General features: G+C 39.8%; 2 protein-coding genes and 1 non-coding gene across 10 annotated transcripts in view; all 3 read right to left on the bottom strand.

Moving 5' to 3' along the window:
* Positions 1-11,218, bottom strand: part of igf2bp1 (insulin-like growth factor 2 mRNA binding protein 1) — a 240,054-nt gene extending 228,836 nt beyond the window's left edge. The window contains exons 1-2 of one of the 2 annotated variants that reach the window (XM_041173645.1): positions 11,007-11,218; positions 9,769-9,829 (exon numbers count right to left, since the gene is read on the bottom strand). In XM_041173645.1, the coding sequence (XP_041029579.1) occupies positions 9,769-9,829; positions 11,007-11,181 (236 nt within the window). In that variant the 5' untranslated portion in view covers positions 11,182-11,218. Of the gene's footprint in view, positions 1-9,768; positions 9,830-11,006 lie in introns of those variants that run through there. The other variant, XM_041173647.1, reaches the window with a different exon arrangement.
* A 13,476-nt stretch (positions 11,219-24,694) lies between these two features.
* On the bottom strand, positions 24,695-51,064 carry LOC121269066 (transformer-2 protein homolog alpha-like). Of its 7 annotated transcripts, none has more exons than XM_041173501.1 (9): positions 50,853-51,064; positions 43,523-43,745; positions 43,039-43,190; positions 38,416-38,578; positions 35,868-36,056; positions 28,202-28,317; positions 28,033-28,101; positions 26,433-26,494; positions 24,695-26,336 (listed from the first exon to the last, which is right to left on the bottom strand). In XM_041173501.1, the coding sequence occupies exons 2-9, from the start codon at positions 43,550-43,552 to the stop codon at positions 26,326-26,328; spliced, it is 792 nt and encodes a 263-aa protein (XP_041029435.1). In that variant the 5' UTR covers positions 43,553-43,745; positions 50,853-51,064; the 3' UTR covers positions 24,695-26,325. The 7 variants fall into 7 exon arrangements, with proteins under 7 accessions (XP_041029435.1, XP_041029438.1, XP_041029437.1 ...); XM_041173504.1 differs by having other exon boundaries at positions 43,529-43,745; XM_041173503.1 differs by lacking the exon at positions 50,853-51,064 and adding an exon at positions 50,520-50,727.
* An 18,091-nt stretch (positions 51,065-69,155) lies between these two features.
* Positions 69,156-69,260, bottom strand: LOC121269275. The gene has a single exon (XR_005941330.1). It is a non-coding gene; the product is annotated as a U6 spliceosomal RNA (small nuclear RNA).
* Between the last annotated feature and the right edge of the window lie 2,829 nt (positions 69,261-72,089).

The raw sequence follows: 72,089 nt of genomic DNA, 5'->3' as shown, positions 1-72,089 counted from the left end.
ATAGCAACACCGTTAGATCCAATATAGCAACACCGTTAGATCCAATATAGCAACACCGTTAGACACAAAATAACAACACCATTAGACACAATATAACAACACCATTAGACACAACATAACAACACCATTAGACACAACATAACAATACCATATGATGACATACAAACTTTCCTCAATAAGATATAGCAACATCATTAGATGCAATATAGCAACACTGCTAGATGATACAGCAACATTGTAAAGTACAATATAGCAAAAATGCTTAATGTGATATAAGTAACAATATTAGATATGACATAATAGCAATGGTATGTAAAAATCTGAAAACCCAACTATTGCAAAATTATACAGTAACATTATTAGGTAAAATGTAGAAATGTAGTAAAATTGTTGACTAAAGTGTAGTAGCATTGTTAGTTAAATTAAATAACATTGTTAGACACAATATAGTAATATTGTTAGATACAAATTGCAACATTCAATGTATCAATCTCATCAAATCAATACAGCAACAAAGAAAAACAAAACTATCACATTCTGGATATAAAATTGTAATGCAGTTGTATTCAAAATCAAAAAACTATCAATACTGAAATTGCATCTCTGGTACATACAATTTAGCAACACTCCTACATACAATGTAGCAACACTGTTAGATACAGCCTAGCAACAGTGGTGAGTACAAAACTCCTAAAACTGAGTAAAGCAAAATTGTTTAGATACAGTACAGCAAAATTATTTGATAAAGTGTACTAACATTCTCAGATACAATATAGCAACATTTAGATAAAATGCAACAACATTGTTACCCACATATTGTTAGACAGAAGATGTAAACATTGTTGATACAAAATTTCAACATTCAATATAGAAAATTTCATCAAATCATTACAGCAACAAATAAATACAGAACTATCACATTTTGGATATAAAATTATAAAACCACTGCATCCAAAATTACAAAATATTACAAATCAAATTAGATCTCTGGTAGATACAATGTAGCAACATTCCTAAATACAACATAGCAACACTGAATAATGCAAAATTGTAACATTTAGGTACAGTTGTTGGATAAAATGTAGTAACATTTGTTATACAATATGGCAACATTGTTAGATAAACAACAGCAACAACAACGTACATTTATATAATGTTTGTGATGTAATAAAACCTCAGGTTGCTTCACAGAGATAAAAATGCAGTAATGTTCTTAGATACAATATAGTAACATTGTTAGCTAAAACAAAGCAGCATTGCTAGATAAAAATTAGTAGCATTGTTAGATACAATATGGTAATCTTGTTAGATACAAAGTTGCAACATTCAATAAAGCAAACCTCATCAAATTAATACAATAACAAAGAAATACAAAATGTTCACACTTTATATGCAAAGCTGTACAAAATTATAAAAATATTAAGATTTAAATTACAATTCTGGTAGATAAAACCTAGCAACATTAGATACAATATAGTAACTCTGTTAGATACAATATAGCAACACTGGTAGAATATGATAACACTGTTAGATACAACATGGCAACACCATCAGATACAATATGACAACCCTGTTAGGTACAAAAAGCAACAGTTTCAGATACAAAATAGTAACATTGTTAAGATATAATTTTGCCACATTGTCAGATACAATATTGTAACGCGGTTAGAAAGAAAATGTTAACACTGTTAGATACATTTTAGCACTGTTGATGTGAAATGGATGCATTGTATTGTACAAAATAACAAGACCTTTATAAAACAAGATTGCGATACTTTTAGATACTCAATACTTTTAAATACTAAATAGAAACATTACAAGAAATGATATAGCAACACTATTAGTAACAAGATAACAACATTGTTAGATACAAAACAGTTGCATTTTAGATACTTTAAAACTACTTAACATAGATATAGCAACATTGATTGCTAAAGCATAATATTACAACTAATAACACAGCATTGCTGTGTCAAATGCATTGTAATACTGCAAGGAATAACACACCAATGAACCAAAAATCCAGCGCATTTCGAAACTTAAACTACCTGTATTGTAAGACAGATAAAGAAAGCATAGCTATATGTAGCTATGTTGTCTTTATTACAAAACTATTTGATTTTAGGTTAGATCACAGTTAATAATCAGGTTTTATAGATAATTTTTTCCAGTTTTGCTCTCTGGTGTATGACATCACTTTAACTCCTCAATCGAATATTTTCTTAAAATCAATCCTATCTTAACATCACATTATGTGTCACTTTATAATCATCATGATTCATGTTTTAATCCAAAGGGATGGGACAGTTTCCTCTCCTTTCACTGATTCTTAGCATGAATCTGTCTCAGGGAAGGTACCACATGGGTTAGATAGAAATGAGAAAATAGAATCATACTGTTTTATCAACCAGATCATGCCTTTTGGCCTCAATCTGGCTATCTTTATCAAAAAAAGGCAAAACTTCCTTTTACCCAGCAACACTCATGGGCCCCAGCTTCAAAAAACCAATGCCACAATCACTTCACCTTGTGAGCTCTCTTGTTTAGTGGCAGCTTATGGTTTGCTACACATCCTCCTCAATGAAAAGAATCCCTAAATTCGAGTACCATTCCTTTAAACAAGAGAGTGAGGAATTTCATCCAGTAAAGCATTGGCTGGATTCAAATCAGGATCTAGGAAGTGACTATGCAAACAATATATAGTAGTTTTCTAAAAATTCATTTTGTTCATATGTTTTCCGAGTGCAGTTTAGGTGATGTAACAAATGAAAAGGTAGCAGCAAAGAAAACAATGTACGTGCGAAGCCCTGACACTTTCTGCTCCTACACCAGTGCATGCTGTTGTATGTAGTCTTTCCAAAAGCACATTATATATTCTATACTATAAATGGAATTCATTGTGGTGTCAGCTTTCTGAAACCTGACCTAGAACATAAAGACTACTCCTTTGTTGTTAAAAAAAGAGAAAAATTGTTGATCTGGTTCATTCTCCTTGTACTTCAGTTATAGCCAAACCTTTCCCGAACCCATTCTAAAACATTTTGTTCATTTTCCATATAAGATCTCGGTATTGTTTGTAATTTTTTTTAATGTTTAAAGGTAGAAAATGTTTGAGCCTTTTACACAAAATGTCAGTTACTTACAATTACTTCTCTTCATAGTGATCAATTTTTTAAAAAGGGATTTTCAACATCTTTCACAGCTTTAGTTAATAAAATTTTACAGTAGAATCCTACATTGCAACAGTGGCCACACTTCATTGTAGTACTTCATTGACTATAAACACTTGGAGGTGTCCAGTGGCCATGAGAAGCACTACTTTAATGCAAGTCTTTTTTTTTCCAATCTTATTCTGGGTTTGTTTATGACTCAGTAATATCACCAGGATTTTGAAACAACAGTGATGGACAATAGGACATTTTTATACTGCATCCAATAGAACTGTGACAAACTCCCAGCAGTGCAATAATAAATTATATACCTTCAAATATGGGTTTTATCTAGAGAGAGCATTTTTAGCTGAATAACACTAGGGTAAGTTAATGATGGGTACAGGTTTGTCACTGGCGCTGATTGGGACAAGAGCAATTCGCCGTGATGAATTACAACATAAAACATATTGACTGAAGTCATGTAGCAAATTAGTACCGATAAATTAAATAAAAGGTGCTTATATAAGTTGTTGTTCTAGATATAATGTTGTAAAGATTTTATTTAAATGAAAGGCAACGAGCTTACAGCTTTCATGGATGGAATTGTGGAATCTAATCCCAAAACACTGGTAAGAATTTCCTGAATCCCATGTAATAAAATAGAAGTGAACTTATTCATTCACTTTCAACCAGTGGTCACCTAACAAATTCCTACCCATCGCACCAACTGAAGTGTTGTGTTGTATTGAGTGAGTGACAAATATTCTAGACTCCAAATTCCTGATCAGCACTTAATAAAGTTCAGGGTGGTTTCTACATCCAACTCCCCATCACCCTGCTGCCCCACCTCACCAATTTTCCTACTGTCTGGAAATCTTAAAGAGGTTGCTGGCTGACTAAAAACAATTCCCTTAACTAAAACCATTCCAAAGGATGAACAAACCCAAACACGTGTCTAAAAAATTTTGCGAAGAGCAAAGTCAAGGAAAAACTGCCCATTCCACCAGTAAACTTCTCTATGGATCTTCTGTGTTCGGTCTGCAGGAAGAACAATCCTTTCAGCTCACCTCACATCAATCTGCAATTATTTTCCCTTTTCTTTCCCTTCAATTGTTTTCAAATTATTTCAAAAGAGCCTCTGACTTGTTCAATCAGATGCAGATCAGCCTCTCAATTGCTGTGACTGGTCTACTAAGTTCTGCCATTAATTTGAAGAAATTCAACTGGAAATGCATTGAAAATTAAGAAATTGTCTCAGAGCATTCAAGGGACTGACTGGAATAACTAAATGTTTGTGCTAGCTATGTGGTCTCACAACCAGGAACCTGAGTGGACCTCCCAATTAGTAATGCACCTTCAAAGTTGATATTAAATCTCTCTTGCTTTCTGTCCTTCTTCTGCGTAACCCCACCCCCACTAAAGAAGCCGAACATACAACTGACTCCACAAAATGTCGCACAACCCCCACCTCCCTTAACAATAGTTAAAGATTACTCTATTTGAACAGTGGGCATATCAACCTCTAGTAGTTTTATTTTTGTTCGTAAGATCTTGTATGCTTATTACTACAACCATGTGGCAAAGAATTTTAACCAAATCAAGTGTCTTCCTTTTTAACCACACCAGCCCCCCACCTCCCAACCACCTCACCTCCACCCCCACCGGATTGATCCACTAGGCTCAATTAGACTTTATGACAGTCCTGACACCACCTCTTGACCTTTTCTTGTGTGATGAGCATATAGATTAGGAATGCTCTACTTATTGAACTTAAAAGGCCTCAGGGTGAGGGGGTGCACAGGGGAGGGAAACTGCAAATTACAATGAGGGTGGGGGTGGGGTAGTGAAAGACACACACAAGTGTGCACATGGAAAAAGAAAACTTCAAAGGCCTTTTCAGATTCAAACAGCTTCTTTTTTTTCCCTGTTTCAGTCTTTAAGAGATGTGTAACATTATTAATTTTCTGCAGGTTTTAAGTGAAAGGGAGAGAGGGGGTTTCAGCAACACAGCTCTGGAATCCATTTAGCAGTAGAGGGTATGTGCTTCCAGTCTGGGTCAAAGGTCATGCTTTGCTCAATAATGACCTATGCAGAAATGAGAAAAGGCTTCTGCCACCATTTTGTGTGGCAACTTAGCATAAAGATTTGTTTTAAATAATGGATCTAACTTCAAGTTTTTTTCTAAGATGGATGGTAACCTATCCTGTAAATTAGGAAAATTCAGTGAAGTCATTCCCTCCCCCTTGTTAAACAAAAGAAAAACAAGTTTGAATTATGCTGCTTATAACACCAATGGGGGATCCTCTCCATTCATAAAGTCAGCAAACTACTACATCTTGGCAAGAGCTTCTTAGCCACAAACAACCCCTACCACTGAATGCTTTGTGTGTAAGGAATCTACAAAACATCCCAGTACCAAAGAATGCACAATTCCACATAACTCAGGAGAAGTATGATAGAAACTTTCTACATTTTGAACAAAGAATTTAGTTGCAAAATGATTAAATAAACATTTTTTTAAAGGAAGGCTTTGACACAAGATGCTCTTTTGTTATTTTTGAGGGGGGACTTTTGTTGCCAATTTTCTCCCTGCCTTGCTTGGGTACAGTTCCATGGATACTTGGTGATGTTAGGACCCTCATCCAAGTAACCACTTAACTCATATGTAAGCCTTTTCTGGAAATGTTGGAAGTGTAGTCACCCATGGAGGACACCACATCTAAACCCATTCCTGATTCAACCCAGTGTCCACTTATAAATCCTTCCAGGAGTTATGGGTTAGTAATCAGGAGTAAGAATCCTAGTCAACTTTCCTCTCAGTAACACTGGGGGTACCTAGGCCAATTGTGCAGCTTTCCACCGCACCCTCTCTGCTAGAATGGCTAAGATCAGCCAACTCAGCATAAATCAGAAGTGAAATTTGTTCCTGATTTCTTTGTCTCAGCTACTAAAACCACTGAGCTCTTTTTAACCTATTTCTGAAAATCTAAGAAATCATTATTTTTGTTTCTTTTCCACCTCTTGCTTACTACAGCATTGCAACTGTCCAAACATCCTGGATTTTTCAAAAATAATTTTTATCTATTTCTGTTAATCATGGTAAATTGCCAAACAATTCAAAATACTTTAAGCGATATGTAGTCACAAATGAATACATCAGCCTTTTCCATTGTAAAATATACAGACCAATTTCTTTTTTTGAGCAAATGCGTTGAATAATTTAATTTTTAAATTCTTTTCCTGGAACAATTTCCTTGTTTCTTTTAACACTGAATTTCAAAGCTAGAACAAAATTCCTCCATAATAATTTGCTTAAGGCATTCCAGCCATGAAAAGCATTTCAGGATCTACAAACTATATCAACCAAACATTGTTTAATAAGATATTTCTGTCCTCACTGCTTGTACATACTAAAAGGTCAATGAATGCTTTTTCCATGTCTGACATTAGAATAAATTGTGCTGGGTTTCTTCAAGTTATATTGTAACCATAAAAGTTTTTCTGGATTTTGTGAAACATTTAAAATTATAACCTATGGAGACTAACTCTTCTGAAAGTTTATTTTGAAATTAAACTTTTTTTCCTGAATGTCAACAGCTGATTCCTTTTTAAAATGTTATTAATTTATCTAAAGTTATTATTTTCATTCTAGTTAAAGAAATAAAAGACTACCTTTCTGTAAATGGGAAAATTAAGTTAGAGAGACACAGCCAAGATGCCAGTATCTGAAAAGGGAATAGACAGATTGATGTTTCAAACACCCTCAACATTAACCCTTTTCAAATGCAGACAGAGCTCCTGTGTGTTTCTGACATTTTCTGGGGTGGGGTAGGTTGGGTGGGGGGAGGGGAAATAGTTCTTTATCCAAAATGTTAACTGATCTTTTCCCTCTTCAGAAGGCAATAATCCTGATGATAATTTCAAGACATTTAGTCTTTTAACACAAATTTCTAGCATTTCAATCTTTACAACATATCTTTTCACTAAGAGAACACAGTTGCATGTGTTTGTGACATTTATTTTGAATTAAATTTTATACAGTTAAATATGAAGGTTTTTGTTACTATGATTATCAAAATTAAATGGAGCACACATATCTATGTGAAGAATTAAGTTTAGTTTGTGAGTGAGTGCTGAACACTATTTAAATTTTTATATCCATTATCAGAAGTTTATTTGTTTTAAGTTAAAAGATACTATAATTTTAAACAAAACAGCCTGCTACTCATTTTATTTACAGAACAAAATAGCTCTAGATTCAATGCAGCACAAATATCCTTTTATAGTTAAATCCTGGGAAATAATTCACTCAATACAAATGAAAAGATTTTCAAGAATTTCCAACCTAAAAAGTAATTGCTGAATTTTATAAAATGATTTATTTTATCAATGCAAAAATGTATGCTTGTATAAATAATAAAACAGCTCTATCATAAAATACTGTTATTTGGTTACATTAGACCCATTTATAACAATAGAAAATAAACTTGAAGCAATAGAGGGTTTGAAGTTTTGTTTTAAAAATATTCTCATGAAATACAAGATGTTGTCAGTTCTTCTAATGACTGAAAGCAAACATTACAAAGGTAATTTTACTAAATATCTTACAAAATTACCTTTGATCTGCCTTCAGAATTTCAGCAATTTCCCATTTCAGTAAATAGGATATCAGACCAATCAATTCATGTACACATACACACAACACTTCACTGAGCGATAACAATTTCATTTTAACTTTTACTTGGGTTTCTAGATGGATTTATTTTATAACCATTTTCCCAATTAAATAAGGACTAAAACTCCAACAAACATGATCACACTTTGTATTTTGGAGCTGCAGAATTTCATGGATTCTTTCAGTAAAAGTTTTGCAACTTCTGTTTTAAAAAAAATAAAAGTTGCATGTGGAACAGAAAAACAAGATGTTAAGATTTCATAAGCAAACTATTACCATGTTGTATCTTAAAACACATTAGAATATTTTAAATAAAGCAGGAAGGGGTTCACTACAACCAAATAATTGGATTTTAACTGCTGAATTTTTTTAACTAAAGCAAAAACAATAAATTGTGTCTGCAATCTACAGTGTTTACTCATCATTCCTTCCAAACCAGAATAATGAACAGAAAACAAAACAAAAACTTCCTTAATTAGATTTTTAAAGTTATGATCATGTTTTTATTAACCACTATAACCATGTCAATTGATTCTAACTTTGTTTTGCTGAATTTTTAAACTACTTTACAAAATTTTCAAATTGGTTGATTCAAACATCGTCTTAAATCTTTTGAAAATAGAAGGGCATCGTTAGGTTTATAAGCTTCCCTAGGTTATATTTAACAACACCAATTAACGTTGGTTACAAAGCACACATCTACCTAGTTAAAAAACTAACCTAGACATGGAGAACAATAGCTTCAGCCTAACTAAACCAATAACTTGTTCCCTCCACTCTATCATTTTAAGTAGATAATCACATAAACTGATACAAAGTTACTGTTGTTAAATCAGAGCTTAACTTGTTTTCTGGCATTTTTTGAACCATCGCATTTTTCGACATTTTACCACAGGAACCATCCAATTTACCAGATTAAACAACATTTCAATAAAAAATACACATACACTAAATGGTTCAAAGCACGAACAAGAAATTGCTTTTAACAGGTATATCAGTGACCCACCCAAAGGCTCCACATTAGGACATACATTCATAGTATCACATTAGGTTCTGGGTAAAGGTTTTAACTTTGTTCCAAACATAGCCTTTTCAAAACGCGATCTGCTCTTTCATTAACGAAGTTTGATTGAGTTCATTCAGAAACAATCAGACCGAGCACAATTCGTTAAACGATTGCACACAGAGGAATGTAGGGACATGAAATGCCACCGTATTCACACAATACTGATGCAAAGAAGGATCCTTGTTTCAACGCAGCGCGTCCCTTATCGATTTAAAGCGACCACGGGAACGGTGGACGCGAAACTCGGAAGGCTGACTGCATTTGGAGAGTTTATCCAACTCCTCTCTCGGCAACCTTTCATCGGTCGAGTCGTTCCCGCAATCGGCTTTGGAGTCAAATGAGGTTTGAACCCAAAGCAACGTCTCAATACTTGAAACGTAATCTATTTGAGCGGTTTAGACAGGGAGGGAAAAAATGGTGCATCACTAACCATGCGCCCTCTCCCCATTCTCAAATCGCGACCTTTGAAATATCAGAGCAGGAAAACAGAAAGAGGTCTTGAAAGCCAAAAATCACTAAATCCACTTTCTCAATACTGATCCTATTTTCCCACCCGTCGCTTTAAATCTGCTCCACCACACATTGCAGTTCCAGCCACGGATTGCTGCATTATTTTATCTCAATTGAACATTGCAACAGCGTTGCATATATTGAGGAAACAATTAATTTCAAATATATTTCATTTTGCATTGATACATAACCGCAGTTTAAAAAACATCTCTGGGAAGCTGCACAACTTTGTGAGTCATTTTATTTTCAAATCAAACACACATTCAACCAAGAACCAGAAACAAATCGCCATATCATTTCACACAACTCTCCAGCTATTTCCAGATAAATACTAAAAGCAAAACAAGTATTGAAATGGATAATACCTCTGCCTCTTGGGCACTGAGTGTTCCACTTCTATGTGTTTCCCATGGAGCTCCACTTTACCTGAAAGCAATTTATATTTGCATTTAATTTAATTGAATTGTTTCATCTTCTTCAACTCTACTCAAACACACTGGTTGGAATGATCCGCCTGTTATTAACAGGGTGGATTCTGACATTTTGTATTTAAGTGTGTGTCTGTGTGGAAAGAATGTGTTAAAATCTGTATGTGTTTTTATATACATAATTGAGGATTAATTTCCTTAATAAGTTACTGAGCAACTTTATAGTACAGCTGCTGCATTGCACATCCTACACATATGTAAACATAAAAAATAACTTTATCATATAATGATATATTGTATATGGTTAGAGTGTTTTTCTCGCACTAGATATTTGCACGCTTCCAGTCCTGTAGTATTTTCACAATCAGCATGGCCGACCTCGGCTCAGTTTATGCCCCCATCGTAGGCTCAGTGTGAAATTCATAGAATCATTCGGAGAGGTGGGGGCGACCGGCATTAATTACACCAGCCGTTTTACAGCAATCGGAGCAAGGGAGCAAATGTTACCCGGACTGCCGACACTGGTCGCCTGGGGTCAAGGGACGAGATACAGGATTAAAACTGCAAACGTGGTATTATTACGGAGCTTGCAAATGACGGCCTACTATCAGTGAAGGGGAAGGACTAGCTAGCATCGAACCATTCTGTCCAAGAGACACCCTGATCCAAAGGGGGAGGGGAGGGGGGTAGAACCCGCAGCAGATCCAGAGATGTGATCTAAAGACCCGACTGTGTTTCTTAAACCGCGATCTCTTATCAAAGTGCGGAATAGAAATTTGATTTATCCTTTATTTTTGGTCAAACGCCGCGTGTGTTGAGTGTAATTGACTAAGAAAGGGAACCTGCTGATTACCAGAAATATAAAACCCCCCTCTCACGTAAAGGAGGAATTGGCGCGTCTTTTCCCCCTCCAATCTTTATATTAAATATCTATCTTTAATATATATAATCTATATAATCAGAATCCTACGCTTTAGGGAGCTCGCATCATTAACGTGTTCGTCAGAAATTAAAAAGGGGCCATTGCAACTCTCCAGAGCCCCACTCCTAGAGTGGAGTAGTGGTAGGTAGGCCATTTGTAGTAACTGGTTAGGAACACAGAATATCGAGTGATCGGCATTCTCAAGGAGGGTTCAACTCTTCCTGCATTTTGGATATTGGTTGAAATCGCTTACCGGATAAGGTATCGATGGCTTTCATTGCCCAGTTTTCATCTGGACAGTCTACAAAGGCATAACCAGTTTTTAGTAGAAATTGCCCAGAAAAAGGAATCTTCCAGTCATTGAAGATAGTTTCTAACTCTGGCACAGTCACGCTTTCACTCAGGTTTCCGATGTAAAGCTTGTTCATTGTGATTTTTAAGGTTTCTTTTTTTAAGAAGGGAGGGAGAAAAATTGAAACACAGCACCTTAAAAATAATGATCTTTCCAACGAAAAAAAACACCAGTAACAATAATTAAGATGGTAAACGGACCTCGGGTTGTTGCAAAGGGAGGAAAAAAAACAAAAGGCCAAAGAAAAAGTGTTAGCCGGAAACAGGGAGTTATGAAACGGTATGGCGGGCTGTGAAAGTCTGTCTTCTCCCCCCAAACCCCGTTGAGTCAGACTGAAAATGTCACAGGACGTTGCTGGTGGCACCGCCTCCAAATAAAATCGACCTTAAAAAATGACTGAAATATTTGCCAGGGAGAGGTCCACGTGGTTACACACGGCCAGCCCCTCACGTGTAAGATCGCGTCAGTTTCTGCCCCCCCTCCTCCCACACACACACACACACAAAAATCCCTTTTGTTTACTACAAAACATCACCGAGTCTGCTCGTCCCCCCAAACACCCCCCACCCCCCACATCCCCCCCTCCCCCCTTGCTCCCAGCTCCTTACGCCAGCTCAATAATAATGTGTTTGTTAAACAGGGCTGCAACAACGCAAAGCTCTCGCCGGATACGGGAGGATGTTTACTCGGGAGGGCTTTTTTTTGAATGAAAATCTCCTGGGTGGTGATTTTTTTTCTCAATGAGCAATGGCGATCTGGCGCCAAAGTTCTTTTTGGTACAGTTTCCCAGCAGTCGAGGGGAGGGGGTGGTTAGAGCGGGGTCGTTCTGTAAATCCTGATAACACTTTGAGCTTTGCAAGAAAGAGTTCCTGGACTTCTGACTGCATCAATTCGCACTGTTTAATTCAGGTTTTCTCGCTTCAATACCCATCTCCCCACCCACCCTTTTAACCCCACAGTTTATCCCAGGCTCATCCAGTAGTGGAGCGATCGGTTATGAAATTAAACAAAAGAATTAATATCGAATAATTTACCTATTGTTCTTTGACCGGACGTGTATTTCCACAGAAACGCTCATTTAAAACGAAATGCTCGCTCTTACTACCACCCCAGTAAATTCCAAATGTCCCATTCTGAAACTATTTAATTGGAAGGGAACTAAATGGAACAGGACAGGGCAGTGAGTGAGGTGAATGTGCCGGGGCATCTGATAATTAGATTTCAGCATAAGCAGAAAGGGGGTGTCATTCACCTTTCAGATCATTCTTGACCTGATTGGGGGAAGTGATTGGTTCACCAAAAAAAATCCCCACAGCCCCGAGAAATGAACGTGATGTAGCTAATTCCAAACTCTCCAGGAGGGACACAGACTTTGAAACGGTGAGATCTCCGTTTCTTTGTAAATCGGTGGGCGGCTGTAATAATAGACACATATATCTGAATCCACGCAGCTCGGAGTCCATTTCTTCAGGTAAGACTTGGTGCAGATGTGTCCTGGTTCTGGACGGAGTTAGTCCATGCAACAGGTTCAATGGATCGAGGAAAGACACTCGAGACCAGAGTTCGGTGGCTGCGGAAGATCTGACTTTCAACTGAGCAATTTCTGAAAATACCACCTGTGAACATCGTGTGATAGAATCGCTCTAAAATAATTTTAAATGACTCATTCTAGGTATCAATAAATTAGCATGTTTCGCAGGAGAAATGATATATTTGGACTGATTTTGGTGTTGAATGATCTTACCGAGAGCGAATGTATTCCTTAAAATTAATACAATCTATCTCCTTCCCAGTCCCCCCAAACCCCCCACCCCTCCCAGCACCTCACCTCCAGCGAGTTGGGGCGGGACGAATATTGAAACTTGTGCCGTGTTCACTGACAGTTCAGAGTGGAGTTTATAATTTAAGTCTCCGAAGTAAAATTAAGGAACGTTCGTTTAAAGGTAATTTAGAAACTTTGTATCTTTCTCAAACATAATCAACAAATATGTCAAGCATTCCCGTGATAAATTCCAGAAGAGGGTGTCGTGCAGGTACTGGGTGTTAATGTAATTGGCAACATCGAATGCTGAGATTAGTCTGTCTCATTTAAAGGACCAGAACCTATTTATGGATAGTTGTTCTCTCAAGTTGATTAAACAGCTGTGCATAATACCACGAGATAATGTACATTTACGCGCACTTTGTATTTTATAACTTTTCTAACTTTTCGTTTGAAACAGAAGAGCTCGAGATTTTCAGCAATGAATTACCCTGAATATATCTCGAGCATTGGGAAATGTAATCTCACACTGAGTGATCGTTTTGTTGGTCTGGTAGATTTTTGTTGAGAAAGGTATGGAGGGAGGAGGAACACGCTCGAGTGGCAGATCGGCCTCCTCCTGTCCCATGTGGCCGCCTCTGCTCCTTTGAATGCTGACTTGCTCCAGGAATAACGAACAAAAGGAGGTGCCAGCACAGGACTGCACTAGCATCACTTCAGAGGATGGCGATTTTGAAATGGTTTGGAATGTTCTGCCAGATATTTTATGAATAAACTATTTTTTTTAAATCACTTCAGAGACTCTTTTCCATTCACTAACGATCCAACCGGTCAGTTTCAACCCCAGAACCAAATCTCAGTAGATTACAATGGGAGAATATTCCAAGTATCAACTGAATGGATCAACACAATGTACTATCCAAACACTGCAGTCAGTTAAGGATCGGTCCTACTCGTAGACCCTCACTACGTTCTTCAGCACAACCTCATACACAGGGCGACGCCAGCTCATTTCTGAACTATTTATGTACTCAGGCATGTCACAGATGACTCATGTTACAACATAATCTGGAAGGTGTTAAAACGCTGAATCTGCAGAATTCCGGCAGTCATGGCTTGCACCTCGCGCCATTGGCGCCTAAGTTAAACTTTTCACTTAAGGAAATGTTCCCCCAGGTTGTGCATTGAGTCTGTTTGATTTCTTCGGCTCCTTAACCTACAGAAAGACACTGGTGCCAGGATGTAGCATTAGTGCAGCAACTGTGCCAACTCCTAGCGCGCACTGTTTAGGCACTTCATGGTCTCAGTAAATCGTATTTCCACATCGCCGAGCGTCACATTTCTGTTAAGATGAAAGGTCATCGACAGTAAGAATATAAGATATGGGAGCAGGAGTGGGTCATGTGGACCATAGGAGATCATGGCTGATCTTCAGCTCAGCTCCATCTTCCAGCACGATTCCCATACACTTTGATTCCTTTAGTATCCAAAAAATTATCGTCCTCTGACCGGAATATGCTCAAATACTGAGCATCTATTGATAAACTCTTTCTCTCTCCGAATATGTTGCTTGACCCACCAGCATATTTTTTTTTATTTTAGCCTCATTTTTTCATTTCCCCCCCAGAAACATTATTCAGGAATGGGGTCAGGAATGTGGATAGATGGGGCCTTGCAGACCGTTGTAAGGCCAAACGTTTTACAATCATACATCACTAAAACAGATGATCCCATCAATACCTCATTGCTGTTTGTGGGAGCTTGCTGTGCACAAATTGAGTACATTACAACAGTAACTACATTTGAAAAAAAATCTTCATTGATTGTGAATTGTTTTGGGGGCGTGAAATGGGGTAATAAAATGCAAGTTGTTTTTTAATTTCTTGGATTTGGAAAGGGAACGATGTGCCTTATGGGGGAATATTCCCCTTAAACTCTCCAGTTATAATTTCCGTATAGGCTATCAAAGTTTTCTAGGTCGTCGTAAACTAGTCTGCAGGGAGCACTTTGTTTCACTGGGTCAGCGGCATGTGGTTGTCGTAGGGTCATTGAATTATACAGCACAGAAACAGGCCCTTCGGGCCTGAAGTTGTACCTTGTGTAGGATCTGAACTCGTGTCAAACTTCCCTGACCTTCGTTCCCTAAGCATGGTCACATTTGCATCGTGTTCTTAAATCAGCAATTGATTCACGGATGTGTCCCCGATTGTTTGGCTCATAGGGGAAACCACTGACTATTCCCTTATTAAAGGAGTTCTGTGCTTGGTGTGCATTCTATGTGCTAGAGTGAAAGTAATAATTTGGGTTAGAAACATGCTTCTTTCCCCCCTGGTTCTAATGGAGGAAGGGAAACAGAATGTAGTGAAAGGAATTCGAGTTGGAAAATTCACAAATCTACATTTTTCACTCTCTGTGCTGTTAAAGATCTTTAGTGGAATAGGTTTGGGAAAATGACTCGATTGAAGGGATTTCACACATCACATATCCTCGAGGTTGTGAGAAGTTGAAAAATAAGACTCAATTTTGGGATTGAAGAGCAGTGCTGGGGCAATAGTGGGGGGGGGGGGGGGGGGGGGCTGCGGTTGGTGGGGGTGGGATTCAGACAAGAGCTCCTACAACAACATCTTATATCTGCTTCAAATCTTGACCAGTTTAACCGAACACAATTTAATATATTTACATGAACGGGACCTTGAAGGCTGGGGAATGCTGACTGATGTCCCTGGGTCAATATCTGCAAAAGCCACATCGGAATTATTTGTTACTTGGAGGCACAAGGTGCGTCTGACTTGTATAAATATCGATGGGCTGAATGGTCTACTCCTGCTCCCATGTTCCTATGTCCTATGTTTCCAAACGTATATTAAACTGAACCAAACAAAACTGATTTAGCAGAAATTACTTTTGGGAGGAAAGTATTCAGTTTTTTTAACAAGTTGGCATACAAAATGTATAATCCGCCAGCAAGTGTAATCTCACTGGAACAGAGACAATTACTGAATAGAGCAGGAGACGTTTATATTAGAGGCTTAGCATCGGAATTCTGAGCCATTTCGTTCAGGTAGACTAGATATCTGAGGAAAATTGTGCGCAGGTAGTGGGACTAATTATAAGAATTTGTTTTGGTCACTCGTTTTACGATCGCCTCATAAATTCGCCAGAGTAATTCTGCCCTAGATTTTTTGGGGGATTAAAAATTACTCTCGGAGACCTTGAACCCGAATTTTCGAAAAATCTTCGTCCTCTAGATAAATGATCAGTGACATTTTAATAAATCACCTTAGAACAAACAAAACTGCGCTCGGAATTCTGAACACTCGATAAACATTCGAGGGTTGGGAGATCCATTTGGAATGGGAATGGGAATGGGAAATTCCGTTTGAAACGGTTGAGATTGTTTAGAATTCAAAATATCATAAAGCAACAAACAAAAGTTGCCAAGAAACCTCAACAAATAAAGGAACATTGAAACTTCCCACGTTCATTTTAAAGGTGAGAGCTACAACTCTTTAAATGCTAGTGGAGATCTGACCAGTGCTTTTTTGTGGTAGTTTGCTGTGCGCAATTTTGCTTTTGCCGCCTTTCTTACACCAGTGACTATACTTTAAAAAGTACTGTATTAGCTATAAAGCGTTTTGGCTTGCCTTGAAGTTGAGAAAGTTATCATATGAGAGTAAATATTTGTCTAACTATCCCTAAAATTCAGTGAACTCCAAGGCTCCATCATCCTCCTATCTCATTGGCACAAGGTTCTGGTTTTCGATCAACGCTCACCTTAATTCAAGGCAAGTTTCGCGTCTTCAGCGAACTCAAACTCCGAAGCAATGCCGCAATTTGCGTTTACCCGAATTTTTAACGTACTGTCCTATTCAAACCAAATTTTAAAGTAGACTACACTTTTATTGGATTAGCCAGACCTCTCAACACTAGGCAAATTTTAGGTGTCAGGTTTATAACTTTAAAAAACTCCGCGGGGATCTCAAACTCAATTAAACTTATGAGGTGATATTTATTTTCGATACACCGAATGAGTCACATTCCAAAGCAAAATGGATGAGACATGACAGGTTAAACTTCACTTTAGAAACATTAATTTGGATTTGGATAAAGGGACAGAGGGTATGGTTGCTAAATATGCTGATGATACAAAGATAGGTAGGGAACTAAGTTGTGAAGAGGATATACGGCGTGTACAAAGGGATATAGATAGGTTATGTGAGTGGGCAACTGGAGTATAATGTGGGAAAATGTGAAATTGTCCATTTTGGCAGGAAGAATTTAAAAAAGTATGTTATCAATATTAAAGTGTATTAAATGGTGAGAGGTTGTAGAGCTCTGAGATGCAGAGGGATCTGGGTGTCCTAGTGCATGAATCACAAAATATTAGTATGTAGGTACAGCAAGTAATTAGGAAAGCGAATAGAGTGTTATCATTTATTGCAACGTGAATTGAATACAAAAGTAAAGGTTATGCTTCAGTTATACAGGGCATTGGTCATCTGGACTACTTTGTACAGTATTGGTCTCCTTATTTCAGGAAGGATGTAACTGAGTTGGAAGCAGTTCAGAGAAGGTTTACTAGATAATATCTTATGAAGAAAGGTTGGACAGCCAAGGGTTGTATCCGCTGGAGTTTAGAAGAATAAAAGGTGACTTGATTGAAATCTTTAAGATCATGAAGGGTCTTGACAGGGTGGATGTGGAGAGGATGTTTCCTCTTGTGGGAAAATCTAGAACCAGGGGTCATTGTTTAAAAAATAAGGGGTGGCCCATTTAGGACAGAGATGAGGACATTTTTTTCTCTCTCAGGGTAGTGAGTCTTTGGAACTCTTCCTCAAAAGGCAGAGGAAGCAGAGTCTTTAAATATTTTTAAGGCAGAGCTAGATAGATTTTTGATAAGCAAGGGAGTGAAAGATTATTAAGGTTAGGCGGGAATGTGAAGTTGAGGTTGCTATCAGATCAGCCATGGCCTTATTGAATGGCGGAGCAGACGGGAGGGGCGCCTGCCCCTAATTCCTGTGTTCGTATTAACTTTTAAGCATAATTCAGTTTTGGGGTACAAAAAGTGTAAATGATGATAGAAATTGCAAAAACCGAGATATTAATCACAGCAATAAACGCCCGCTTGCTATACTAACCCACAATTCTCCCCCCCCCCCCCCCGCCAAACAACTCTATAAGGAGTTGACCCCTTTCTTCGATACCAATTCTCAGGCATCAGGACCTGATGTTCACTTTTGCCCACAATGATCTTACATTCGTCAGTGCAGACAGCTACTGAGGGACAGATTATTCCACCTTTGGGAGTTAAATCTGGTCTTGATAATTGATAATCACAGAGATTCATAGAGCGGCTGTACAGCCATCAGAGTCAAGAACCCGGGCCGCTGTTCTGCTCCACTAACTCGGAAATTAATGGCAGAACTCGGAAGAACAGACAAATCAGCGCCAAATCAGGGCTGATGCCTGGGATGTTCCTAATCAGAGGAAAACCGGGTAAACTAGCTAATACTAAGTTGGAGCGTGGATAGGGCCCTCTAAAATATGTACCCGATGCTCGATAACCCTTTGGGTAAATAGAATTGAGATATAGTTCAGCCAATTGGGAGAAAGGTTAAAGGAGCTGAATGGCTTCATGTTCTTATATTTTGTTTAGGTGAGTATCGTACTTTTGCTTTGTACACGAAATATTTTAATTCTTACATCCGCACAAGCTGTATTAACTTTTAACCGATGTTTCATTTCTGGTCGCTGAATTGAGTGTTGCCTGATTGCCGGCGTCCGCTGTCAGAAGCTTCAAGCATTCCTTTCAAACTCCCACTCCTCGACAATGAGCTGCTCTGGACCCCAGTCTGCGCCACACTCGCGGGTACCAAAGCTTAAGGTAAACAGAAACGGCACCATTGACAAAACTCTAATGTTTCCAGGATAATTTATTGAACAAACCTCTTCTGACTTTCATAGATGCTAAATGAATACACGAGGCAGAAGGGAATGGAAGGATATGGTGAGAAATGAATTAGGTAGGGTAGGCTTCATAAGCACCAGCATAGTCAAGTTGGGCCAAATGGCCTGTTTCTGTGCTTTTAAGTTTTTATAACTCTTGAACTCCTGCACTGCTCACTGGAGCCAAACGTCATTTCTCCTTTGAATTTTAGCAGAACGGAGGGTAGCCCCTTTCATATGAAATAATGTAATGATGGCATTTGCGCATCCCCTATCACAACAGTAATACCTTTACAAATGCAATTGGCCAGCTTTATTTTTAAATAAGATGCTGCATCTTGCGAGGAGCTGCTCAGTTGCACGACAGCACTGATCACTTCGCCTTTCCATAGCGTTGCTCCAGGAGAGGCATCAATCGATATGATCCCAGGCAACACCGCCAGAAATCCTCTCAGCGGGTTCCATAGTCACGCAAATTACTAGCCATTTCTCAAAAAAAACTGTGGAGGCCATGTTACACAAAAACAAGGAGGAAGAATAAGGAAATGTCCCACAAATACATAAAAGGGTTTTCATCTGTGTAGCTATGGCACAAAAACAGATGGAATGGCTAATACATCAAAACCTGCAGTAAGCCATTTCTACTTGCTGTTCATGGAAGCTAGAAATGAGGACCTTCAAGCCGTCGAAACAGTTCTCAATGAAACACTGTCGGAACAAAAGCGGTTACCACCAGCGCCAATAATAAAAGGACGGAGGGGGATAATTGATCCATCGTTGTTGATATTGAGAATGGAACACCCACAGGATACTGAGGAACACTTCTTCCACTGGAGGCGTTAAACAGAATTGGGAAGTGTCCTGGCTTGAAATGTATATTTCACGACATTTAATGTGGAACTTAAACATTTGGCTAACAGATTAGGACGACACCCACCGCAGGGTTCTTACGTGAAATTTTCAACACCCAGCTCATCTTAATTCACACCGTAAAACCGTTCATATTTTGGCATTAAGACCAGAAGATAATAAGACGATGACCATCTATATCCATTGAGTAATTACTACATCCAAAATGCAATCCCATGTACCATCTTACAACACTTCCAAAGAGACAAAATTTTAACTGTCCGATCAATTTAAAGACAATTTATTCAGGTCGAATTCCAAACAACCGGTGCCATATCTTACTTTTTTTTCATTCATTCAAGGGATGTGGGCTTCGCTGGCTGGGCCAGAATTTATTGCCCATCCCTAATTGCTCTTGAGAAGGTGGTGGTGTTCTGCCTTCTTGAACCATTGCAGTCCATGTGCTGTAGGTACACCCACAGTACAATTAGGAAGGGAGTGCCAGGATTTGGACCCAGTGACAGTGAAGGAACAGTGAGATATTTCCAAGTCAGGATGGTGAGTGACTTGGAGGGGAACTCTATCTGCTGCCCTTGTCCTTCTAAATAGTAGCAGTCATGGGTTTGGAAGGTGCTGTCTAAAGAGCCTTGGTGAATTCCTGCAGCGCATCTTGTAGCTAGTACATACTGTTGCTAATGTTTGTGGACAGGGTGCCATCAAGTGGGCTGCTTTGTCCTGTGCAGAGTATTCAATCACACTCCTGACTTGTGCCTTGTAGATGGACGACAGGCTTTGGGGAGTCAGAAGTTGAGTTACTCGTTGCAGGATCCTTTACCTATCAACATATGTGGAATTGCAATGTGCAACATCTTAACCATTGCTAAAGCTACCTCTAGTAAGGTTGTCTCCTTTCCTCTTATTACACAAACAGATTGGAGTACTGCCTCCAAACCTTTGAGGGTGGATGGGGTCCTGACCCATCCATTACAATTCCAAGATGGACAAAAGTTCATTGCCCAGGAGCTGTTCCCTCATTCAAGTCTCTAACTGATTTATGGTGCAACATTTCACATCACCATCACTAATTTTCTTTTGAAGGTGCAATTCCCTCATGGTCTGCAGCTTCATGTTTGACCCTCGATACCTAACAAATTGCCTTTTGAACTGGAATCACTGCAGTGCTCTGTCATTGGCTTGGTGAAAGCCTGAATAGTGGACCAGGAAAAGCCAGATTGAATTATTAGCCTTCACAGTTGATCAGCTATTGCAGTTACAATTGACTTTTTTCTCCAGTTATAGGAAAAGAATCAGTCAGCTTGTGATCTTATGATACCTGGTAGAAAGGATGTGTTTATATCAGAGGTAGGTAGGCTTGGCTCTGAGGTTTGTCATGGTGAAATACCGGGACTTATTCTAGATTCACCCATGAAGCACGTGAGTGAATAACTAAAGCAGGACTGGATTCCTGAACCACATGAGGAAGGAAATAGAAACTTTCAGAAAAGGAGGCTACTTAAACAAGGGGAAATAAATACATTTATCAAATTTTAGGTAAATTTTCACTGCATGAATGATGAAAATTTTACTTAATTAAAACTTTAGATTTCTAAGTCTGTTTCCTCCCATCTAACATTTTCTAGCCTCCTCTTCCCAAGTATTCACTTGCAGAATAGTTCCTTGCATAAACATCAGCATCCTTTTATTAGATCACCCAGCGAACCATTTTTCTCATGGTTCTAAACAGTGAATCAATAGAGCAGAAGCTTACATCAGAGGTAGCCGCCCTCTGGCCTGTTGTACATATGCCTAAAACAATCCAAAAATAATCTAACTACCCACTGTCCCATGTCTTCCTTCCTTCAAATGTTTCTGATTAGGCTTGGCCTCAACCTCCCTGTCTGGCAAAACATTACATGCTCCAACAACTCAAAAAAATTTGCTGTTAACTTCTGTCCTTACCATTGATATGACCCTGGAAGGCATCACGACTCAGCTTGATGTGAAGCTCTAAAGAGTCTCTCAGACTGAAATGGCAACTGTTTCTCTCTCCACAGATGCTGTCAGATCTGCAGAGTTTTTCCAACATTTTTTTATTTCAGCTTCATCTAGTTTTCACTAAACATGCACTTTCCAACTAAAATTTGTTGGTCTGTGATCATGAAAGAGGCAGCTCCAGGAGTTAATGGATTACAGTCAAGAACAGGAAGCCAGACCGACTTCCTCTCACGTTGAAGGAATACAGAGGCCATCTGTAGCATCTCAATTGCTGCCCTGAGACCAAAAAAACTCAAAGGCCAAGCAGAAGTTAAACTTGGTACTTTTTGGTGCAGAAACTTTAGAGGTACAACAATGCTTTACTCACTAGACCTGCAAAGGAGGTCTATGTTAAGAATGAGTATTTGCATGTCTCACATATAATTTGCTTATAAACTTTGTTGCTCATCAGTGACCATATTTATTAAGATGAGCATTGATATAGAGATTCCATTGATCCACAATGAAGTTGATCAAACTGGGTAAATCAGAACTATTATGTAACAAAACTTGTTTTTATACAGTGCATTTGACAATGTGTCTTTATTAGTGCCTTTGAAGCAGTGACTCAGTGCTAGCACTCACCTGAGTCAGGTTGTGGGTTCAAACCCCAATCCAGAAACATCAGCATATTATTTAGGCTGACAGTGCAGCACTCCTTCAGTACTGCACTGTCAGAGGAATGTTCTTTTTAAATGAGATATTAAACAACAGCCCCATCTGCCTTTTTTGGTCAGTGTTTTCCTGTTTCTTAGCTAATATTCACATCTCAAATGTTACTAAACAGATTATTTGGTCATTTATCTCATTGTGGTTTGTGGGACCTAGTATGCAAATTGCCTGCCATTTTTCTTATATTGCAACAATGACTTGATTTCAAAAGTATTTTGTTAATTCTGAGGTGCCTTGGGGCATCCTAAGGTCATGAAAGCTGCCTTTTCAACAGTTATTTCTCAACACTGTAAACTTCACAAGGAGAAACAGAAATGGTCCAAACATGTAAAGTTACTAGTGAATCAAGGGTTTTCTCACAAATAAATGAATGGATTTGTACACTGAAGGAGGTGAAAAATTGAGAATCTTAAATATATTAAAAATTGCAGCATGTTAAGATTACAATAGTTAACTGCTAAGTGAATAGATTGCTCAGCTGGTTACATTCCAATTGACAACCTTCACCTAAAGTTTTAAAGAGCGATACATGAGACATCAATTAAAAAAACTGCATTAAATGGAAAACCATTTAATATGGTTTTTACTGCATAATTTATGAAATCACCCAATGTTAGACTTGGAGGCATTAACTCCAATCATTTCCACATGATGCTCACTCCCTCTCTCCATTTCATAACTCAGTGCTTCCTTGGTCTTCTGATTACAGTATTCTGTAAGATTCCAAACTCCTCGCTCTTTCCCCCCTCCCCCAACTATCTCATCAATTTTCTATTGCTGGTTGATAGAATTTTATTCTGTCATGAGATGTGGGTGTCAGTGGCAAGGCCAATATTTGTTGCCCGTCTAATTACCCTTGAACCAAGTGACTTGTTCACCATTTCAGAAAGCAATCACATTGCTATGGATCTGGAGTCACATGTAGGCCTGACCAGGTATGGATGGTAGATTTCCTTCCCTAAAGAACATTAGTGAACTAGGTGGGTTAAGACAAAGATAGTTTTGTGGTCACCATAACCAGCTGCTGTGGTGGTATTTGAAACCATGTCCCCAGAATATCAGCCTGGGCCTCTGGGTTACTAGTCCAGTGACATCACCATTATGCCACCATCTCCCCATAAATTATATAATTTTTCTTCCACTATCTCTCATTTGAAAGTTAAACATTTTAACCATATCAATGCTTTATAAATAGTGCTCCTCACAACAGATTAGCAGCTCACGTCACTGAAGATAAGAGCTCTTTATAAAGTTACTTCCATTATATAGTTCTTCATGGTAGCACTGCATGGCCCAGGGTAAATGAACATAATGCTTAAAATTGATTGAAAGAAATTCAATAGTTTTATGGAAAGACTAAGGAATAACTCCATCACATGGGTCCAGTTCCTTTTAAGCCACTTGTATAAGGTAGAATTCTTCACAACTTTAAAAAATACTCCACAGCAAGATGCAGGAGGGACATCAAATTACAATTATGGTAATTTTTCTAGAGCTTGATCTTTGTCCAAATGTAATTTTTAAAAAAAATACAGAATTACTCCAGGACACTTGCTTAATTTTCACTCTGAAGGCATCAATTTGTGGTCAAGGTTCCACAGGCCCTTCTGTGGCCCATCCATTCCATGCCTAAGTAGGCATCCTTCACATAAGCCTGAAAATCAATAGGCTAACCTCATCCAACCTCAAAACATGCTGACCCAGCAGGAGCTCTACTCCCCCTGTATATTGTTAAATACAGATTATTCTGTGCAATTGAAGTATAATGTATTCACCTGCATGACCCACACATCAATTTATAATTTCATCCTTATTTTTACAAAACAACAGAAGAGACACTTTCCCACATGGGAAGAAAAAAGATTTCTGGTAGGGAATGCCTGTACATGCCACAGAACAATAAAAAAATTGAAGTGAAAAATGTGTTAATGATTCTGCACTGCATGCATTCACGAGCAAATCATACATTTCACATGTTCTAAATTGCGGATTTGCCCTCCAACTCCCTCTTATTTACAAGTGGACTTCTGGAGAAATGATTGTCAACTAAACTACTGCACTACAGAACAAAACATGCCTTTAAATTCATCTAATCTCTGATGTTTTAGAGAGCATCAGTATTTATAGGAAAGGAAACAGATGCTATGACTACAGGTATGTGTTTTGGGAGAGCACGGTCTAGTCTCTATTTGTAGTAGTCATATTACAAAATGTCACAAGGTATGTTGGTGACTGATGACTTTAACAGTTCAGACTCTCAAGTGATGTGGATAGTCAGATGTTTTATGACAGAACATGACAAATACTGGGTTTTGAGATGCCAAACTCATGTTTCCCAATGCAAATTCCTGTTATATCTACAAGTTTATGGCAAATTACAAGTTTTTTTTAAACGTAGAATTTACAAAATAGACAGTTTATTTGATCTGATTGGTCTATGCATTCATTTATACGTCACATGATTCTTTTCCCACCCTACATCATATAACTATGAGTATACCCTTTTATTCCTTTTCCATCAGATACTTATCTAGCTTCCTCTTAAATGTACTTATGCTAATCACCTTAACTAGTCTATATGGTAGCAAGTTCCACATTCTATCCACACTCTATGTAAGAGGTTTCCTCTGAATTCCTTCCTTGCATTTGTTAGTGAGACCTCTAGTTTTGGATCCTCCCATCACCTCAATCATCTTCACAGTTAATTATAGAACCCTTTCATTATTTTAATGACGTTTTCAAGCAAGCCTCAAATCTTAGGAACAGAAAATAAACGATCACCTAATAATTTGCCTCAAAAAATGTTACATTTAAAATCATAATTAAATGAGCATTTTATTTTCTAATTCTTCCCACACTGCATAGAACCACTTAATTAATCAGTTCCTTTACTTACCTCTTGCCAACTCTTTTCCCGGCCAAAGTGACACCATAGGACCTGCAGTGCTTTCCCAGATTGTAATTATTTATGTGGGCTTTTAGGAGTGCTAGTAGTCCATTTAATTCTAGTTGCTTTCATTCCTAATCTGTCCCTATCCAATGCCACAGATGCATTTTCAGCGGAGGTTGCTGGATAGCAAGGAGGAGGAAAAACTCTGGCCAATTTCCCACCATCCTGCTACCCCAATCTTATCCTAATGATACCGAGGGATGTTTTAAGCTTTCACTCTTTAATCTGTACTGAGTTAGTAGACTTAAGAATTAATTCTGCGACTTTCCTGACCGGAGACACTCAGCTATTCTTGGAAAAACAATATCATGTCATGGTGAGGGGATTGGAGAGGTCGAGCCTGACTTTCTGGATTAGCATTAAGAATTGCATAAAATTTTTCAGCGTGATTAAAAAAGGGCTCCTCCTCCCCATTCTATGCACTTTCCACAAACCTTAACACTGAATGGCATGATCTATAAAGATCACAGATTAGGTTCTTTCAAAATGTACTGTACTGCTACTTTCAACAAGCTACAGCTGCCTATTCAGCATAAGGAAAACAGGTCATACATTGTGTCTAAGACATTTATTGCATCTCATCACTTCCCACGAAGCAGCTTTACAACTGAATCTTTCCTTATAAAGTATGCATAATCAAACGTTGTGCACAAAAAGTCAAGACACCTTGCTTAATATCCCAAAGTAGAGTACATACGTACCAGAAATTATATGACTGCAATAATTGAGATTTAATGCAACACAATACTGTATTGTAGATCTCCCATTTAAAAGACAGGCTCCCTCTCACTATAAAAGCAATACAACTTAGTGAGGCACCAGAAAACTATTATATCTTAAAATGAGAGACTACTTCTGATTATAGGGCTTTGCTTAAAATAATTAAAAAATTTTAAAAAAAGCACTACAATGCCCAAGAATTCTCATTTTAGTTTAAAAAAAATCCCTGTAGGTTTGAAAAGGTTCCCATCCATTTTAAACTGGTAGGAATTACTTGGTAGGTGTCATCAGTATCGACCTGCAGAGAGAAAATAACACATCACTTCAAAATCTGGTGTTTTTTTTGAAAAAAGTTTTGCAAGGCAGGCGAGAAATTAAAGGCCTCAACACTTACGTGGGGTGTAAGAACGAGATCGAGATCTGTATCTTCTGTAATAGGGTGAAGGTGAACGTTTTCTAGGAAGAGTGCAAACATTTTACTTCTTAAGAAATCCAGAATACAGATAGGACTTGATTACATCAGCACTCAACCTCACTGCTTACCAAACACCAAAGAGGGAGCAATGCTGAAAAAAACTACCCACATCCACTTTACAAATTCACTAGTTACTGTTTTGTTACAATATAAATTGTACTAAAATTAACTTTAATTGTGGCTGCTTCATAATTTAATCATAATTTCCCCTCATAATTCAGCATTTAGAGAATACCAACAGCCCTGGTTTGATTGCAGGTGAAAGTGCATTTCATTTCAAAGTTGTAATAGTACAAGCCAGTTTGAAGGTTAAATGAGTAGTTCTGACATGTAGCCAGGGGTTCACCTAATTATGAAGTTAAAATTAACCTACATGGTGTCATGTTGCATTGTAGGGTTTTAGAAGAATGAGTCACTGTTTAATTTCAACAACTTGCATTTACATGGTGCCTGCCTTTCATGGAGAATAATGCTCAAGGCATTTTATAGGAGCGTAATAGACAAAAATGATGCTAGAGCCAAAGAAAGGGAAATTAGGAGGGGGTTAACAAAAGACTGATTTTAAAAATCTGAGTTTTAAATTATGTCTTAAAGGAAGGGGAGGTAAATTGCAGATGGGGTTAGGAAAGGAATTCTGGACTGTGGAGCCTAATGGCTAAAGGCATTGCTGCTAACAGCAGGGCAAAGTGAGGGAGCGGAAGCGGCCAAAGCTGTAGGAATGGAGTGTTCCAGGGTAGCTGTGAGGCTAAAGGAATAGAGAGCCTAGGCTGTGAAGGTACATAGCAGGAGGACGAAAACTTTAAATTGTAGATCAAGGACTGACATAGGTCAGCGATAACATGCATTTATGCAGCACCCATTGCAAATGTTCTAAAGTACTTGACAGAAATATTATTAACCAAAATTTGTTCAAACCACAAAAGGAGTAATAGGATAAATGACCAAAAGCTTGGTCAAAGAGTAAGGTTTTAGGGGTGTTTTAAAGGTGTGAGAGAGCAAGGCTAGGAGCAGGACTAGCAGTGCAGGGTAGGGTAGGATATGGGTAACAATGTTTAGGATAAACTAAGATTTATTGAGCGTGGAGGATAGCAGACTAGCCAGGATAGCGTTGGAATTTGAGTTTGGATGCTGACAAAGGATAAACAACAGTTGGGAAAGGCCTACTAAAATCTAATGATCCAATTAATTCCCCAATACCCTTCAAATTAAGATTTGTTTGATACAACAGGTATTTATAAAGCATCTTCAACTTGGAGGTTTACTGAAATGGAGAGATCGTCAGGCTGTAGAACAGAATTAGAAGGGTTGAGGGAGGTTACCAAAGGCATTTATACAGAAACAGATTGCAGGATGCTTTTGAAGGTGAAGGTGGGGAATCAGCAAGGCAAACACACTTAAGTAAGTGAATTCAAGAGTACTGCACTGGAAGGGTTACAGCCAGAGTCAAAGTAGTGGAATGTAAAAACAAATGGCAACAATGTCCATGAATAGACCATATCCAGTTCGAGCCAAGCATTACCTGTAGCTGTAATCCCGGTCATCATATCTGTCACTGTAAGAGTCATTGTAATGAGAAGAACCAACACTGCTGTAAAATGTCAAAAAATGGCATCATGTGCCCAATTCAGTAATCACTATAAAAGGTATTGTGCAAAAAATAGGTTTTGTATGAAAAAGACTGAGCTCACGTTGTTGGTCTGCCCATATAAATTCCTGGAGTTGGAGTGTGGGGTCTTTTTGTAATGGAATAATCTACCCTAATGCGTCGACCATCCAGTTCCATCCCATTGGCACGTTCCTTTGCCTGTAGAAAAAAAACTAAGCATTACCTTGATTGCAAATCACATCGTGGGGGAAAAAGAAGTGTAGGTCTCAAGGATTAACTAAAACATTTGCAATTTCCACTCAGGCTGGTCACTTTGCAAATTTACCTGGAGTTAATTTAATATTTTTATAGTGTGTGGAATCTCTGGAGTCAAATTTTATATTCAGGTAATTCATTCAAATAATTGAAATTTTAACTACCAACAGTGATATTCTTAACAGGCAAATTATCTCATCGATAGACAACTGCAGCTGTTGCTGGAATTGATCCTGCAGTTAATGTACTATTAAATACCAATCAACAGTTAGCATGAACAATAAACAAGATACTGGGAACACAGATAAAGAGAAAAGTTTGGTTAACATTTTGAGTACAGCATGCTGTCAAACCTGTGAGCTGGATGTGCTCTTTGTATTATTTCTCTACCCAAAACCACACTACTTCAGAGCTTTACCTTTAGTGCAGTTGAAAAGCATAAAATTTGAGGAATTACAAGATTACACAAATGGCTGCATAAAATGGGAAATTTACTAATAAGGCCATTTATTTATTTATAGTCCTAAGATGTGGCACTGGGAAACAATTTAATTAAACTAAACTGCTCTTTCCCACAAAAATGAGTGGAGGGATGGGAGAGAGTAAGAGAAAAATGAGACCCAAGAATATTTTTTGTTTCTCGCTTACCATAAGAAATCAATACTCAAGAGTCTGTAGTTTCAACTTCCACCTAGTACATCTTATGAAAATATAAGCTTATCACAGTGGTCTACCTCCTGTCCCAAAACATACAAGGGAATGATTTGAAATTAGACCAAATAGACTATAGTACAGTAGGCTATGGGTTGGGATTTCACAATGTATCTATTGTATTGGAAGGATGCATTAACGTGGATGAAGCAACTTATGTTGAGCACACATTAGTAAGAAAACATGCAGCAATCTAGAGATCTACTTGTCCTGATTAAATGTGGAAGCCTGGAATTCCATCAGTCGGAGTGAAACAGTTTAGCAATCTGTCCACGCACACTATAAAAATACGGAAATGCTGGAAATGTTGCCAACTACAACACAAAATGTTCCAAAATTGCAGATACTACCACAGAACCGTTTCTTCTTTGTTTACGTGGACGTGATCAACTGAACATTTCCATCTTCTGACATTAGTGACATCCACTACCTATTTTTCCATTCAGATTTTGATATTTAAAAGATACTTAAAGCTATTAAAATCTTAAAACACCTGAAGACAATTATTACAAAGTAGAACGGCTAAATACATAAACTTATGAAACTCCGGATCCGGTTCAGGTCCTTATGGAGAGAGCAAAATTCGCCATTGGTGATTCTTTCCCCCCCAAGCAAAACACAACATGGTCTGTTACTTGCTTCTCAGTTTCCGCTTCAACTTCCCTCCTTGTCATCTTTACTACTTACCTTACTCCCCATAGATAAAAGCAAACTGCTTATCTCAGCAAATCAAATACGCATAACGTACAAGAAAATATTGCAACAGTTAAAGGTTACATTATGTCGCCTTTCCCCAACCTAGCCTCTCAGCGCCAGCTGTAATCTGTATTTTAAAAATAATAACTTTTAAATGTATTTTTGGAAGGGGGGCTTAGAAACCTGTGGTCCAAATGTGAAGTTTAAAGCACGAGGACGCGAAGGGAAAGAAAGCAGGCCAACGCCTTGAAGTAAAACGTAATCATCGACTCTCAACATGTGCAACAGATATCTTAGCTCGTGATGCTCAGCTAGTGCTTTGCTGCTCGTCCTTTCTCGCAGCCCAGGGCTCTACGGTAACGTTGAATGGTTATGAGACGCTGAACGCGCGCCATTATCAAATAAAATTCAAGTCACGATATCCAATCAGGAAGCTCCACTTTGCAACAATCCGAGCAACCCCCTAACCAATCGGGTCCGCCCCCGAGGGATCACGTGCTCACAGCTCATTACAAGCCCGCATATCCAGGCATTTAATACCATGGGCAAATTGCATCAGTTTCAAATTCTTAGGATCCCGTTGCAAATATGTTTTTGACTAAATCGCAAGTATAATCCAGTCCCTCCTATTAAGATAATGAATACAACAGGGGTTAAACACTTATTTCTGCGCCAAGGTGGAGCTTTTGCACTTCTACAATTTTCTTTTTCAAACCTCCCTGTTTGGACGGGCAGGTAACATAAAGGCAGAGCTTGTACTAACCAATTGGTTCTCGAATTTTGCTTCCTCTGGGGAATGGTCTATAACCTGTATTCAGTAATAAAAATGGAAAATGCTGGGAAATCTCAGCAGGTCTGGCAGCATCTATGGAGAGAGAAACAGTTAACGTTTCAAGTCCATATGACTTCTTCAGAGATGGAGGTAAAAATGTGGGTTTTATGCTGTTTCAGTGCCACTTCTCATAAAACCCAGACCTGCTGAGTTTTTCCAGCATTCTGTTTTTATTTCAGATTACCAGCATCCACTGTATTTTGCTTTTATTAATCTGTACTCAGCATTTCGTCAAGGTTGGGTGCTCACCATGTACACTCCTTATCATCCCTTTAGCTCTGAAGTCATACGGACTCAAAACATTAACTCTGTCTCTCCCCACAGACGCTGTCAGACCTGCTGAGTTTTTCCAGCATTTTTTGTTTTTGTGTACACTCATCCTACTTTGTGGCACATCACATTGGTACACCCAACTTCTATGCCACTCGGTTGCTTTTATTATACTTTCATTTATCGTACTAAACCCAATATTAAAAACAATTACCATCTTTCAGCACTTGCTCAACCTAGGTGAACAAGAACAAAGTGTTGCGAAGTTCATAATACATACAAAACACTAAACTGTTCAAAAGTTATATCATAGCATTCTTTTAAATGAACTGTTTTATTACGAGTCTCCCATTGACTTAGTTTGAGGTACTGACTGTCTCAACAGTAAACATGTCCTGGGCATGCACAAGCACTGTTAAAAATTCTGCCACTTATAATATCCCACATGGCAATATCAGAGACCTGGCTCAAAAGGGGAGAACTGGAAAATTAATATCCTTGATAAGGTTCCAAAAAGATAGGGAAGAAAGAAAAAGGAATTGATCCATGAAGCTATTATAGCACAGGAGAGGAATTATGCTAATATAAACTGTGAAAGCAACAGTGTAAAGACCAAAGCAGGAGAGGAATTAATGAAATGTGTACAAAAGAACTCTCTTGGTCAGTGTGCTTCTAGCCCAATGATTCAGCAAGCAATGTTGGATCTAGCTCTGGAGCATAAAGTGGGGCAAGTGGAATAGGTTTTGATGGGATAACATTTGGGGAATACTGATTGCAATATCATTAGGTTTAGAACAGATATGGAAAAGAAATGGCACAATCCAGTGTAGAAATTCTTAACTGGACAAGAGCCAACTTCCAGGAGTTGAAAAGAGAACTAACCAGGTGGATCGGAATCAAAAACTTGCAGACAAAGCTGTAACTGAATGATGGGAGGCCTGCAAAGAGAAGATGGTTTGGGTACAGAATTGACATTCCCAAAAGGTGGAAAGGACAGACAACCAAAGCCAGAGCTCATTGGAGACGAAAGACACATGAGACAGAAAAGGAGGGTTAATACAATTGTAAGTTTAACAATGAAGTATGAGAAACAAGCTGAACATAGAAAGTACAAAAGAGATCTAAGAAAGGAATAAGAAGGGCATAGAAAATAATACAAGAATAGATTAATGGTTAACACAAAAGGGAACCCAAAAGTATTGTATAAACACAAAGAGGGTAGTTAAAGGAACATTGGAATTGAAGGAGGACCAAAATGATCATCTTTAGTCAGGGGCATTAAATGAGTAATTTCAGTACTTTGCATTTGAGTTCACTAAAGAGATGTTGCCAAGCCAATGTAGTGGTAAAAGCAGTAGAGATACTGGATAAGATAAAAATAGATAGATATACAGTACTGAAAGAGTGGCCAGTCCTCAAAGTAGAAAAAGTCAGCTAGTCTGGATGAGATGCACCCTAAGTTGCTAAGGGAAACAAGGGTGGAAATTCCCAAGGCTCTGGCTACAATCTTCTAACTTCCCTTGGATATGGGGATGGTGCCCAGAGAACTACAGGGTTTCAGATGATACAGTTGCATTAAGGGGGGGGGGGGGGGGTATAAACCCAGCAACTACAGGCCAGTCATCCTAACATCAATGGTAGGGAAACTTTTAGAAAATAATAATTTGGGATAACATTAATTAGCATCTGGAAAAGTACAGGCTAATAAATGAAAGCCAGATTGTTAAAGACAAATAATATTTCACTAATGTTGAGTTTTTGATGAAACAGAGCATTGATGAGGGTGGAGTGGTTGATGCTATATATATGGCATTTCAAAAAAAGTGCATAACAAAATGTCATAATAGACTAGTTAGCAAAACTAAAGCCAATTGGATTAGAGGGACAGTGATGGCATGGGTACAAAATTGGCCAAGGGAACAGAAGAGAGAGCAAAGAGTTAAGTGTTTTCCCAGACTAGAGGGAAGTTACACAGTGGTGTTTCCCAGGAGTTGGTTTTAGGACCAGTGCTCTTTGATATATATTAATGATGCAAACTTGGAAATGCAGGGCATAACTTCAAGGTACGATACAGAACTTGGAAGTGTAGTGAATAAGGAAGATAGTAACATATGTCAGGAGAAAGGAGACTGGCAAAATGGGCTTACATGCAGCAGAATAAATTTAATGCACAGAAGTGTGAATTGATAAGTTTTGGTAGAATGAATGAGGAGAGGCAATATAAGCAGTTCAATTTTAAAGAGGTACAGGAACAGAGACACAATCTTTGATGTTGGACAAGGCTGTTAAAAAAACATACAGGTCTTTGGCTTTAGCAATTGAGGAAGAGTACACAAAATCATGCTCTACAAACACTAAAGCTTCAGCTAGTGTACTGTGTTCAATTCAACATCACACTTTGGAATAGTATCAGGAATGTGGGACTTCAGATATGTGGAGACTGGAGAAGCTGGGGTTGTTCTCCTTAGAACAGAGAAGGGGAGATTCAGCAATTGTTCAAAAATCATGAAGGGCTTTGATAGAGTGAAAAAGGTAAACCTGTTTCCAATGACAGAAGGGTCAATAGCTAGAAAACACAGATGCAAGGGTGAGAGGAGTGAACTTTTTATTTTATACACAGCAAGCTGTGATGTGGAATGCACTGCCTTATAGGGCTGTGAAAGCAGATTCCACAGTAACATTCAAAAGGAAATTGAAAAAATTACAAGGCCACAGGGAAATAGTAGAGGAATTGGATGAACAGCTCTTTCAAAAAGCTGACAAAGTGGACCAAATGGCCTCATTCCACGCTGGATCATCCTATGATTCTGAATGAATTCTTAATTATCAACTCCCCTGCCAGCTCACTGAATAGATGAATTGCATCGTACAGTGCTGAGTTATAGACACCAACAAGATCCCACGTGACCTCTGGGCTGAATTTAAAAACTTTAGGATGTGCAAATTTACTGGCAAGGCCTGTTCCAATGCCCTCAAGATGGCAGTGGGCCTCCCTGGACCACTGTTACAACTGTGGTCTGATAGGCCATTTGAGTCAATAACTTTGGTGTAGGGCTATAGTCACATATAATCTAGAAAGAGAAAGGACGTTTGCAACAATTCAACTGATTCATGGTCACTTTTACTGATATTAACAACTTACTTCCAGATTTTAAAAACAAAATTAAAGTTTTCAAATATCACTGTGGGATTTAAACTCTTAATTGTCTGGAATTAACCAAGGCCTCTGAATACTATTCCAGTAACCTTAGCACTATTTTAAATGCACATATTTAAGGTCCCTAATGATCTCTGGAGTTCCAATGTTCCTGGGCTAAGGAGAGAGGGGGAAGAAATAAGCCATGTATTTCATCCCTGGGCTAGACAGTATGTGGGGCTTTCCTCGGTCACACCAGTTGGTATATTTAGCCATCGAGCAACTAGATTTCCATCATTTTATGGTACATGATTTTTCTGTTTCAGGTGGATCTTGGCAATATTAATGAAGAATTGACAGGATCTGCAGACTATGGCACTATGTTTTTTTTCTGCTAACATTGTACTCTATAGTGTGATAGGGATGCAGGGTCTACATTATTTCCACTCATTTTTTTCCTATGGTCAACCCTGAGATTTACTAGACATGGCTATGCGATTTTGCATAATAGTGAAGAAGCAAAGAAATTTTTAAGAAATGGATAGATTCTTGTTCCTTTACTAGCATCTCCTTGTACTAATTCCCAGGACTGTGGACCCATTTTCAGAGCTCTGCCAATTTCATACTAGATGCCAAACAGGCTTTCAGTTGACAGAGAATCCTAGGAAAATAGGCTAATGCCTGGGCATCCACCTGGCACCAGGAAAACTATTGCACCCACGAGCAACTGGAAAACATCACATGGTAAACCGTGGTTACAAACTGCTTTCGTTTAAAATGGTAGAAAAGAGAAGCTATTCAAGGATGAACTAGCCACAGGCAACAACAGAACTTAAAAAACTGTACAACTCCTATGATGTTCTGATGGACAAAGACATTACTTGGTGCTGTACCAAGTTATGAAGGTTCAATTCCTGATCTACTGTCAGACAGATAAAGCCACTAAAGTTAGTCTTGGGGTCAATGTTCCCCCTAAACTGTAGGGGTGCGTGACTATGCAGCAATCTGAATACACTGCGCAGTGCAACAAATTAGTTCCCTTTAAGATGTGTCTATATGCAGCTGTTCCCCCATATTAAGGGAATGCACAGTGCCAGCAGAACATACAAAGAAAAATTACAGGGAGCACTGCTTAGGGTCTCAGGTTTCCAAATACTGATGGCTAGCCAGTAGCATTCCACTGGGGATGTTGAATGAGGCTCAGCTGTGGTGCACTTTGTAACCTACTAGCCTTTCTTGGTTCAACACATGAAAATAAAAGCCACTTGGGCAAAGTACCAAAGAACTGTAGTCGCCTGCGGAACTGTACCTCAAGCAACAATCAGTGCCTTGAGGAAAGAATGAAAAAAAAGTGGGATAATACGTAAAAGGTTCTCTCCATAAACAGTTTTGCTGCCAATGAATCTCCTACACAGCAAGGCTTCCATGAACTAAAGGGCCAGCTTCTTGAGGTTATCCTGTTCTAAAATTTTTGTTTGTGAAAACCAGAATCAAAGTAGAACAGGAAAAGGAAGCTTTTACTAGCAATTAAGTATACAAGATGGTTTTACAAGATGGTTTACCTCAAGGCTATGAATAAATTGTAGCAATAGATTTTATATTTATGATTTTTGCAAGGTTATCAAATAGTGTACTAGATTTAACTACCCTATTCATAGCAAAAGCCAAGGAAAAGCAACATTTTAAGCTTTTTGATGTGGCTTCACTTAGGACAGAAATTACAGCCTTCACCTCTCAGTCTGGATTGACAGCAGCAAAGCAAGACTTTTTGTTACTTCTGAACTGTGGTAACAGAAGAACGCTTAGGCTTGTCCCCTAATGGCTATTCAGGCTGCTGTTTAAACATACTTCTTTAGAGTCTTCAACATTTTCAAAGTAGACAAAAGCAAATCCTCTTGATCTTCCTGTCCGCTGATCATAGACAACATTAATTCCAGCAAGTGGTCCATATCGTGAAAATACTTCACGCAGCTCTCGTTCGGTGGTGTACAAGCTCAGACCAAACACTCCTAGACAATTATTAGGGTTTGGATTGCTCTAGAGAGGAAACAAAAACAATAGTTCAACCTTCAAAATTTCATTTTAGAATGGGAACAATACTGACATTAACATTTGAAATATAAAATGCTCCCCTCCCTCCCTGTGTAACCACTATGGAACTATGGTTAATGAAACGTATACTTGTTTGCGGATATCAGAGTGTCACCTTTCAGCTACAAGCCACTCTTGTGAACAATAACCCTTTTGGCTTCATCAGCAATCCTGCAGATCAGTATCCAGGGTGGTTTTGGATACAAATCAGGTGTCTGAGCCAAGATAAAGTCAGCACTGGCTGGATACACAGTAGTAAAATTAACAGGTTAAAATACCTTCCACCTGGGTAGTAGTTTATGTTTTCCGTTATACCAACGTACCCTTCCAATTATATTTTCTTTCAGGAAATTCATTTCATAACTATTTTAAATTACAGTAAGAAAATTATTTTTCATTAATAAATCTAATCAAAACCTGCAGACAAGAGAGATCTGCATGAGAATGAGCCTGATTAAGCCCACACTTGTTGAATGTTGGTCTGCATATCTGTATAATCTAAAGTTGTACTGGAGGAAATGCAGGAGGAAATATAGGGAATTTCCACTATCTCAGTTTCCTACCATGTTTTTCGTTCCTGAAGGAATTGCACTTGCTACTAGAAAACACTGGTGTGCATCTCCTATCTTAAGATAAGGGTACTAAAATTAGTTCCAGCGATCCTGTTTTAGAAGAGAAAAATGATCAAGCTCTTGCTCCTGGTGGCTATACACAATCCCTGCTATAAATGCAAATGTGGATTCCAAGTGAGGACAGGATCATGACTGATTCTCCCCTCTCTCCCTAAAAGATCTCTCACTTCATCTACCCCTCTAAATGGGAACATATTAAGAGGGGTAGATGAAGTGAGAGATCTTGGCATACAATTACACAAGGTCCCTGAAGGCAGCAGTTTAAGTAGACAAAGTTGTAAAGAAGGCATATGGAATGCTCTCCTTCATTGGCAGAGATATAGAATATAAAAGTAAGGATATAATGTTGGAGTTGTATAAAACACTGGTGAGGCCACAACTAGAGTATTGTGTGCAGTTCTGGTTACCACATTACAGGAAGGAAGTAATAGCTCTGGAGAGAGTGCAGGGGAGGTTTACAAGAATGTTGCCAGGGTTAGAAAAGTGTAGCTACAAGGAAAGACTGGATAGGTTGGGGTTGTTTTCCTTAGAACAAAGAATGTGACTTAATTGAGGTGTACAAAATTATGAGGGGAATAGATAGAGTGGACAGGATAAAATTGTTTCCCTTGATGGAGAATTCTAGAACCAGGGGACATGAATTCAAGATAAGTGGCAGAAGGTGTAGGGGGACATGAGGAAGAACTTTTTTTACGCAGAGGGTAGTGGGTGTCTGGAATTCACTGCCCAAGTTGGTGGTAGAGGCAGAATCTGCACCTAAAGTGCTGTAAGCTGCAGGGCTATGGGCCAGGTGCAGGAAGGTGGGATTAGAAAGGGCACCTGGGTGTCCTCAGGCTGGCATGGACAAGATGGGCCGAATGGCCTCCTTCTGTGCAGTAACTTTTCTATGGTTCCCTCTCAAGTCAGTCACTTTGCACTTGGCTTGAGTATATCTTAGCCATTTTTATGCACCCAACAATAGCCAGTTGCAAAATAACATTAAAAGACATCTGAGGGGAGGTTTCTGTCTCACTCATCGTGTTTAGAGAATGGTATGTGGTGAGTGAATCTTTTAAAAACGGAGGAAAACCAAATAAAAACAAAACATAATCAATTGAGAGCCCATAAATACAAACAGTGCTAAACACCCAAGTCAACCCAGGTCTTGTACCTCAGGCATTCAAGTTGTCAAGGAATGTAACTCCCAGCCAATCTTTCAGTAGTACTGACCAGTCAGAGTATAGAGCCTTATAAATGGTCATGGTTGTACAGTAGCAAGTTCATCCTTTTTTGGGAGGAAACAAAATAGGGAGGTACAAATAAAGACTACTTAGAAGCAGTATCTGAGACCACATTTTCTCCATACCGCTCATTCGTTTCAAATAGACTCGATTCTTGACAAGTAGTCTTATAAATGTTACCCCTTTTGCTCTGATGGAGATCTATAGTAAGATAGTTAGGATCACTGTTGAAATGAGATGTTGAATTGCTGATATGCTTTAATATATTTCGCTTCAACCTGCTCCTGTACTTTATTGAATTGTGTTGCTGAGTGGCAATGATGCAGAAGCATTTGATGAAAGATTCACGTTTACTGGTGGTAAGGTGAATTCCTAAAGAGCAAACTTTCTTGCAATTTAAACCCTTTACACAAATCAATCAGAAAAAAGCAACGGGTGACAATGTACACTGACCCGGTTTCCAATATGACGTCGTCTTCTCGATATAGGAGAGTGGCTGTTGCTTCTCCGGCGCCTGTATACAGGTGAGTAAGATCTACTCCTATGTCTCCTCCTGTATGACCGAGAGTGTGATCTGGATCGTGAATAGTACTTGGAGCGGCGTCGGGAGCCTGATCTGTTAAGTAGAATCAAATTAACGGTGATTATAAACATTGTGGCCAGTAGGAACCAATTTTTTTCCTAAAAGAACAATAAATACATTTATTTCCTACATTAAACATAAGAGCTAGGAGCAGGAGTAGGCAATTCAGCCCCCCGAGCCTGCCCCACTATTCAATACGATCATGGCTGATTTCATTTCGGCCTCAACTCTGATTTCCCGCCCTCTCCCCATAACCTTTCAACCTGTTACTAATTAAAAATGCCTATCTCCTCCTTAGCTTATCGATTCAGCGTCCCGCCATCCATTGCACTCTGAGGTAGTGAATTCCACAGATTCACAGCCCTTTGAGAAAAGTAATTCCTCCTCATCTCTGATTTAAATCTACCACCCCTTAGCCTAAAACTATGGCCTATCGTTCTAGAATGCCCCACAAGGGGACTACACAACAGTGGCTACACATATTTAGCTGTAAACTGCTTTGAAACAATGTGAAATTGTGCAAAGTACAATATTAATGCAATTCTTACTTTAATTGCAAAGAGTAGGGCACAAGTTAAGTATTCCCATAGACAGCAAGTGTGATTGTGATGATTAATAACTCTCATTAAGTCAGAGCAAGGTGGATGAAAGTTTCCCCCAATAGCTCACTGCATAAATCTGCAAATGCTGCAGCACTAAGCAAGGAATATACTAGGTTTAAAGAGAGTGTGGAACTTACTACCAAAGTGCATTTGAGGTGCATTTAAGGGGAAACTAGAAGGGAACAGGTGGTTAATTTTGATAGATGAAGAAAGATAGAAAGGAAGAGGTTCAAATTAAGTGTAAACGCTGGCATGGGCTGGTTGGGCCCATTTCTGTGCTGTATTGTTGTACTTATATGTAAGGTGTTGACTAAGTCACAGTACCGTGAAGGAGTGGTGTGGAAGCTATAGTTAGCCACAATGCTTAAAGAACAGTCAGTGTGACTGTCATATTAAGGTTGAAGAGATGCTGATGTTGCAGATTGAAAGCTCATGCAATTTAAAATAGCTAGAGTCAAAATGAAAGCTGCTTTTGTTTATCAAGTTACTAAATGAAAGGCTTAAAGAAGAGTTATCCACAGGATCTGGTCAGGTTGGGTTTTTTTAAAAAACCGATCAAGAACAGCTTTTCCTCTAATGCCAGTGAGCTTATGCATGAGCAGCTGAGTCAGATACACCAGCAAGATTCTGGTTTTGATTCACTGCGCCAAATTAGCTGACCTCAGGTGGAGCAGCAATAGGAATGCAACAGTTGTCCTCCTGGTCTCTGCTTAGGGAGCAGAAAATCAGGGAGGGCTCCTACCCCTAAACACTATCCAGGAAGTGTGCATGTCATTTGAAGACAGCATCAGGCATGCAGATATATTTTGCTATGGGACTCTGACTTGAGGTTCACACATAAACGTTGGTTATTTGAAGATACTGGAGGGACACTGGCACTTATGAATATATACATCAATACTGAGTCATTACCTTCTAAAGAGTGGCATGGAAAACACTAATTGACGTTTGAGGCATGGTTTTGAGAGGGTGAAATCATGTTTAACCAATTTATTGGAGTTCTTTGAAGTAGTAACATGTGCTGTGGATAAAGGGGAACTGGTGAATGTAGCGTACTTAGACTTCCAGAAAGTGCCACATCAAAGCTTATTGCAGAAAGTAAAACCTCATGATGTAGGGGGTAACATACTGACATAGAGGATTGGCTAGCTAATAGAAAACACAATAGGCATAAAAGGGTCATTTTCTGTAACGAGTGGTGTGCCACAGGGATCAGTTCTAGACCCATCAGCCAGAGGAAATTTCATCCCTGCATCCAGTCTGTCCAGCCCTGTCAGAATTTTATATGTTTCAATGAGATCTCCTCTCATTCTTCTAAACTCCAGTGAATACAGGCCTGGTGGGCCCAATCTCTCCTCATGACAATCCTGCCATCCCAGGATCAGTCTGGTGAAGCTCACTTCAGTCCCTCTATGGCAAGTATATCCTTTCTTAGGTAAGGAGACCAAAACTGCACACAATATTCCAGGTCTTGGTGAAGCGGAGGTAGAAGATCAGCAGAGTAGGCTCAGGGGGCACATGGCCTACTCCTCCTTGCTGTTCTGTCTACGACCAGTATTTTGTGACAGAGGTATCTTTTTGAGAGAAGGGAGAGGAAGAAAAGTTAGGGAGGACTTGGGTCCTGATGGACTTCATCCTAGGGTCTTAGAAGTGGGGTCTAGTGAGATAGTTGATACATTGGTTTTAATTTTCCAAAATTTCCTGGATTTGGGGAAGGTGCCATTAGATTGTAAAACAGCAAATGTAACTCCATTATTCAAAAAGGGAGACAGACAGAAAGCAAAAAACTACAGGCCAGTTAGCTTAACATCTGTCATAGGGAAAATGTTGGAAGCTATTAAAGATATTATGGCAGGGCACTTAGAAAAATTCAAGGCGATCAGGCAGAGTCAACATGGTTTTGAGAAGGGGGTATCATGTTTAACCAAAATATTGGCGTTCTTTGAAGAAGTCACATGTGCTGTGGATAAAGGTGGATGTACTGTACTTAGATTTCCAGAAGGCATCTGATAAGGTGCCACATCAAAAGTTACTGCGGATAATGAAAACTCATGGTGTAACATATTGGCATGGATAGAAGATTGGTCAGCTAACAGGAAACAGAGGGTAGCCATAAATGGGTCTTTTTCTGGTTGGCAGAATGTAATGAGTGGTGTGTCACAGGGATCAGTGCTGGGGCCTCAACTTTTTACTATTTATATGACAACTTGGGATGAAGGGACCAAAGGTATGGTTGCTAAATTTACTGATGACACAAAGATAGGTAGGAAAGTTAATTATGAAGAGGACACAAGGAAGCTCCAAAGGGACATAGATAGGTTTAAGTGAGTGGACAAAGATCTGGCAAATTGAAATTGCCCATTTTGGCAGGAAGAATAAAAAAAGCATATTATCTAAATAGAGAGGGAATGTGGGGCTCTGAGACTCAGAGAGATATAAGTGTCAATGCATGAATCACAAAAGGCCAGTAAATTAGGTACAGCAAGCAATTAGGAAAGCGAATAGAATGTTATCATTTATTGCAAGAGGAATTGAATATAAAATTATGAAGGTTATGCTTCAGTTGCACAGGGCACTGGTGAGACCACATCTGGAGTACTGTGTACAGTATTGGTCATCTTATTTAAGGAATGCATTAGTAGTAGTTCAGAGAAGATTTACTAAACTAATACCAGGAATGGGCAGTTTGACTTATGAAGAAAGGTTGGACAGGCTAGGCTTGTGGCTGCTGAAGTTTAGAAGAGTAAGAAGCAACTTGATTGAAACATACAAGATCCTGAGGGGTCTTGATAGGGTGCATGTGTAGAGGATGTTTCCTCTTGTAAGAGAATGTAGAAGTAGGGGTCACCATTTAAGACAGATGAGAAGAATTTTTTTCTGAGGATAGTGTTTGGAACTCTTTGGAACTCCCTTCCTCAAAAGGAAGTGGAAAAGCACTGTCGTTGAATACTTTCAAGGCAGAGGTAGATTGATTCTTGATACGTAAAAGGGTGAAAGGATATCTGGGGTAGGCAGGAGGTTACAGTCAGATCAGCCATGATCTCCTCGTATGTTCGTATGAACTTCATTTGCCAAATTCTGCAAGTTAAGTAGTGTCTTCCTATATTTTGTCATAGTCCTCTGCATTAATTACCCGCTGTTTTGTGTGTCACCTACAAATTTTGAAATTGTAGTTCAATTCCAGAGTCTAAATAATTTATGTAAATGATGAACAGTTGTCCTTGCACCAATCCTTGTGGAACACCACTTTTGCCAATCTCAGCAACTTGTATGTTTCAATCAAATCGTCTCTTATTCTTCTAAACTTCAGCAGCCACAAGCCTAGCCTGTCCAATCTTTCCTCATAAGACAAACTGCCCATTTCTGGTATTAGTTTAGTAAATCTTCTCTGAACTACTACTACTAATTTACTTACATCCTTCCTTAACTAAGACGACCAATACTGTACACAGTACTCCAGATGTGGTCTCACCAGTGCCCTGTGCAACTGAAGAATAACCTTCATAATTTTATATTCAATTCCTCTTGCAATAAATGATAACATTCTATTTGCTTTCCTAATTGCTTGCTGTACCTAACTTAGCCTCTACTCTGTTTTTTCCTGTTTTGTAGTCAGCTTGCTATTTATTCTGCCACTTGTGCTCTTACCACATGCCTAAGCTTAGTCAAGTCTATGAAGCCGTACCTTATCAAAAGCCTGTTGGAAATCCAAATATATTACGTGGTCAGTAATAAAGAATAGGTTCAACATTACATCTGGATTTCTGGCGGACAGAATTAAAGGACATGCAGATTCTGAGAAGATTGTAAACTTCACAGCATTATACTGGGAGAAGTACCCGTTATCCAAACTTAAAGATATTCAAGTTCTTCTATAGTATTTTCACTCACCGTGACCTAGACCTTGATCTAGATCTAGAGAATGATGTCCGAGATCCTGACAGATTTGACGTTCTTGACACAGAACGAGAAGCAGATCGACTTCTGGACTTGGCCGGTTCAGCTGTGCTCCCACTCCGTGATCTTGATGTTGATCTCCCATTCTAGAGCATCAGGACATTTCATTAGCAAACAGAAGAACAGGTAAAACTCCAGCTATAACCTAATCAGGCAAACATCTTATTCTCAACTAAAGCACTTAATTTCACCTCAACCACCTCCCTAATAAAGCAAACCCCAATTAACCTAACTAGAATGTTAAATTTCCCTAAAATCATATTTGTTCCAATTCATTTTTCTATAAATCCATCTGATTATAAATTTTAGCATGCAATTTATACTACAACTGTAGCATACAGACACAAATAGACTATATACATTACTTGGCCTAGGTATCTTTTCTCCAGACACCTTCTTTTAAATTTACTTCACTTGCTTTTACTTTTTTCTTTTCTTCATTCTTCATTTTTCAGTTTTCTCACACCGAGTATTCTTCACCTTCCAAACCACTTAATGCCTTACACCATGCATGCTCTTCTATCTGACCATTCTTCGCTCTCATTTCAGCTTCAAATTTATTTGACTGATCTGCAATACTTGTGTGTATAGTCATTATCTTGATTATCTTCCATTATTCCACCTTCTTCATGTATATTAACCTTAATGGAAAAAGAATATTCAGCATGATGAGGTATATGGGTTCAGATTAAAACTTGTAAATCTTACTTTCCCCATTAAACTTTCTCCACCCATTTTGGGATTTTAGTTTTTGAAGTGTCTATCAGGCCAGGGATAAGCAAATTAACTTTTACTCTTTTTTATAAATCAGGGATAATACGAGTTCCTCTGGATCAGAGGTGACACAATGAAGTAACTTGCTGCTTTAATAAAAACTGAGGTAAAACTTTTTTTGTTTAAGAAGTGTACAACTAAAATTTCAAGACACCATTATTGATCACCCATCTTCCTTCCACACAAGTTTGAATGTCTAACAGAAATGCATTAGAGGAGGAAATAGGTGATGGCAATCACTGTGTCCTTTCACTTGGCATAGGTTTAAATTCAGCATCCAGCTGATGTGCTAACAGCTGCCTCCTCTCTCTTTAGCTTTAAGACCTCTTCATAAAATTAGTTTCAACAGTCTCAACTGAATTCCTACTGAGGCCAGGACCACCTTTACAGTACAACTGTAGCTCTGTTTCACTTTGGAGTCAAACTTGACCATGACTCCTGTGTACATTATAATTTCATTGTATGTGCAAAGTAAAAACCATTCTGCAACAATGCTACAGTTGTAAAGTAAAAGCTGTCTTTGTGACTACAATGAGAAAACTGTTTAATTTCTCTGTACTAATACCCCTGCCCTGATCCTAAGCAACACAAAAAGAAAATCACAAAGACCAAAATACAATGGGATGAATCAGCTTTTTCCTTCCATTATATAAACAAACTGGGTGGGAAACAAGAGGCAGGGTAGGGGACCATATGGAGATCAACACTCTCATCTACTCTAACCTTCAGAATTACAAGTCCCAATGACTCATCCTTCTGGGAATGTTCATAATTTTATTACAATCACATAATTCTTAGTATTGCTACAACAATTCCTCAGAAATTAAAACATAGGTACTATAATAAAATAAGATAAAACACTAGGAATACAACAGCAGTTCTGAACTGATCAATTAGAAACAGAGTGGCACCAAGTCAGTCATGCACCTGGAAGAGAAATATTCTAAGAATCACCTTAAATGAGTCCTCAAAATGAAGCTATAATCACCGAATGCTAGAAAAGAAGGGGGCTAATACTAATAAATCCTCTAAAAGCTATCAAGCCCACTAGCCCACAGACTCAGAGGGATAAAGATGCCCTTTTTGAACCTGTATTTCATCCCATTGCTAGAAAAGACCTGAGAAGTTAGGCAGTAAATGAGCGATCTGGCATTTCTAGATGCTGGTGTTTCATTGATTTGGAGGTCAACAAGGATGTGAGATGACTGACACTAGAAGGGTTGAACTCTAACAAAAATATCACTCGGGTTGGTCAATAGAATGGAGATTTCTTTAGAAAAAGTTAAGGATATGTAAGATAGTATTTTGATACCAAAGTTCAGTGTTAACTTCATTTCCTTGTGGTAAGTGTACAAGTTCTGTGCCTAGTATACATAGTATGGTATCTGTAAAATGGGAAACTGCATCTCCAACACAAAGAGATTACAGAAGGTGAGGTTTTAGGCTATGTCAGCCAGATACAAGCATATACAAATGTTCCACTTAGACATTCAGGTTCTCAAAATAAAGTTTGAGATTTAAACCAACTAGTCCAGATACATCTATCAGTACCGATGAATTTATCCAGCAGCAGAAGATTCAGAAGGAATGGGTCCTCTGGATCCTCTACAGGCGGGGGTGGTTCATCACTCGACATCTCAAAAGACTAACTTTATCTTCCCAAAGGAAAGCAAGGCCACCAGTTCATCCAAACCAGCTCAATGAGATTGTATCATTTCAGAAAGCATTGCTAACCTTAACATATAGACTTTAAGCTATTCACTAGACAGGTTATTTTATGCTGTTACCTTGCCAGCTAATCAATGAGCCTAATCCTAAATGTATTTCTCCAATTCCTATCAATCTTGGGCACTGATTTCAACCTTATAATCAAAAAGCAGTTAATTTTGTTTTACTGTTACATAACTGAACTGTCTTTGTAACCTCTTGTTTATTTCTTCTTTGTAACCTCTTATTTATTTCAATTAAATCGATCTACAACATATTTGCATACTCAAATGTTTGTTTAAGTGCAAGCCATGATTCTAATAACCAGTTGTTAGTTCATGCGTTTGTTGACTTCTCTGACAATTTGGAAAAAAGTTAACAATCCATTCAGTGGCTAACAAAGTACCTGATGGGAGGTTTTAGCAGCATAAATGCAAATAATATGAACTGGCTTCTTTAACGCAAATTTAGACAGGTTAACTCCCAGCGTAAACTGAGTGGCAAACTCCTAACTGCCCCTTGACACGAAATTAGGGTAAAGGGTTAAGGATTTGTCCGGTGGTCTTGATGAATATTTTCGTCAATGTATCAATCCCAGCATTCTCACACATTAGAAAATCTGAATGACCAATGTGGGCTTCTGAAGATTGGTAATGATGCTATTTGATAGGTTATCTTCGGAACGCAAACTTTTACATTCTTTCATATGTTTCAATGGTACAGTCCAGAAGTAAAACCTAAAACAATGCGAGAGAGTTAATATACAGAGAAGACATTCATGGATATGAAACTGTGCTAAGCTGATTTATCTAATATGGTGATTACTTCAGCTGGTTTAATTTTTTACTATTTCACAGAGGGGTCTGCACTTCAGTAGTAATTTCTATTCTCCATTACCTCAGTCTCAGGTCTTTCCTCTCCATCCCTGATATTCAAGACAGTAAAAGATATTACAGACAGAGACAAAAGTAGATTGTTCATCCTGTCAGGTCTGTTCCACTAATTAAAATAATAGTTTATCGTATCTTAACTGCTTTGGTTCCATATTAATACCCTTGACTAGCAAAAAACTATCCATCTTGGATTTTAAATTATTAATTGAACCACATCTTTTTTGTGGGAGAACGCTACACACTTCTGCCTCTCTCCCAAGTTCTCTCAAATAGCCTGGCTTTGATTTAAGGTTACGTACACTTACCCTAGACTCCACCCCCCCCACAACAGCAGAAAATGTTTCTCGCTAATTCTTTTCAAAATCCTAAAAACTTCAATCAAGTGACCCTGTAATCTTCTATATTTCAGAGAATATAAAGCTAATTTATGTAATCTCCCCTCAATTTAACCCTTGGAGCCCTGGTAACATCCTGGTGAACCTGCACAGCACTCCATCCAAGCCAATATATCCTAAGGTATGGTGTAGTCCAGACATGGGTCTATCTGGGGCTTTGTAAAGCTGTAGCAAAACTTTCTCCCCTTGATATTCGAGCTGTCTAGATTATAAAAGCTAACATTCTATTAACCTTTTTGATTAGTTTTTGCTGGATTTTTTGCATGTGACCACTACATTTTAGTGATGTGTACAAGATGTTCACCTTGCTCATATTTTGAGTATTTGTGGTAATTATTACATTTCAAATCAAATTCAAGAGTGAGCCTAAAATATACACATTAAGCTAAACACTTTCCTGAAATACAATCAAAATGGTTCAGCAGATGCATCCAGTTGGTAATGACCTTAAAGTTAATCTCAGATCCTGGAGTTTCAATTATCAAATAAAAATGTATCTCTGGAAAGCTAATCTTAAAAATTTAATACAGTTTTAAATGTGTAGGTTTACGTCAGTTGATTTAAATTACAAAATTCCTCTAAGTTATTTAAACCATAGAGTTGGGGGGTGTTTTATCCGTTTTCAAAAAGATCACTAGGTAAGGTGTCTCAAGATGGTAGAAGCTTTCCTCCATGGAGCATATTCTTATAATGGTTGTCAAAATTTAATTTCTTGATAAATTAAGGGTTATGTTGATGAGCAGCCTATCCACTACCTTATACATTCACTCCCTCCACTATAGGCACACTGTAGCTGTAGTGTGTACCATCTACAAGATGCATTGTAGCAACTCGCCAAGACTCCTTCAATAGCATCTTCCAATCCCTATCTGGCACTTAAGAACAAGGGTAGCAGGCACATGATAATCTATGATTTAAGTTTACTCACATGCAAGTAGTTAAACATATATATCCATTCTTAATTTTATCAGGTACTTAGGTTGCAATAGCTCTTTCAAAGAAAGCAAAGATGCCCTTCTGCAAATTTGTGTACAAAACACTGGCGATCCTACATGGCTACATACCGTACTTATTGTACCATGAACACGCAACACTTCCATGTGGCATGCTCAAAAAGCAATAAGGTTATAGCAGACTTAAATGGATTAAGATACAACAGCTCGCTTCATGACTCAGTGGTTGTAAACATTGGCTGGGTAGTACCAAGCCAAACAGACCATGAACGTTCTAGGTGCAAAGCTTACTGATGCTGATATAATTAACTTCAGTGCCCAAAGGCTGGGAAAGAGAATCTAACTAGGCCTTTCATTAATTTTCTACCAACTGAACCTTTATGTAAAGTGCAAGTGTATGGATGCCATATGAGAGAAGATAGGATTCAAAATGGAAACAGGAAATGCCATGGCAGTATTAGTGAATAGGGGAAGGTAGTTAGCATTTCACATCAATGACTATTCATCAGAACTCAGGCTAGGAATCAGATCTGACGTTCCTTACATTTAAAAAGCTCAACATCACAAGATTGAGCACACAAACTAGAAAGTAGGAAAAAAAATTTAAGTCTTAGAAGTGTTAACTCATACCAATTAAGAAAAAAAATAGAAGATCTTACCCCACAGAATGTCTTCAAACACGAGAACATTATGTAAAGGTATATGATTGATCTAATTTTTCAAATTTGTTTCACAACCAGAATGCTGAAAGGTTCTTTAGTTTCCTTTGCTAATTTATGGCTAGATTGTAAGTGCTTTAAATGCAACTTTCCTAGCTATTCACTGAGTTGAGTCAGTTACTACCTGAGCAATAAAGGCCAAGAGGACAACAGGCTTAATCCAACGTCTATGCAGTGCTAGCCAATTGCAGGTTTAATCCTACAATTGGCTCCTGGGTTAGGGACCCCAGTTGGTAGTTTTCCTCCAGGCATTTTTAAAGATATAATTATTCTACTGCACGTGGAAGCAATAAAAACAGTTCAAGGAGGTGGCTCAACATGATCTTCTCAAGGACAATTGGGGATAGGCAACAAAAGGCTGGCCTTGCCAACGACATCTGTATCCCATGAAGGAATAAATTTTAAAAGAATTCAAAAGACTATCTTCAATTTCACTGAAAAGTGACTTCTTTAAAAAGGACTTCTCATTCAGTGGAGGCATGCACTGTTCAGCAGCAGTTGCTGAGAGACAAGTCAGGAGCAGATGACAACTTTTTCCTCAACTCAAAAGGATATCAAATTGTAATTACCTCACTACTGCCCAGCTAAGATCATGTAGCTCAGCAGAAGTGAGTATTGGGCCTACGACATTTCAGATTTGTACAGTTCAGTATCATACAAAGCAGAAGATTTCCCTTAATTTTTTTTTAAGCAGCGAACACGGGTATCAGGTGAAACATCTTACAACTGTCCCGATCATGGTAGTGTGTGGGACTAACGCTTGCAATGCAAAGGAGCTTTACATTATTTTTATGAATTAATATTGCGCCATTCCAGAATAAAAGTTCCAAATATATTCTTTTAAAAAGGGCAGGACAGAGCTTCAACTAGTTATGCTACAAATGTTAGGACACATTTAACAACACAATTCTGCGCACAGCTCATTACTGACTCCCACAGTGTGAAAAGAAATCATAAGAGTCCCCTCTGGCTACTTTATCGCACCATCTGTGTCAAGCCTAATTGAGGGTGATGCTAACAAAACAACTTTCAATAAACTGGACATATGACTGATGATTTGGTTCCATCTCAATGTCAGACTTAGTACAACTTCCAAGACTGTTCCAAGTCAAACCGGAAAATATACTAAACGTTAGCTGACTTTTGTTAAGATAGGACCTCAAAAATACTACACACTGTGGTTAACAGCCTACTCAAATAGCCATAAATGAATTGTAATTACACTACACTTGAAAAAGTGTATTGTGAAAATGTCAGCTATATGCAAGGTCCTACTGTATTTTCTCTTTTCAGAGGCACTTGAAGTCCAGTTCCTCATACACAAATAATCCTCCAGTATCTCACCCACTGGCTAAGTCAACGCCTACTTTACCTCGCAATCCATCCAACTAGGCCAATTCTGGCAACACAACGCCTGAGATCAACTAACTCAATGCAGACCTGTCATCAAAATCGGGACCTTCAGGTGTGAACCAATACCAGTGACTTATCAAGTTAGCCACCAGGAAAACAGCAATGGCAACCAGCAAGCTCAGCCCCTTAGAGAAAAGTCTCTAAAACTAAAACCAATGCAATTTTTGTTGCTCTGATATATACAAGTCTATTATCTATTTTGTGCAACATATCAGGTGAAACCCATAAGGGACACTTACATAAAAGCAATTACAATTCCGAGTTGATCAGTCTTGTATAAACATTTTTACTTGCATCTACTGTACAATATATATTTGATACGAATCCTGTTTTGACCTGCTAGTACTGCATTGCATTGACCTGCAAAGCAACGTTTTGCAAATCAAAACTCCGGGTTTAAAATAAGTGATTCCCACGGATTGACAACTGTTTAAAAAAAAAAACTTCTCTGAAAATAATTCTCGCAAAGGAATCAACCAAACATTACAAAGGCTGGATTTAGGAAAATTGAAATTTCAGAGACACCTTACAAAAATGGCTGACAATAATAAATAAACCTACCGTCTGCTTTCAATTGAGGCTGGAAGCAAAGCATTGCAGCGGGGCGGCGTGGGAGGGGAGAGGTGAGTTTATGTTTAATTTTTTAGAAAATAGAAGTTACCATTATTTTTAAAAATGAGGGGAGCACGTAGAAATTTTTGAAAACATATAGATGCCTCTTTGGTCATGCAAGTAAGGCAATAGGATGGCAATAAACCTACTGCTCACCAGGGTCCTGCTCGTGGTCAAAAGGAAATGATTTACAGAAACGAGAATATATAAACCCTGGAATGCCAAACCCTCAGAGGCTGCGCTGCAAACCCACAGACTCTTCATTGCACCATTTCTACTCACCCTTTCCTCATCAGTCAAGTCTTCCGTGTCACTCATTTTAACAAAAGCAAACAAAAGAAACACACACACAGCACACGCAGGCACAAATAAAGCAACAAAAAAAAATATATTTTAAACCACCCGACGAGATTAAAGACAAACTTTTACCGCGCAACCCGCAACTAAACCAAACAACCGACAGCTGACAAAATGGCGCCCTGACAACCAGGTTCCCTTTTATACCGCGCGTCAACCGACCCTGCTAACGGAAGTGACGGTAAGGATAACGCGGATTGACGTGCTCACTGACCAATAGGCGTTCGGACTTCTGATAGCTCCCCGACCCTTTGGGCAGGGGCGGGGCTTACTGAACCGTCAAGTTTGGGAGAATCAGAGCGATCCTCGAATGTTCTAATGTCGCTGAACACGAAAAATTGTCGGTTTCGAATCGGATTGTTGACGTCCAGTTGGGAAGAGATTAGAGACAGAGGGAGGCAACTGGAGCAATAGGGGATTTCTTATGCATTAAAGGGGAAATGTTAGATAAACGCATAAAGAGAGGAAGAAGGCTGTGCTGCTAAGGTGTGATGCAAAAGATTGACCCTCTGGAAGGACCAAATTGAATGGATTTGAATAAGAACATAAGAAATAGGAGCAGGAGTAGGCCATTTGGCTCCTCAAGCCTGCTCTGCCATTCAGCAAGATCATGGCTGATCTGATTGTGGCTGAACTCCACTTACTGGCCTCCCCCTCCCTCCAAGCATATATCCTGTCAAGTCCCCTCAGAATCTTAGATGTTTCAATAAGATCACCTCACATTCTTCTAAATGCTCACCTTTTCATGATAAGGCAACCCCTTCATCCCAGGAATCAATCTAGTGAACCTTCTCTGAACTGCCTCCTTAAGTAAGGAGACCAAAACTGTACACATTATTCTAGGTGTGATCTCACCAATGCCCTTTACAGTTGTAGCAAGCCTTCCCTACTTTTCTACTCCATACTCCTTGCAATAAAGGCCAACATTCCATTTGCCTTCCTAATGACCTGCTGTTCCTGCATGCTAACTTCTTGTGGTTCATGTATGAGGACACCCATATCCCTCTGTACTGCAGCATTCTGTAGTCTCTTTCCATTTAAATTATATTCTGCTTTTCTATTCTTCAAGCCAAAGTGGAAAAACTCACATTTTCCCACATTAAACTCCATTTTCAGGTTAGATGAAGAAGGGTGGGTTTCTTTTGAAAGACCAAACTGAATGGATTTGGATTGATTAGACTAGGGCGATATTCCTTGGAGTGTGGTTGAATGAGAGGTGATCTCATTGAAACATATGACATTCAAAAGGGCCTTAAGTAGGGTAGATGCTCTAGCTGTGTATACTAGATCCAAGGTCATAGTTTCAGAGTAAGAGGTTGGGCATTTAGGACTAGGATGAGGAGAAATTTTTCATTCAAAAAGTTGTGACTCATTGGAACTCTTTACCACAGAGGTCTGTGAATGCTTAGTCATTGAGTAATTAAGATAGAGGTCAATAGATTTTTAGGTACTAAGGGAATTAAGGGATATGGCGACAGTGTAAAAAATGAGATAGAAGATCAGCCATGATCTTGTTGAATGGCAGAACAGGCTCAAAGGACCAAATGGTCTACTCCCATTCCTATTTCTTAAGTTCTTGAAAGTAGATTGGTACTGGGTTATCACAGGAGATGCCCAACATTCGTCTGAGGCCATGGAGGCGGAAGCTGTTCAGCCACTTTTCTTGGCTTGCAAAAGTTGTCTGTGCTTTGCTACGGTAAGGGACGGTGCTGAGAACACAAGCCTGGTACACACAGAACTTTGTATTTTCAGTTAGTTTGCTGTTGGTCCACACTCGACTTCTCAACTTTGACATGATAGCTGCGACCTTGGCAATCCTGGTGCTGATTTCGGCTTCGAGGGACAGGCTGCTGGTAATTGTTGATCATTGGTATGCGAAGCTGTCAATGACCTCCAAAGTGAGGTTGTCACTGTTGATGGAAGATCGAATTTCTATATCCTGGCCCATAACTTTGGTCTTCTTGGTGCTGATTGTCAGTCCAAACTACTTGCAGGCCAGGAGAACTGATGTACAAGCTATTGCAAGTCAACTTCAGTATGGGAAAAAAGAATGTCGAACATGGAAGTACACCAGTATGCCGATATCTCCAGAATACTTGCCCTCTTGAGTCAGTGGTGACTCCATTGGCTGGGTCACGTGAGCCAACTGGTTGACAGCCGCATCCCCAAAGACACTATGTGGTGAGCTTGCTATCAGGATGAGACCAACAGGTCGCCATGCCTGTGATACGAGGACATCGGCAAGTGAGACTTCAAGTTGACTCGAATCATAGTTGATGCATGGGAAGTCCTTGCTGCTGACCAGAGTGCCTGGAGACAAGCTGTCAGGAAGGGCATGGAAAAAGCAGAGGGCAAAAGAAATGACCAGGTTGTGGAAAAGAGAACCCACCAGACCTCAAGCCAACGCTATTCACCTGTGGCAGCTGCGGAAGGGACTGCAACTAATGAATCGGCCTGTACAGCCACAACAGATGATGCTTATTACAGAAGTCACAAACATCCTGGACGCAGTCCATCATTTCCTGAGGATGGATGCCTAACTGGGTTACCCCAGAGTCACCAAACAAGAATCATCGCAAGTGCCCCTTTTAAGATACCATCATTTTTATTTGTTCATGGGAGATTGGCATCACTGACAAGGCCCATTAGTGTCTATCCCCAATTGCTGTTGGATATAATGGGGAGAATCAGAGACTTGGAGAGAGATGTATTATAAGGAAGTGATGCAATGTCACATGATCTTGCTCTCTCTCTTGTAGGCCTCGTGGCCAGATAAGGCCACAGGAGATGTTCCAATAAGGTTGTTGTTTTCCTTACCTCAGCAGACTCTGTAAATATTCTGTATTAGCACAACTGGACCAAGAGTATTATAGTGGTGAGCTGCCTTCTTGAATCACTGAGTTTGTGTGGTGTAGATATACCAAAGGTAGTGTTAAGTAGGGAGCTCCGCCATTTTGATCCAGCGATGATGAAGGAACTACACTATGGGTTGAATTTTCCCCCTGTTGGGGGAAGTTGCGGGGGGGGGGGGGCGTTGGTGTGTGGTGGGGGGGCAGGACCATGCGCGAGCCCAATCAGCACCCCCGATCAGGTCCGCGCCACCATTTTACATGGGCGGGCCAATTAAGGCCTGCCCAGCGTCACGTTCACCCAGAAGCACTGAGCGCTCCCTGTGCAGGGGAGGGGGGTGGAATTCCCTGAGTCGAGGTCTGCGTTCTTTCACGGGTGTGCCCGTTATCAGTTTAAGGTTTTAAAATTTAAATAAAGGGGAAAAAAACTTTTAAAACATGTCTCCTCATGTGACAGTGGCACATGAGCTGGGACATGTCAATGAATTTTTAAAACAATTTTTATTGTATTTTAAAACACTTCATGAAACCTCATCCCACTGGTGCATGAGATTTCATGAAAAATACGAAGGCCGCCTGAATTCTTCGCTTGCCCGCTAACCTTAAGGTTGGACGGGCAGCTCATTTAATTGTTTTAATTAGCTTTTAATTGGCCTTTGACAGTTTGATGGTCGTGCAGCCGACTTGGCGTGTCATTTTACACCTCAGTGAGTGGACCCCGCCCCCATCAACCGGAAAATTCTTCCCTATATTTCCAAGTCAGAATGGTGCGTAACTTGAAGGGGAGCTTGCAGCTGGTGGTGTTCCCATGTGTCTGCTGCTCATGTCCTTGTAGGAAGTAAAAATTGGGAAAACAAAAAGAAAAGGCCAGGAATGAGGTTAGCTGCACTGTTACCAATCCTAGGTACATAGTGATCCCCTGAAATGTTACCAGGAAATCACATTCATTGCATAAAAATTGTAGCCTAGAAATCACTGCTGTCAAAATTAGTGTAAGAATCATGGAAATTCCTACACTGGGTTTTCTTGCTAAAGAATGGGAACTAACCCAAATACAACAAATATAACACAGCTGAGAGGTGAAGTTGGCAATTGTTGTTTGGCCTTTCATTCATCTGAAAGATGTAAAAGGGACCAAATAGCCAAAATGCAGATTTCAGCAGAAATCTAGCACAGTTGAGAACAGATGACTTGCTATGTGGAAACAAGATGATAAACAGTTACCAGAGTTTGGAGAGAAAGAATAGTGCCTTGAATGCTAGACAAGACACCTGGGTATCATGCCACCATGTTTTCACTGAGATGAAAATGCTGACACCCTGTACCGGGGATGGACCACAGGAACCAAGCGTTTGAGACTTTGATATAGATTGGGCGGACACAGACGGTTCAATTACATATCTTTGTAATTGGTCTGTTCAAATGATAGCTAGGCAATGATTGAGTTAGACCAGTTTCCATTGAGTTTACTGTGTAAGAATGTATAGAGGGGATTCCCCAAGCAAAGAGATTTGTAGAGGCTTTACATATTGCATTGACTGGTACCATGGCACCTGGGGCAGACCAGAGAGCATTTACATGGAGATTGCACTTCGACTGAGACTGTAATGGTACTACTGTTGCACTTTGATTCTACTTCTCAGACATTAGCATGTGTCAGGTCTTATTTATACTGAATAAAATATAATCCTTACTGGTGACAGTGGTTATCATTTCAGAGTTTGAGAAAAAGGAATAAAAGGTTAATTAATTCTTTGTACCCTAATTTTCTAACATAACCAGTTGTATGTTTAACACATTCATATGATGTTGCTCTCTCTGCTGTTTTAACACAGGGCTTTAATTCATTTGTGTTAAATTTGTGTCTCCCAATTACTTTTCCCTCCTGCTGAAGTTAGTGATGGAGCAGGGTTTGAAGAGGCCTAACAGCCTGTCACCCGGTTCCCATTCTGTAAACACAAGTCTCGGTAGTTTGGCCTGGACATTCTTCCATGGAGTCTGTGTCAGCTGAGCCCAGCCTAGGGTTGCAGACTCTGGTTGGGTGTATTTCTGGATGTTTCATCACTCAACCACTTGCTTAGAAATACCCAGCTCCCACAAACCATTAATCCATACTGTGCACTGTCTTTTCAACTCCAATTGGAAAGGTAACACGTCACCCAAATGGACTAACCTTGACTGTTGCTAAAACCACCATTATTCCCTAATTGCCAATATTTCTAAATTAAAACGTTCAAAGAACATTAAAAAACAATCTTTTTTATTGTCGCTATTAATTTTTGCTTGGGTGTGTTCGCAGCTGTGTCTAACTTAATATATCTTCAAATCCAGGACATTCCAGAACAATCTGGAGAGTTGAGAATGCTAGTATAGCCTATCATTCACCCAGCATGCAGATGTTTTCAGGTTCCAGTATGGTTTGCATTGCGCTACTTCGCAGTTGAATAAAAGTGAGCAGAAATGGAATCCTCCCTAGTCCGCGAGTCCTGATTGTAGCGTCCAACTACAACCCAAGCTGAGATGAGTCAATAGCCGACTAGGAATTGAGTCAAGGTCAAACTAGGCAATTCACTTGCCCAAGAGTCATCTGGGTGAACCGTTAATTATTTTAAAATATTAACTCAAAAATCACAAAGCTCTTTTGAAACATCCCTCCTTAAATAATTACACACATTGAGTTCCATATTTAATAACATTAATTTATGTTCTGTATAATGTGATGGTTGGCAGTCCTGGTTGATGAGTGGTATAAGCAAACATTGATTTACTCATGGAATAATCAATAACCATTGATTTGGTCAATAACTTTTATGTGGAACAAAGGACTAAAGCAGTCTTGTCTGACATTTTCATGTCGTGTGGGGTGGGATGGGGTCACATTAATTTGTTCTCACTCAAGGGGCCAATGAGTAAATTTTGGCAACATAAGGTTTGGCACAACATTAAACATGAATTTCAAAAAAAAAGTCAAAATAATGAATTGATAATTTTTCTAAAATGTAATTAATAAATATGACATTAAAAAGGTGCCAACCAGCAGTGTTAACCAATAAAACCTTTTCTGCTTTTTCGTTTAAGAAGCAGAGCTAGAGAGATAGACCAGGCCCCATGTCCTGGTTACTAGCGAAGGGATGGGGATTAAGGAGTTGGGTTTAACTAATAATGACCTTGCATTTGCCTCTGGTGGCACATGCTCCATGCTGGCCTCATAGAAAGTGGGGGTTGGAAGCATGTTGCCTTGCAGCCTGGGTTTTCCTCCTCTTCTGGCCTGCTTTGTGGATAGGTTTTTTGGGGAGGGCAGAGAGTATGTGTTTGTCCAGCTCACTCCAAGTCTCAGGGTTCTCTCTCACACCTGCTCACATTAATAGAATCCAAGCCTGTTGGTGAAGTCCAAAACAAGCCACAGAGCTTCTCTTTACTAAGAAAATTTATTGACTTTGTTCAGTTCAGTATGAGCTCCTCTCATACCCAGTGTCCCAGCTGTCCCCTATTTATATGTGGTTAAAGTACTTAATTAAACAATGCCCTTCACTGGTGTATCTTATCAACATAATTAACATAGCTAAGAAACCCAAACTTACCTTAGTCTGGAATTCGGAGGTCAGGAACTCAGATTCCCAATGATCCTTAGACCTTTCATGCATGCATTAGCTGGGAACTGGCTACACATGCACAGTTTGGTTATTTTACATTCTCCAGGCTGAGGACCAGCCCTGTGCACCTGCACAAAAGAGAAAAAGAAAAATGGCATGAAAACCCCAGTCAGGTGACCGGGTGCAGAGCGCAATTGGCAAGTAAGTCTCCCAGGGAGCAGGACAAGGGAGGAGGATGGGTTGAGGACCCATACCAAGGAGGGGGACAGGGAAGTCCCAGGTAATGGACAAAGACAGGGGACAGAAATAGATCCCATTAAGTTAAGTTAAAAGAAAGGAGCAGAAAAATAAGTTCCAAATTAAAGAAAGAGCTGCAGGGAGTGGATTTTAAGTGAAGTGGGCACAAGAAAAGCCCTAAAGGCTGAGAAAGCAGCCAAAGGTTGGTAATTCCATGCTGTGGGCTGTTGGTGCAAAGGTACTCCTGTGGAGCAATGGTGTTCCTTTTGACGTGCCAAAGACCTGAAATTGTGGTTGGAAGGTGACGCTCGAGTGTACTTGTAAATCCGGGGAAAAGAATCTTGGAAGCCAAGGTTGAAACGCTGCAAGGTGGGCCATTGTTGAAGCTGTCCGAGTGGGAGAAACTTTGAAGATAATTCCAAGGTTAGATCTTCAAACGTGGAGATTGACAAACCTCATGAGAAAGATAAAGTTTCAGAGAGATTGATTGGCTATAAATTTGACAAATGTCTGTGTGGGTTGTTGAGAAATCCATGGAATATGTTTTAGTCACATCTGTCATTTATTGTGTAGTGTAGTGTTTCGGGCCACAGTTCATCTGTTAATTCACATGTACCTCATACTTACCCTGAATGTTAGAGTATAAGATAAATATTGTAAGTTGTTTTATCTTTCTGAACTTTTATAGTAAAGTTTATTCCAAACTCATGGAATATTGTGGCTTTATTCATTCAGTAAGCATCTTGAATTTCAAACTATATCTACTTTAAACAAAACATTATTGGTCCCTAACCAGATCTCCTCCACAAACCAGGGTCTGGCCAAGGACCCTAACTATACCATTAACAGATTCCCCTTTCTTTCTTTAAACAATAAGCTTTATAACATATTCAAATAATTTGAAAACAAATCAAAGAAAAAAATTATTTTCCATATTTTGTATAACCCTTCATAATGCAAGACATCCCTCTTCCAAGACCCCCAACAATTTCCTTAAGTAAGCATTCCTTTTTGTAAAAAAGTCCTATAATTGATGACTTGCATCAACCCAACTTATCTTAGGGATATCTTTTCTCTCCAACGTTCATTTTATGCTAGCAAAGTCAATCTGTAGCCTTTCCTCAGTCACACCCTTTGTTGAATGTACATTATCCCATGGAGAATGGTTATCCACATAACATTTAAAGGGAAAACTTCTCAGAATGCCCATTGTATGGGATTTCCCTTAGAATGTTTGATAAGTGAAATCCCATATCTATCGCTTCTACTAGAGCCAGTGTTTCTACATCTAAAGTGCTTTTATTTTCTTTGTTTCCCAGGCCAATGAACAACATTTGTTATTCTTTCCCACCAAGTGTATGATAAACCCTGCTGTCCTAAAATATCCATCCAGAAGCATTGCTAAAAATGACCAACTTCATATCTTCTGGATCACCAAAGGCTGCGAACTTGAGTGCTCATTTCTCTGAATTTAATTAATTTCATGTTTTATTTGCTCTCAGAATTTTCTCAATTGTAACATCATAGTACTCGGCACCAATGTGTCAAAACTAGCATCAGGTCTAGTCTCAGTGCCCAACCAATTCAACTGTCCAATCAAACTTCTTAAATGGTCTATTTCTTTCTTGGATGCAGGATCCTCTTTTTGCAAGGACCTGTCCTGATTTATTGGGATGTGATTTACATTTTCTAAATAAGACTATTGCTCCAAATAAGACTGTTGATTCAAGGTCAGTTCTGGCTTATTCTGTTTAATGTCCAACCCTGTATATTTAAAGGCCCCTGAAGCCAAACTTCCAATCTTAAACTCCCGTATTTTAAATGTCACCCATTGTTCAAATTCTGCAAAACCTCCCCACAGCAAAATCATCAACATGTATCATAAAGGTGCTCGCTAGTTTCTCCTTGAAATATTAACAGAACATTGCTGAGTCTGCTTTTAGCTCACTACAACCAGTTTTCAGCAGGATGGGCCTAACTGGGAAATGCCACACTCTTGATATATCATTTAACCCACACGAACACACTTTTTAAATTTTCAGTTTCCTTTCTATATTGTCAGCTTCTTTAGGTCGTTCCAAAAACACTTCCCTTTGAAATTTGTCGCCCTGCAAAAATGCAGCTTTCATATCAATCGGTTTACATTCCCAGGAATAAGTTGCTAAAATGGCTAAGAAAACATTTATGCTCATTTTTTCCGTGGTAGGGGAGTCTACTCTGACATCTTAATCACCAAGTCTCTCTTTCAAACCTTGAACCACTATTCTGGTTTACAAGCGCCATCAGGAAGTACCTTTTCTGTGCATCCACCCTGTGTGATAAGGCTGGCTATGTGGGATTTCAGTGTATACACCAAATCCTTCCCAACTCTTTTTGTTTGACATCCTTTAATCAAATTATATTCTAATTTGTTAGTAGCCACTAAAACATCTTGATCATAAGGGCTTCTACCCCTAATGGCATTCCTAGCCTATTCCATGGTCCTTTTTCTTATCAAACTATCACCTCTACTCACCCTCCTAACTCTTTCTGGACTACAGTTACACAATCTCACCCTCCTATGATCAGAGTCCCTTTTACAAGTCTGTGATCTTTTCCAAGGGCTGTGATCACTTCCCGATCCACTTTCAAAACTCACACAGTGTTTTTTGGCCTTCCACATCTTGCACCTCATTTTACCAACACATGGGCCTTACCTTCAGTCCCTCATCTTGCACATTCAGCTGACATTTGCATTTGTCAGTGGCTTTTCCTGCTCTCCCTGTAACGGTGACATCCCTCCATTCAATGGTCCCTACTGGCATAGATGTTACTCTCATGCTAACTGTGGGCAGTTGTCCTTTGGGATAAATAGCCTTATCCTGTGCTTCAGTATCACTTTGTTCATATTCAGTCAGCCCTTTTTCTGCCATAATCTGCTGCTCAATTGTCCAACATATGTTTATGTAAACTGTTTGGTGCCTCTTCGCTTTCTATTACCTGTTCAGATTATGTAAATGTATAATCAATGCCAATTAGCCTCAAGGAATGTGCCCTAAAGGTTTGACTGCCATGTTCATTTTGGCAGCAGGAATTTTAAAAAGCGTATTATCTAAATGGTGAGAGATTGCAGAGTTCTGAGATTCAGAAGGATTGGTGTGTCCTAATGCATGAATCACAAAAGTCTAGTATGCAGGGTTTTTAAAAAATCCATTCAAGGGATGTGGGCTTCACTGGCTAAGCCAGCATTTATTGCCCATCAGTAAGTGGCGGTGAGCTGCCTTCTTGAACTGCTGCAGTCCATGTGGGGTAGGTACAACTACCGTGCTGTTAGAGAGGCAATTCTAAGATTTTGACCCAGCAACAGTGAAGCAACAGCAATATATTTCTAAGTCAGGATGGTGAGTGACTTGGAGGGGCACTTCCAGGTGGTGGGGTTCCCATGTGTCTGCTGCCATTGTCCTTTTAGGTGATAGTGGTTTTGGGTTTGGAAGGTGCTGCCTAAGGACCCTTGGGGAGTTTCTGCAATGCATTTTGTAGATGGCACACACTACTGCTACTGTGTGTTAGTGGTGGAGGGAGTGAATGCTTGTCGTTGGGATGCCAACCAAGTGGGCTGCTTTATCCTGGATGGTGTCAAGCTCCTTGAGTGTTGTTGGAGCTGCACTCATTCAGACAAGGGGAGAGTATTCCATCACACTTCTGACTTGTAGATTATAGACAGGCTTTGAGGAGTCAGGAGGTGAGTTACTCGCCACAGGATTCCTATACTCTGACCTGCTCTTATAGCCAATGTATTTGTATGGCTAGTCCAGTTCAGTTTATGGTCAATGGTAACCCCCCAGAATACCATTGAATGTCAAGGGGCGATGGTTAAATTCTCTCTTGTTGGAGATGGTCATTGCCTAGCACTTGTATGGCATGAATGTTACTTGTCACTTGTCAGCCCAAGCCTCAATACCGTCCAGATCTTGCTGCATTTGCAGAGGTGATGAATCTGAGGAATCATGAATGGTGCTGAACATTGTACAATCATCAGCGAACATCCCCACTTCTGATCTTATGATGGAAGGAAGGTCATTGTTGAAGCAGCTAGAGGTACAGCAAGTAATTAGGAAGGCTAATAGGATGTTATCATTTATTGTGAGGGTAATTGATTACAAAAGTAGGGAGATTTTGTTTCAGTTGTAAAGGCCACTGGTGAGACCCCATCTGGAGTATTGTGTACAGTACTGGTCTCCTTAAGGAAAGATGTAAATGCATTAGAAGCAGTTCAGAGAAGGTTTACTAGATTAATACCAGGAATGGGTGGGTTGTCTTATGAGGAAAGGTTGGACAAGTTAGGCTTCTATCCGCTGGAATTTAGTAAATGAAGAGGCAGCCTGATTGAAACCTTTAAGATCCTGAGGCATCTTGATAGGGTGAATGTGGGAGAATCTAGAACTAGGGGTCACTGTTTAAAAATAAGGGGTCGCTCATTTAAGACAGAGATGAGGAGACATTTTTTCTCTGAGGGTAGTGAGTCTTTGGAACTCTCTTCCTCAAAAGGCGGTGGAAGCAGACTCTTTTCTGATTGGCAGGATGTAACATGTAGCATTCTGGGTCTGTGCTGGGGCCTCGACTTTTTACAATTCATATCAATGACATAGGTGAGGGGAGTGAAGGCATGATAGCTAAATTTGCAGATGACACAAAGATATGTAGGAAAGTATGTTGTGAAGAAGACCGAAGGAGGTTGCAGATGGATATAGATAGGTTCAGTGAGAGTAAAAATATGGCAGATGGAGTATAATGTGGGAAAATGTGAAGTTGTTCACTTTGGTAGGAAGAATAAAAAAGCAGAATATTAATTAAAAACAACTGCAGAATTCTAAGCTGCAGAGGTATCTGGGTGTTCTAGTGCTTCTCTGCCGATGCTGCCAGACCTGCTGAGTTTTTCCAGGTAATTCTGTTTTTGTTTTGGATTTCCAGCATCTGCAGTTTTTTGTTTTTATCCTTACTTTTATGTTCAATTACTCTCATAATAAAAGATAGCATTATTGTATCCCCTTAACAAGCCCTATCTTTTATTATGAGAGTAATTGAACATAAAAGTAAGGATATTATGCTTCAGTTATATAAGACATTGGTAAGACCACATCTCAAACATTGTATGCAGTTTTGGTCTCTATTTAAAGGAAGGAAATGCATCGGAGGCAGTTCAGAGGATGCTTACTAAATTGGTACCTGGAATGAGCAGGTTGTCTTATGAGGAGAGTTTAGTCAGATTGGGTGGACAGACTGGGCTTGTTTCCACTAGGGTGTAGAAACTGTAAATCTATAGGTTTCTCAAAAATAATTGCCTTATGTTCCATATCTAATTTCATTTGAGACTTATTCCATAGACAGCTTACTCAACAGGAAAGTTATTTCAAAAAAAAAAACAACAAAAAAACTGCGGATGCTGGAAATCCAAAACAAAAACAGAATTACCTGGAAAAACTCAGCAGGTCTGGCAGCATCGGCGGAGAAGAAAAGAGTTGACGTTTCGAGTCCTCATGACCCTTCGACAGAACAGTTCTGTCGAAGGGTCATGAGGACTCGAAACGTCAACTCTTTTCTTCTCCGCCGATGCTGCCAGACCTGAGTTTTTCCAGGTAGGAAAGTTATTTCACTGGGTACAATACATGTGCTGATAAAGTGGTTTACCCCAGCTATTTTACATGGAATCACCACTCTCTTTAGTGGTTTCAATGCATTATCGTCCCCAAACCTGAAGTAAGTAGAACTTTTATATTCCTTAACCTTACTTCAGTCTTTAGTATTTGGAGAATCCAGGTAACACTTTAACCAATCCACTCCATATACTGTGGACAAGCACCCACTATCTAAAACAGCACATTTGAATGAGTCTGCAACCACAACACCCATTACCAAAATAAAGCTTCTGGTGACCAGTGCAATTCCTTCTGACTGATCAGTATCATCTTCCCTTTCTGAACATTCCATGTCATCTGTCATTTCAAAAACCATTGCTCTATTTCCGATTATACATCATGTAATGATATTGGGGAGACAACGACAGTGGTTTTGTTGCTGGACTAGTAATCAAGAAACCCAGGGTAATGCATTGCGGACCTGGTTTCGAATCCTGCCGGAGCAAATGGTGAAATTTGAATTCAATAAAAATCTGGAATTAAAAGTCTAATGATAACCATGAAACCATTGTTGGATTGTTGTAAAAACCCATCTGGTTCACTAATGCCCTGTCTGTCGTCCTTACCTGGTCTGGTCTAGTCTGGCCACATGTGACTCCAGCAATGTGGATAACTCAGTTGTAACAAACTGCTACAAAGTCACAAAAAAGGAATGAAACCCACTGGACTGAAAACAGCCCCAGCCCTGTCAACCCTGCAAAGTCCTCCTCACTAACATCTGGGAGCCAAAATTGGGAGAACTGTCTCAGACTAGTTAAGCAGCAGCCTGATATAGTCATCCTCATGGAATCATACAGATAATGTCCCAGACCCACCATCCCTGGTTATGTCCCATCCCACTGGCAGGACAGACCCAGCAGAGGTGACAACAGTGGTATACAGTCAGTAGGGAGACGCCCTGGGAATCCCCAACATTGACTCCGGATCCCATCCGTGAAGTCTCATGGCATTGGGTCAAACATGGGCAAGGAAACCTCCTGCTGTTTACCACGTACTGCCCTCCCTCAGGTGATGAATCAGTGCTCTTCCATGTTGAACACCACTTGGAGGAAGCACTGAGAGTGGCAAGGGTGCAGAATGCATCTCTGGGTGAGGACTTCAATGTCCACCACCAAGCATGGCTTAGTAGTAGTACCACTAATGGCTAAGTACTAAAAGACATAGCTGCTAGACTGATTCTGCAGCAGGTGGTGAGATCCAAGAGGGAAAAACATAGTTAACCTCATCCTCACCACCTGCCTGCTACAGGTGCAACCGTTCATGACAGTATTGGTAGGAGTGCCCATCCCACAGTCAGTCATCGTGAAGACAAAGTCCCACCTTCACATTGAGGATACCCTCCATTGTGTCCATCGTGCTAAATGAGATAGATTTCAAACAGATCTAGAAACTCAAGACTGGGCATCCATGAGGGGCTGTGGGCCATCAGCAGCAGCAGAATTGTACTCTAACAGAATCTGTAACCTCATGGCCCAGCATATCCCCCACTCTACCATTACCATGAAGCCAGGGGATCAACCCTTGTCCAATAAAGAGTTCAGGAGGGCATGTCAGGAGAAGCACCAGGCACACCTAAAAATAAAGGTGTCAACCTCATGAAGCTATAACACAGGACTACTTGCATGCTAAGCAGCAAGTGATAGACAGAGCTAAGCAATCCCACAACCAACGGATCAGATTTGAGCTCTGCAGTCCTGCCACACCCAGTTGTGAATGGACGATTAAACAACTCACTGGAGGAGTCTCCACAAATATCTCCATCCTCAAGGGGGGAGCCCAGCACATCAGTGCAAAAGATAAGGCTGAAGTATTTGCAATAATCTTCAGACAGAAGTGCCAAGTGGATGATCCATCTCTGCCTCCTCTGGAGGTCCCCAGCATCACAGGTGCCAGTCTTCAGCCAATTTGATTCACTCCACATGATAAAGAAACAACTGAAGGCACTGGATACTGCAAAGGCTATGGGCCCTGACAACATTCCGGCAATAGTACTGAATACTTGTGCTGCAGAACTTGCCGCTCCCCTACAACACTGGCATCTAGCCGGCTTTGTGGAAAATTGCCCAGGCATGTCCTGTACACAAAAAACAGGACAAATTCAACCAGGGAAATTACCACCCTATCAGTTTACTTTCGATCAGTTAAGTAATGGAAGGGGTCATCAACAGTGCTATCAAGCAGCACTTGCTTAGCAATAACCTGCTCACTATTGCAAAGTTTGGGTTCCCCCAGGGCCACTCAGCTCCTGACATCATTACAGCCTTGGTTCAAACATGGACAAAAGAGCTGAGCTCCTGAGGTGATGTGTGTGACTGCCCTTGACATCAAGGCAGCATTTGAGAGTGTAGCATCAAGGAGCCCCAGCAAAACTGGATTTAATGGGAATCAGGGGGAAACTCTCCACTGGTTGGAGTCATACCTAGCACAAAGGAAGATGGTTGTGGTTGCTAGAGGTCAGTCATCTCAGCTCCAGGGCATCATTGCAGGAGTTCCTCAGGGTAGTGTCCTAGGCCCAAACATCTTCAGCTGCTTCATCAATGACCTTCCTTCCATCATAAGGTCAGAAATAGGGATGTTCGTCGATGATTGGACAATGTTCAGCACCATTTGCGACTCCTCAGATACTGAAGCAGTCCATATCCAAATGCAGCAAGACCTGGACAATATCCAGGCTTGGGTTGAAAAGTGACAAGTAATATTTGTGCCACACAAGTGTCAGGCAATGACTATCTTCAACAAGAGAGAATCCAGCCATCACCCCTTGATGTTCAATGGCATTACCATCACTGAATCCCCCACTATCAACATTCTGGGGTTATCATTGACCAGAAACTGAACTGGATGAGCCAGATAAATACTGTGGCTACAAGAGCAGGTCAGAGGCTAGGAAGCGTGTGATGAGTAATGCACTTCCTGACTTTCCAAAGCCTATCCACCATTTACAAGTCAGGAGTGAGATAGAATACTCCCCACTTGCCTGGATGAGTGCAGCTCCAACAACATTGGAGAAGCTGGACACCATCCAGGACAAAGCAGTTCACTTGATTGGCACTACATTCATAAACATTCACTCCCTCCACCACCAACGCACAGTAGCAGCAGTGTGTACCACCTACAAGATCCACTGGAGGAATTCACCAAGGCTCCTTCAACAGCACCTTCTAAACCCACGACCACTACCACCTAGAAGGACAAGGGCAGCAGATACATGGGAACACCACCACCTGGAAGTTCCCCTCCAAGTCACTCACTATCCTGACTTGGAAATACATCATTGTTCCTTCACTGTCACTGGGTCAAAATCCTGGAACTGCTTTCCTAACAATACTGTGGGTGTACCTACACCAAATGGACTGCTGCTGTTCAGGAAGGCAGCTCACCACCACCTTCTCAAGGACAACTAGGGATGGGCAATAAATGCTAGTGAAGCCCACATCCTGTGAATGAATAAAAAAAAAATTGAGTCACATCTGAAACACCTTTTGACCATTTCTTGGTTATTCCTGGGATTCATCCAATAGGTACCCAATTGCTGCCATCTGTTCAAGCTACCAAAAGAGTCTCTAACCTCATTTCTTTTGTTTGTGGTTCTTCTTTCAGATTATACTTGTGCCCCATATCCAAACAGTCACAGAATGCTGCTAGCATTGAATCCTCCTTTTCTGTTACTGCTGAATGTCCCATTGGTGCCATGAAAGTGGCTGGAAATGAATGTTTCCCCAATAATATTTTTTTAAAGCTTCAGATCTCTGTTCCAAAAACATATCTCTTCCTGAGAATCTAACTCCAGTCAAGGCCAGGAGATGTTTGATACTTCATCACAATCTAACAATTTGAAGGCAAGCACTGAATTAAGGATCTCCAAATAGAATTTCTGCAATCTTGTATGGAACCTGTTAAATTCCATAACATATTCTTCTACAGAGTAACCATCCATTCTTCTAAACTTATCAAAGAATGACCATGCTTTATCTGCATTTAACAGATCATCTTTCTTAAAAATTTTGTCCATAAATTTTAAGAGATTATCCAAACCATCCTGTGTCCAAAAAATAAGGCTCTAACTCCAAAAATACTTTGCACCTGATGCTGCAATTGGTGGGAAGCAAAAGTGCTTTTCCTTTGGTAAGGGCATAACCAGTGTCCATATATCCAGTTCATTCTTCTATTGGTCATAAGGTTCAGCTTCACAGAACAACAGAGGGGGATCATACCCTGATACTTTACACTTGGTTTCAGATATTCTTCTTCAGAGTAACTCCAATTGCACCCTTGTGTCTGAGTTTCCAATCTTCACCTTTAGGCCAGCCATTCTCTGCTACCAATGTTAACAAGCCAGCTGGCAAAGTCAAAACCAAGACACAGAGCTTTTCTTTACTAAAAAGACAGACAGACTGATTAATCCAATTCACCTCACCCCACCACCCCAGCTGTCCCCTATTTATATATGATCAAAGTACTTAATTAAACAATTCCTTGCACCTGTATGTCTTAACAGTATAAACAATATAATTAACATACCATTAACAACCCATACTCACTCACTCACCCAGACTCACTCACCCAGACTCACTCACTCAGGCCCCACCTGTGCCCAGGAGGTATGGACATCTTACTGAGCAAGAATTCAGGATGCTATGAAGAGACAAGCCTCTTCACTCCGCCCTTTCTGGGACTCCAGCTGCCCCAGGTGGACTGGGGGACTGGGTGGGTGCTGTTGCTGCAACCCTACTGATCCTCATGGCCTCCCCAGCTTGCTCCACCATCTTGACCCCTGTGTTCCTTTAGGGGGCAGTGTCTGCATGGGAGGGCAAGAGAGAGCGAAGCCAAAGGCTGAGAAAGCACATGCTGTGAAAACAAATGAAAAGCCATTCATTCTCCCACTGCTCGCTGCTCCTCCGATCAGAGAGTGTTTCTCTCCTGAATTTGCTTACTGGTGAGCCTATCAGCAACAAATGTGGGAGAGAAATGGCCTGTGATTACAGGAGCAGCTCTGTGCAGAATCTTTCATTGAACTTACTTGTAGTTTGAACACTGGCTCCGCGATCCGGATACAGAGGATTGACTGGCCAGATCTGGCCCAAGGGCCGGAGGTTAGACAAGCCGAGGTAGATGATCAGCCATGATCTAATTGAATGGCTGTGTAGGCTTGATGGGCCGAATGGCCTACTCCTACTCCTATGTTCCCACGACACCATCATTGAGGATGTGGATGTTCATGAGATCTCCTCTTCCCATTAGTTGTTTAATTGTCCACTACTATCCATGGCTGTTGTGGCAGGATGGCAGAGTTTTGATTTGATCTGTTGGTTGTGGAATTACTTGGCTCTGTCTACAGCATGCTGCTTGGCAAGTGCATAGTCCTGGGTTGAAGCGTTATCAGGTTAGTACCTCATTTTTAGGTACACCTGGTCCTGCTCCTGACATGCTCTTCTGCATTCTTTATTTAACCAGGGTTAGTCCTTTGGCTGGATGCTAATAGTAGAATTAAGGATAAGCTGGGTCATGAAGTTAGAGATTTTGGTGAAATACAGTTCTGCTGCTGCTAATGGAACACAGAGCCTCAAGAACACCCAGTTTTAGGCAATTAGTTCACTTCTGAATGTATTTAGCAAAGTGATGGTGCCATACAGCACACTAGGTGTGAAAGCGGGACTTGGATCCACAAGGACTGCATGGTGATGACTCCTATCAATACTGTCACAGCCAGATATATCTCCAACAGGTATATTAGCAACAATGAACTCAGTAGTTTTCCCTCACATCGGCTCTCTCTCACCACCTGCCACAAGTTCAATGTGGCAGCTATGTCCTTCAAGACTTGGCTATCTTGGTCAGTACTGGTGATACTGAGCCACTGTTGTTTTGTAAATCTAATCTATGGAATGCTTCACGAATTTGTGTCATCCTTGTGCAGGGGCCATGCTAATCTTCTCTGTATCGTTCCAATTTGAATATATGTGCTGCCGAAGCGAGCACCGAGCCACTGTTGTTGATGGACATTGAAATCCCCCACCTAGAGTACATTTTATGACCTTGTTACTCTCAATGCCTCTTTCAAGTGATATTCAACATGGAGGAGCATTTATTCATCTGCTGAGGGAGGGCAGCAGGTGGAAATTGTTAGTATCTAATAGGGGGAAGGGAAGAAGGGGTTGGAAGGGGGAAGAAAGTGGGGGGAAGGGGTAGAAGGGTGGAAGGGGAAAGGGGCAGGGGGAAAGGAGGAAGGGGTAAGATGGGCAGGGGGGAAGAGGGAAGGGGAGAAGGGGAAGAGGGGGGAGAAAGGGAAAGAGGGGAGAAGGGGAAGGGGAACGGGGATGTGAGCCCCAGAGTCCCAGTGTCCCGGAGTCCCAGAATCCCAGAATCGAGAAGTAAGCTCTGCAATAAATGACCAAAAGCATTTAGTCTCTGTGTCTTCTTCTCAACCAAGTCTTGGTAGTTTCTGTAATTTTGGAAGTAGAGGATGGTTGCCTGAAAGTGGAGATTGGAGACTGAGATTTACCATCAGACTGAAGGTTAGAATCGGAATTAATTTTTTTGACTGAAGACTGTAATTGAAGACTCTTTGAAGGAAGATAGCTGAAACCAGGTATAAGGAGGCAGGATATGATTGTCCTTCACAGTTTTGTGACACGGAGCCTCATGATCAATGGAAAACTGAAATCAACGTATGGACATGGGTTATGTCTCTACCAAAAAAAAAACAAGGCATAGCTCTGGCACTTTCACTTCCTGCCAGGAGCAAGATCTACCCCAAAACTGTTCTCAAAACTAGATGCTCAGGAACTGGGCAATGAAGGAGGTTTGAAGATTCTCTTAAAATTCAAGGATAAAACTGATATGAAAGGTGACTTATTAAATGCCTATGAGGCTTGGTTGGACTTTGATAAATTTAGAAAAATGGATGATTCTTCCATACAAGAATACATCATGGAGTTTAACTGGCTATATAGGGAATCGCAAGGATTCCACTTGAAAATTCCTAAATCAGTACTTGCCTTTAAATTACTGGATATCAAACAGGGATTGGCTCTTGGTTTTAACCGGAGTTAGATTCAAAGAGAGAGATATGCTTATGGATCAAATGTCCAAAACCTTAAAGCATTCATTTCCGGCTGCTTTAATGGCGCAAATGGGCTCTTCAGCAGTGACACCAAAGATGGAAGATACAATGCCAGCAGCATTTTGAGACTGTTCGAATACAGGGCCCAAACGTCTGTACAAAAGAAGAATTACAAACAAAAAGTGTGAGGACAGAGACCCTTTTGGAAGTTATAACAGTTGGGGGGGGAGGGGGGGGTTGGGCAATTATGGAAGGAAGATGACCCCAGGAGTAATCAATGGGCAGTGAACAGGTGCATGAAATGTGACTCTAAGTATGAAATGTGTTGAATTACCCAAAATTGAAAACAAGGTTTTTAAGACAACACTTGACATAGAGGGTATGGAAGGCAAGGAGGGTGATACTGACCAATCGGAAGAAATCATTCTGGTCACCAGAAGCTTCAATATAGGATACAATGAGTATCCTAGTCACAGATTCGCTCCATTGCGCAGTCCTAGTAACGTGGGGGGGGGAATGAGCCATTAGAATGGTCTGTAGAGAACCGTTTGCTCTGGGACAATGTCCATTCGACAAAGAGTGTTACAGAAAAGAGGTCGAGGATTGATCTCATGAGTGCAAAAGAAATGTTGGAAAGGAAGGGGATTTCAAAAGTAAAATGGGTCGATATAAGTCACCAGTTGTCAGATGGTTTCACAAAAAGAACTGCTTGTCCAAAGAAATTGTTGGATATCCCCGAAGAGAGACACCTTGGGTTATAATGAATTAAGAAAACATGGAAATTTTCATGTTGTAATCTTATTGAATTTTTTTTTGTTTTCAAGATCGTATCAGATAACACATTAGCATTTTATAATTTTTCTCATGAGTTGTTTTGTTGCACACTAATTTAATTCAAAGTAAAGAGGGGAATCTGTTGGTATCTAATAGGTTCTGTTGATGGATTTTAAATACCCTGTGGTTTAAGGCAATAGGGTTAACAGGCTATTGGGTATTGCTTTAGTTAATTATACTCAGATGTGTATATAAAGAAGAGTCAGCCAGCACTGGGTATGAGAGTGAAGAAGTAAGCTCTGCAATAAACAGTCTCTACCAAAGCATCCTAGTCTCAATGTCTTCTTCACAAACAGGCTTGAGAGTTTCTCTAACAGTAATCTGCAGGAGGTTTCCTGGCCCATGTTTGACCTGGTTTTTTTTTTGCAAAAATATACTTTATTCATAAATCTTCAAAAACATTTTGAACCATTTCAAAATCACCATTACAAAAATACAGTCAGGTTCAACTTTTACAACATGAATCACAAGGTGTATCAGTACAAACAATGAATATTACAATCATTGGCAGACATTCATTTTAAGCTGTACAGCCTGAGGGGCTCTAAACAGTTCCCAGCCCCCTAGTGCACTGTGGCAGAAAGGTCTTAGGCAGCGACCCTTCCCCATTGCGCCTTTGTGGCGGCTGCCCCAAGCTTAACTGTGTCCCTCAGCACGTAGTTCTGGACCTTGGAATGTGCCAGTTTGCAACACTCGGTCGGGGACAACTCTTTGCGCTGGAAAACCAACAAGTTTCGGGCAGACCAAAGAGTGTCTTTCACCGAGTTGATGATCCTCCAGCTGCAGTTGATGTTTGTCTCGGTGTGTGTCTCTGGGAACAGCCCGTAGAGCACAGAGTCCTGTGTCACAGAACTGCTCAGGATGAACCTCGACAGAAACCACTGCATCTCTCTCCAGACCTTCTTCGCAAA

The sequence above is a fragment of the Carcharodon carcharias genome, chromosome 23 (assembly GCF_017639515.1).
Source record: "Carcharodon carcharias isolate sCarCar2 chromosome 23, sCarCar2.pri, whole genome shotgun sequence".
Classification (NCBI taxonomy): domain Eukaryota; kingdom Metazoa; phylum Chordata; class Chondrichthyes; order Lamniformes; family Lamnidae; genus Carcharodon; species Carcharodon carcharias.
The sequence above is the reverse complement of the archived record's forward strand: the minus strand, read 5'-3'. Positions and strand labels throughout refer to the sequence as shown.

Bases quoted from the DNA above. Each gene is read 5' to 3' on its own strand.
- LOC121269066 (XM_041173499.1), bottom strand. From the start codon at position 50,888: ATGAGTGACACGGAAGACTTGACTGATGAGGAAAGG. The intron at 38,579-43,038 runs GTGAGTGAAAAT...TCTACTTAACAG, and splicing joins AGATCAAGGTCTAGGTCACG to ATCAGGCTCCCGACGCCGCT. The intron at 28,102-28,201 runs GTGAGCTCAGTC...GACATTTTACAG, and splicing joins TATATGGGCAGACCAACAAC to CAGTGTTGGTTCTTCTCATT.